Source organism: Leucoraja erinacea, chromosome 34 (assembly GCF_028641065.1).
Source record: "Leucoraja erinacea ecotype New England chromosome 34, Leri_hhj_1, whole genome shotgun sequence".
Classification (NCBI taxonomy): Eukaryota; Metazoa; Chordata; class Chondrichthyes; order Rajiformes; family Rajidae; genus Leucoraja; species Leucoraja erinaceus.
Genome location: NC_073410.1, coordinates 14,437,792 through 14,509,370, shown reverse-complemented (window position 1 = coordinate 14,509,370; position 71,579 = coordinate 14,437,792). Strand labels below are relative to the sequence as shown.

Sequence of the window (71,579 nt, the reverse complement as noted above, 5' to 3'; positions counted from 1 at the left end):
TGTACAAAGATAAAGTAATTGACATAACAATTATACAATTTTCGTACAGCTTCAATTTTAACATTTTATAAACTGATAACTAAATTGGAAAAAAGGGAAAGAAAAAAGAAAAAATAATTTCGAAAAAGACACAAAAGAGAAAAAGGAAAAACCCCTGAACTAACGAAGAAGTGAAAGAAGTGGAGATATATCCCACTACCCTTCCCTACGTCCGCTCACCCGACCCTAGCGTCGGTTTTGAATTTGTGTTCCACCATTATGTTGTATAATGCAGATATTCTTGAGGTTTTGAGTATTTAATCAATAGATGGGCAGAGGAATCCATATCATAGTTGGGGCAACTCTTTGTGCTTGTTTTGGCCTGGCAGTAGCAGTCACTGAACGGTGATCAGTGGGAATCCTAGCGTTTGGAGTGTGGGAGGAATCGTTGGAATGTGGGGGAAAAACCGAAGATCTCGGAGAAAACACATGCAGGTCATGGGGGAGGACGTACAAACTCCGTACAGACATGCACCCATAGTCGGGATCGAACCCGGGTCCCTGGCGCTCTAAGGCAGTAGCTCTACCGTGCAGCCCAAGATGGTGCAGATGGTCAATTGTCATCCCAGCTGTGATTTACATGCGGGTGTAACTTGGTACCTTAGCTCAAATCTGGAATTAATTCTCTGGAAAATTAATATAATCTATGGCTGTAATATATTCTTAGAACGGGATAGATGGATGATAATAGTCTCCTCCAGTCCAGTTCATCACAATGAAACCAGTGTCAAAACTGGGTGATTTTAAAGAGCAATAGGACATTGCACCAAACCAGCGGGATGGTTTGCAGCAGCACATTGGTGCAGCTGGTAGAGCGGCTGCCTCACAGCTCAAAGTCCAGGTTCAGTCCTGATCTCCAGTGTTTACTCATTTTTTAAGAACTGGCATGGACGTGATGGACCAAATGGCTGTCTCTTGGAAAAAGCAGTGATATCTCTAATTAAAGTTGCACTTACTTTTTTGTGATTTATGAAAGACCATCTCTCAAAGGTATAAAAAAATCAACTCATTTCTCAGGGTCTCTGTGGGCTGAAAAGAGCTGAGCACTTGCCTTCAAGACAACAAACAGCTTTTCCCAGTCTTCCTATCTAAGCTATTGAATCTGGTATCGGGAAGGATGCAGGTTAATTATTCTGAGAACGTGCAGCCATAATCTTGCTCCAGTACCTGCAAAAACCAACTGGAACCATTTCGCTGCCACATAGGATCTTTCCCTCTGAGAAGCCTGTTGCACTGGATCAACATTGAGATATCAATGAGGCTGGTGAAACATGCAAACACAAAGTGCTGGAGTAACTCAGCGAGTCAGGCAGCATCCAGAGATGCTTTCTGACCCGCTGAGTTACTCCAGCATTTGTCCTTTGTATTTGTTGCAAACCAGCATCTGCAGTTCCTCGTTTCTACTGGTGAAAACAAATTTTGCATTGAAAATCAAGGCTGGTTTAAAGGCTACTAACCCTGTTAATCTGTCCTGCAGCATCTGGCCACAGTACGTAAAGGAGAGGATTCACGCCACATACATGTACTTTTCAGGAAGTGTGGGGCTAACTGCACTCTCGGCCCTAGCGATCAGCAGGTCACCAGCAATCATGAATCTGATGACGAGAAGTTCATTTCTGGTAAGTTGCCGAGAATAATCCTTGGCTTCTATTTGCTTATAATAAAGCCTCCATTTTGTTGTGCTGAGGTTTGTTATGCAGAGCCCTTTGTTACCCTGAGAATTATTTTAAATCCTCAAGGGATTGTCATATTCTACTTTTTTCAACATTTTAACTTTGTTAATTCACCACCAACGTAAGTTAGTTTAAGGATGACTTCATGTCAGTTTTGGCCACTGACAACTCGCAAGTTGAAATTGTGTAATAGCAAGTAAGGCTTCTTGCCGATTTAAGATGTAACAATGTTTGAATATTTAAGGCTGTGGTTGATAAATTGCTGTTGAACAAGTAAGTGAAAGGTTACTGGGGTAAACAAGAATGGAGAATTCAGTTGCAGTCAGATATTCCATGATATTAAATGACATAGCAGGCTTCAGGGGTCAAGTAGTCTACTCCCACACGAGGTGCTGTAGCCTCCCACCAAACTTTGTCACTTCTGCTTTAAATTCTTTGGGGGGGAAAAAAAATCTAACCTGTAGTTGTAAGTAGTTCTGAGAGATTCGTACTGACCATAGGGCGGCATAGCGGTAGAGTTGCTGCTTTGCAGTGTTAGAGACCCGGGTTTGATCATTACTATGGGTGGGAGATTGCAACCTTCACGTGGACCACCCTGTTTCGATGATGCAATCAACCTGCCGTGCACAAACAGAAGATCAAACAGAACAAGTTGTTACGACTTTAGGCTGTGCACACCATACTCAAGAAGAAGAAGATCATTACTATGGGGGCGACAGGTGTCGCAATGGGCTAAGTGTTCGGCTGGAGACCAGAAGGTAGCCGGTTCGAATCCCGCCTGGAGTGCATACTGTCGTTGTGTCCTTGGGCAAGACACTTCACCCACCTTTGCCTGTGTGTGAGTGACTGGTGGTGGTCGGAGGGGCCGTAGGCGCAGATTAACAGCCACGCTTCCGTCAGTCTGCCCCAGGGCAGCTGTGGCTACAGAAGTAGCTCACCACCACCGAGTGTGACTGAGGAGTGAATGAAAAATGCGATGTAAAGCGCCTTGAGTATCTAGAAAGGCACTATATAAATCCCATCCATTATTATTATTATTACTATGGGTGCTGTCGGTACGGAGTTTGCACATTCTCCGCATGGGTTTTCACCGGGTGTTCCGGTTCCTCCCACAATCCAAACACGTACAGGTTTGTAGGTTAATTGTTGTCTGTAAATTGTCCCTAGTGTGTAGGATAGAGCTAGTCTATGGCTGATCGCTGGTCGGCATGGACCCGTTGGGCCGAAGGGTCCCGACACAAAAAGTCACCTATTCCTTTTCTCCAGGGATGCCATCTGACTGGCTGAGTTACTCCAGTCTTTTGTGCCTATCTTTGAGCCAAAGGCCTGTTTCCATTCTGCATCTCTAAATAAAACTATTATAACTAACAGAAAATCTTTAAGAACTACACACGGTGAGAAACAGTTAATTTCCGGTTGAGGATATTTTGGTGTTAAAGACCTGTCTCCTTGGTTAATATGCTCCCTGATCATATCAAACTCCCTGATACCCATGTCCTTTGTCTCATTGTTAACAGGCCATAGGAGCAACTTTTGCAGTAATGATCGGAGCGGGTATGCTGGTGAGATCTCTCCCGTATGAGAAAGGACTGAATGCTAAGCACTTTGCCTGGATGTTACATGCAGGTGAGTAATGTCTTGATTTATTTTTAAGTTAAATAACAAATGGCATTAATTTTGGTCAGATTAAATTCATAAAACAAAATACTCGTGATACCCTGCCTACCAACCGAAGTGTTCACTTCCTCCACCACTGGTGCACGATAGCTAAAGTACCAACTATAAAATGCACTGCAGTTATTTACCTATGCTACACTGACACCTCTACAAACTCTGCAAGCTCTACTACAAATAAGAGTAGCAGGCACATTGAAGTACCACCACTTGCAGATCTCCCAAGTCAAACTCGACCTGATTATTGAAAATCAAAACTGCCAACGTGGGAAATCTAAAATGAAAACAGAAAATGCTGGAAATTCTCAGCAGGACAGGCCACATCTGTGGGAAGAGACATCATCAATGTTTATGGTTGAAGATACTTTCAACAGAACTGGGAAGGAGACAAAAGTGCAGGTACCTAGTTTCCTTAAAAATGGCATCACAGGTAGATAAGGTAGTCAAGAAGGCTTTCAGTATATTGGTCTTCAGTAAAGGGATTGAATATAGCAGACAGGCACAACATGCTGGAGTAACTCAGTGGGACAGGCAGCATCTCTGGATGGAAGGATAGGGTGACGTTCCGGGCTGAGATCCTTCTTCAGACTGAAGGAGGGTCTCGATCCGAAATATCACTCTGTTTGAAGAAGGGTCTCTACCTGAAACGTCACCCTCTCCTTCTCTCCAGAGATGCAGCTTATCCTGTGGAGTTACTCCAGCATTTTGTGTCTTATCTTCAGTTTCAACCAGCATTTGCAGTTCCTTCCTACACATATTGAAAATAGAAGTTTGAATGTGTAGAAAAGAACTGCAGATGCCAGTTTAAATCGAAGGTAGACACAAAATGTTGGAGTTGGGATGGGATGTGATGTTACAGCTGTACAAGAAGTTGACGAGGTTATATTTGGAGTACTGAGTTCAGTTTTGATCACTCTGTTACAGGAAGAATGGTGTTATGCCAGAAAGAATGCAGAGATGATTTATGAGGATGTGCCAGACTGAGCTCTAAGGAAATATTCAGCAGGCTAGGACTTTGTTCTTTGGAGCACATGAGAATGTGGGCTCTTAGAGGTGTACATACGATCATGAGAAGAATAGATGGGATAAATGCACAGCCTTTTACTCGGAGCAGGGGAATCAAGAACAAAGGGACCGAGGTTTGTGAGAGGGGAAAGATTTGATAGGAACCTGAGGGGCAACTTTTTCACACAGTGTATGGAAAATGCTGCCAGAGGTGGGAATTGAGGTAGGTACCATAACAGCATTTAAAAGACATTTGGACAGATGCATGGATAGCACAGGTTTTATTGGGATATGGGCTAAACGCATGCAGGTGGGACTAGTGTAGATGGGCATCTTGGTCGGCATGTGCATGTTGGGCCAAAGGGCCTGTTTCTGTGCTGTGTAACTCAATGATAAGCTTGGCAAGCTGTAGAGGTGTGGGCAGTGGAGAATGTCTCGGAGCAAAACAAGGATGTCTGGTCAATGAGAGCAGATGGTGAGTGAGAATGTAGACGTTGCAAAATGCAGAGCAGAAAGACATACATGGCAGGTCACACTAAGCATGTCCTTAATTTCAGAGAGGGTTGAACAAATGAGCTGAACCAGCTTCAAAGATAAACCACTAATACAGACAGAGATCAAATTAGCTGAAGTTGTAGAATTCAATTTTAAGTTCAATTATGTAACTTCAGTTAACTTAATATGTGTCTGTATCAGTGACTGTATGAGACACAGAGAGTGGGAGACAATCGTAAGCTCCTTGAGTCGAGACATGGGGAGTTTGGCAGTATACCTACGACAGTGGCATCTAAAGCTGAGTGAAGGTAAACCAGTGTCAACAGCATTCCATCTAAACAAGCTAAGCAAGAGCTAGCTGTCTTCGTTAATAATAGGCACTTGGATTTCCACCAAACACCCACTTACCTCGGCTGGACGGGTCGCTTACATTTCGTCAACACCTGGCTGTTCTCCGCAACAAGGTCATGGCACGTAGCGGCCTCATCCGACGCCTGGCAGGAACAAGTTGGGGAGCCAGTCTATCAACTCTTCGTGCCTCTGCCTTAGCTCTTGTGTATGCCACAGCGCACCCGTATGGAGTAGAGTAGACATACTAGCCTGGTAGAAACGAGCCTGAACAGCACCTTGCGAACCTTCACTGGGTGCCTTCAACCTACTCCAGTCGAGCAGCTCCCTATACTTGCATTCCGCCTGCAGGGATCCGAAGGCAAGCAGTAACTCGGGCACTATCTCGTCGTGCCATGGACCCAGATCACCTCCTCCATCAGGCTATCAGCAGAGAACAGAGGCCATCCCGACTGAAGCCCCGTCACCCCTTTGCTCCACATGGAAAACAACTAGCATCCATCCAGCCAACTGAGACAAAAGCACACTGGATAGCCACCAACTGGTCACAGGAGTGGAAGGCAACCTCATCTCCATTACACAGCTACATCTCTTTACCAGCTGTCCAGGGTCTGACCTCCCCAGAGCATGGGTGAAGCTCAACAAACTCCATACTGGAGTTGGGCGTTTCAATGCCAGCATGTGGAGATGGGGGCTCCGCCAGAGCCCAGCCTGTGAATGCGGAGCAGAACACCATGTCATCTCTGGGTGCCCACTTTACCACCCACCAAATGGAGCTCAGGCAGACATTGACGCAGAGACAACAACCTGGCTGCTCAACATCTGGCTTGAGGTCTAACTATTCCTTGGATTTATTTATTTCATTCGCAAGAAGAAGTGACTGTATCTGATACTGGCTCAGTTTGTGCTTTTTTTAATCTCATGGAGTTGAGGGCATGCCCTGTCTGATACGCTGGGCGTGTCTTTGTGCTCTACATTTAGCAGCTTACATCCCTGTGTTTGCCTGCTCTCTAGCTGCTCCCGTTTATTCATTGCCCTTGTGAACAGCCCCATGGTCATCCTAGATTTGCCCTTTCAGGCACCCGCACCGTCCCTGCAAGTTACAAACTTTTGTCTCCTTCCCATTTCTGACAAAGGGGCGTTGACTGTTTCTCTTCCCACACGTGCAGCCTCACAACCTCCAATGTGTCCAAATCCTGGAACACTCTACCCAATAGCGCTGTAAGAGCTGACACTGTCACTAGTCAAGAAGAGGCCTTATCCTCACCTTCATGAGGATGGATAGAGATGAGCAATAAGTGCTGTCCTTGAGCAACACCCAATACCATAAAACAAGTTCCTACACTTCCCTTTCCCCTGACTCTCAGTTTGAATGTTGTGCAGCCCACATTTTAAAGGAATTCTGCAAATGTTCTTTGGGACTTATGGTTGTTTTTATCTTGTGTTTTTGTTCAGGTGTGATGGGAGCTGTGGTTGCTCCAGTAACTCTTCTTGGTGGGCCTCTACTGCTCAGAGCAGTCTGGTACACGGCAGGTATCGTGGGAGGCCTCTCCACCGTCGCCATGTGTGCCCCGAGTGAAAAGTTCCTCAACATGGGTGGGCCGTTGGCAGTTGGGCTGGGACTGGTCTTTGCTTCATCCATAGGTAAGTCATGGCTGTGATGTGCTGCAACTCTTACTAAGATTCTAACCCATCTATGGCTCAACACTCATCCGTAACTTCTTGCTCTCTCAGGCTCGATGTTCCTGCCACCCACATCCGTATTGGGTGCTGGTATGTACTCGGTGGCCATCTATGGAGGTCTAGTGCTCTTCGGCATGTTCCTGCTGTATGATACCCAGAAGGTGATAAAGCGGGCTGAGAGCTACCCAGTTTATGGCGTCCAGAGATTTGATCCTATCAATGCGTAAGTATGAAGCTCCTTTACTGATTTACCATCAGCACCAGACTGATTCCTGGGATGTCAGGACTGTCTTATGAAGAAAGACTGGATAGACTTGGTTTATACTCTCTAGAATTTAGGAGATTGAGAGGGGACCTTATAGAAACTTACAAAATTCTTAAGGGGTTGGACAGGTTAGATGCAGGAAGATTGCTCCCGATGTTGGGGAAGTCCAGGACAAGGGGTCACAGCTTAAGGATAAGGGGGAAATCCTTTAAAACCGAGATGAGAATAACTTTTTTCACACAGAGAGTGGTGAATCTCTGGAACTCTCTGCCACAGAGGGTAGTCGAGGCCGGTTCATCGGCTGTATTTAAGAGGGAGTTAGATGTGGCCCTTGTGGCTAAGGGGATCAGGAGGTATGGAGAGAAGGCAGGTACGGGATACTGAGTTGGATGATCAGCCATGATCATATTGAATGGCGGTGCAGGCTCGAAGGGCCGAATGGCCTACTCCTGCACCTAATTTCTATGTTTTTATGTTTACATTCAAGGATTCCAATAACCTGTAGTTCATATCTTCACTCTAGAGTTTCATAGCTCGTGAAATAGCTGTGAGACTGCCTTTTTGAATATGTGTAGGAAGGAACTGCAGATGCTGATTTAGGCGGAAATTGGACACAAAATGCTGGAGCAACTCGGCAGGTCAGACAGCATCTCTGGAGAAAAGGAATAGGTGATGTTTTGGGTCGGAACCCTTCCTCAGACCTTTTACAATAGTCGTTGTTTGATAACCTCCAATTCCCATGTCCATAAACCTGGGATTGTCCATAACTACATCCTAATTAGCATCCCTTCCCACTCCTGTGTTTACTTGCCTTCAGTGAACCTTGAACCGTTGAAAGATACGGCATGGAAACAAGCCCATCAGCCCACCGACCGGGTCCATGCCAACCATCGATCACCCATTCGCACTAGTTCTATGGTATCCCTCTTTCTCATCCACTCCCACACTAGGGGCAATTAAGAGGCCAGTTAACACACAAACCCAATCAATCAGGCAAGAAGGCAGTAACGTCTCAGACTTGATTTATCTCCAAGTGTGTCTTATTATCATATGCACTGAAACAGGACAATGGAACTCTAACTTGCAGCAGCACAACAGAGTTACAGTTCTGATACTTCTCTACCTTCTTCCTGATGGCAGGAGTAAAATGAGAGCATGGCCAGGTGGTGTGGGTCCTTGATGCTGAGGCAGAGTTTCCTATGGACCGCTTTGATGATAGGGGAGAGTCAGTACTTGTGATGGACCAGGCAGTATCCATCTCTTTTTGTAATTTTCATTCTTGGGCATTTGAGTTGTTGAATCCGGCCATGATGCAACCAGTCAATATGATCTCTACCGTACACTTATGTTCAAGAGTATTCATCGATTAGCAAAACTCCATAATCTTCTGAGGAAGTAGAGGCGTTGATGGGCTGTCTTTATGATTGCATCATTGTGCTGGGACCAGGACAGATCTACAGAGAGATACACTCCTGTCTCCACGGATCCATGTGCTTATCTGTTTTGTAATCAAACCATGACAAAGCATTAGGTGGACCACAAAGCATTTATTAAAACCCATGCAGAGAGAACAATACGTACTGTGAACCTCTGCCTAACTTGAAAGGACTATCTGGGTCCCTGGAAAGAGTCAAGGGAGATGCTATAGGGACAGGTGTTGCATCTTCTGTGGTCTGGTCTGTTGCCGTTAACATTTATTCCTCGTTGCAGATGTATGGGGATTTACATGGATACATTGAACATCTTCATTCGAGTCGCAACGATACTGTCAAATAGTGGTGGTGGCAGAAAGAAGTGATGGGGGAAGACTGCAACTGGATGGCGTGATGTGAAATGTATTGGTTGTGTGATCATCACTGGACTTCACTAATCAGACTTCTGCTGAGACAGCTAATGCCTGTGCAACATTAGATTGACTTTGAACAGCTTTGCACCTCTGTGTCCGCAGCAAATAAAATTGAAGCCAAAAAGGGAATATATTGTCTGTGTATAAAATAAAATTACCTTTCGTGCTGTAGTACTCTTTAATATTTGTATTTTGCTGCCATTTGAAAATGTTCAAAGAATCAAAGATGTATTTGTTGTATCTCACCAACTTGAGCAGAGAGTTTGATTTATGAATGTAATATCCTGAAGTTGAATATGCTGCTGGTTTGGCCATTCCACCTTTGGGCATGTGTTTGGTTCCAAGTTTCTATTTGATCCTTTGCACCAGCATGGTGTGGGTTCTAAGTAAGGTCCTTTGACTTCTGAGAAATATTATTATTCCAGTTTTAAATAATTTGCATGTATAAATTGTGACATGACACCTGAATAATTTTGATTACTGTGATTTGCATATTAATGCTATTTATTAATTCTTGGGTTCCATTTAGACAATAAATGTCAGCTTTTGGAAATATTCAGAAATGGGGTAGTGTTCTATCCGAATCACTTGATTCACTCCATAATAAAAGCTATTATCATTTTTAGCAGTAATGGCCCTTGGATTAATGGCTCAGGTAGACACAGAGGACCAAGTTTTGGTTTGCAGGTCTTGTGTGCAAGTGTGAAGATTGCCCATTCTGTCTGTATCAATGCCCTTTTATTATGAGTACAGGTAATTCAGCCATAAGGCAGTAGTTGTGTTCCTAAGAAACCTAGTGTTATAGAAAATTAAGTTACAAGGACAATTGAGTCATTGGAGGGTGGAGGGGGTTGGGGGCCATAGATTCTCAGACTTGCAATAAGGTTATTTTACATGGAGGATTTTCAAAAATAAAAGTTTTTAAGAACAATAAGTTTTTAACGTCAAGAGAGTTTATTGTAATATGTCCCAGACAGGACAATGAAATTCTTGCTTTGCATCAGCACAACGGAATAAAGTAGGCACGGATACAGAACATATGATATCAGCGAGTCCATTATATAAATATATACACACATCAATAAATAAGCAGATCATGCAAATAAACAGATAATGGTCTATTAGTAATCAGAGATTTGTTTCAGTTGAGTTTAATAGCCTGACGGCTGTGGGGAAGCAGCTATTTCTGAACCTGGACGTTGCAGTCTTCAAGCTCCTGTACCTTCTACCTGAAGGTAGCGGGGAGATAAGTGTGTGGCCAGGATGGTGTGGGTCCTTGATGATGCTGGCAGCCTTTTTGAGGCAGCAACTGCGATAGATCCCCTCGTTGGTAGGGAGGTCGGAGGCAGTTACTGCAAATCAAAAATCTACATGTTACATTAATGATCACCACAGGAGGCAATCAACATTGAAAATGCAATCTATTAGCTTTAAGGGGAAGAGGGGGATTGTTTAAAGGAGATGCTGAGGCAACTTTTTTACACTGCCTTGAGTACGTTGCATGGATGGCGGTGGAGGCCAATATGACTAGCTTTCAAGAAGCTTTCAGAGAGGAGCAGGGAATGGAGAGATATTAATCATGTGCTGACAGAGGAGATTAACGTGGCATCATGTTTGGTGCAGACATTGTGAGCTCAAGGGCCTGGTCCAAGTCTGCTTTATGTTTCAGACCAAGTGCTGGCATCTCTTGCATGTAGTTGCACATCATTGGCTGAAGATGGTGCTGTGTGACCATGGATGGTAACTTTCAGGAGGGAGCATTCATGTTTTCAGTAGAACCTGTACCCGTTTGGCCGATATTTTCACGTTAAGACATCAAACATGCTCAAGGATGCTCGTCGTTCTTTTGAGGAGTTACAACCCATCACATATTGGTGGCATGTGATGCAGCTGGAACAGCTACAGAGCAAATTAGACAATAGGTGCAGGAGTAGGCCATTCGGCCCTTCGAGCCAGCACTGCCATTCACTGTGGTCATGGCTGATCATCCACATTCAGTACCTTGTTCCTGCCTTCTCCCCATATCCCCTTGCTAGAGGAACTCAGTAAGTCAGGCAGCATTTGTGGTTATGTAAAAGACTAGAGGCCATAGCTCTAAAGTGAGGAAAAAAGTTTAATAGAGGTGCGCTTGGAATTTTTTTTTAACAGGGTGGCAGTTGCTAGAATATGCTGCCTGGGTTGGTGGTGAAAAAAGATACAATAGTGACATTTAAGTCTTTTTTAAATAGGGCAGCACAATGGTAGAGTTGCTGCCTTACAGCGCCAGAGACCCACATTCGATCCTGATCACGGGTGCTGTCTGGATGGAATTTGTACATTCTCCCTGTGGCCACGGAGGTTTTCGCCGGATGCTCTGGTTTCCTCCCGCACTCGAGAGATGTGCAGGTTTGTAGGTTAATTGGCTTCTGTAAATTGTCCCTAGTGTGTTGGATGGTGCTTGTGTGTGGGGTGATTGCTGGTTGGCAAGGACTCTGAGCTGAAGGGCCTGTTTCCACGCTGTATCCCTAAAATCTAAAGCTAGGCATAAGGATATGCAGACAATGGAGGAATATGGACCACGTGCAGGTACAAGGGATTAGTTTGACTTGGATTCATGTTCAGCATGGACATTGTGGACCAATGGGCCTGTACTGTCTTGTTCTGCGACTAATAACAATTTTCCCTGTGACGGTTACCAAAGACCCTCTGGGGTGAATGCAATGGGATTTGTTTATCTGTTGAAGACAGTCACAGTTATAGAATTTACTAATTCCCTGGCAACTGTTCTTCCCAGAGATGGGGAATGAAGTGCGAAACTTGTGACTCAAGTTCCTCTCTCTTCTTCTTTTGTGTGGCGTGCACAGCCTAAAGTTGTTGGACAACTTGTTCTATTTGATCTTCCGTTTGTGCACGTCGAGTTGATTGCATTAGTCGAAACAGGGTGGACCACGTGAAGGTTGTAATCTTCCACCCCAAGTTCCTCTCTCCATTGGTTGAAACCTTCCACAGAAAATAGGTGCAGGAGGAGGCCATTCGGCCCTTCGAGCCAGCACCGCCATTCAATGATCATGGCTGATCGTCCCCAGTCAATAATCCGTGCCTGCCTTCTCCCCACATCCCTTGATTCCACCAGCCCTTAGAGCTCTAACTCTCTCTTAAATCCATCCAATGATTTGGCCTCCGCTGCCCTCTGTGGCAGGGAATTCCACAAATTCACAACTCTCTGGGTGAAAACGTTTTTTTTCTCACCTCAGTCATAAATGGCCTCCCCTTTATTCTAAGACTGTGGCCTCTGGTTCTGGACTCGCCCAGCAGACATGACATCTGCTGTTAAAGCCGTGGCCTTCTTCAGTTATCCTATTCCTTTTGCAGTTGGTCTTTCAAACAGAGATGACACTGATCTAGGTAGCTTGCTATGAGGATGTTCAGCTGAGAAAACCTCTGTCATTTGTTGTAAGGTAGCAACTCTACTGGTTTGCCACCGTGCCATCTTTGCGACTCTTCTGCTACTGCAGCTTGAGTGCCAGGTCAACAAAGGTGCAGAGCAGATTATGCAGCAGTCAGTTTTGCAGCTATGCCCATTGGAAGATGGTGGAAACAGGCCCTTCGGCCCAAACTGCCCACTCCGCCAAAATGACCCAGCTGCACCAGTCCCACCTGCCCGCATTTAGCTCATATCCCTCCAAACCTGACCTGTCTTATCCATGTATCGTATCTACAGATGAAGGCTAGAACTGGGACCAGTTCCAGAACCAGAGGCAGTATCCAGAGGCAGTATAGACCAGTATTATTAGTATGATGGTCATAGAACGATGCAGCAGGGAAACAGGTGGCCTGCGGTTGATGAGATTACCGAGTGTTACTGGACAAATGTCTTTTAAAAGTCATATTTGTATCCACATAAATGAGGCACCGCTGAGATTCGAACTCAGGATCTCCTGTTTACTAGACAGGCGCTTTAACCAACTAAGCCACGGCACCTGCTTACAACCATCTTGCTGGGAGAACAGGCTGTTATGATAAGACTATCTCCAAGCATTTTGTCAGCTGGAATACACTGATGCATTAGCTTTCCTGATACGATACGATAGAACTTTATTTACCCCAGGAGGGAAATTGACCTGCCAATAATCACAGTCTACCCCACGACAGAAGGGGGAGAAGTTGTACAGTTTGATAGCCACAGGGAAGAAGGATCTACTGTGGCGTTCTGTGCTGCATCTTGGTGGAACCGGTCTGTTGCTGAAGGTGCTCCTTAGGTTGACCAGTGTGTCACGGAGGGGGTGAGCTGTATTGTCCAGGATGCTCCGCAGTTTGAGGAGCATCCTCCCCTCCCTCGCCCCTCCTCGCTGACCACTCCAGAAGATCGCCCTCTCCCAGCAATGAAGTTGCTCCTGAGGATCTGTCTATCTCTCTGTGTGGGGGGGGGGGGGGGGGGGGGGGGGGGGGGGGGGGATTTCTAAAGAGAGTTTTTATGATGTTTTATCAAGATAAGAAACAGTCGGAAGGAGGAAAGGTCAGATTTCGAAGGAAAGTCAGAGCAACAGTGCAGATACAAGATGAAATGAAAACAAGAGAGCTTTAAAAAAAAATTGTAATAGAAAATAGGTGCAGGAGGCCATTCAGCCCTTCGATCCAGCACCGCCATTCAATATGATCATGGCTGATCATCTCAAATCCGTACCCTGTTCCTGATTTTTCCCCATATCCCTTGATTCCTTTAACAGAGCTAAATCCAGTTCTCTCTTGAAAACATCCAGTGAATTGGCCTCCACTGTCTTCTGTGGCAGAAAATCCCACAGATGCACAACTCTCTGGGTGAAAAAAAAATCTTCATCTAATTCCTAAATGGCCTACCCCTTATTCTTAAACTGTGACCCCTGGTTCTGGACTCCCTCAACATCGGGAACATTTTTCCTGCATCTAGCCTGTCCAATCCCTTAAGAATTGTACATGTTTCTATAAGATACCCTCTCATCCTTCTAAATTCCAGTGAATACAAGCCCAGTCAACCCATTCTTTCATCATATGTCAGTCACGTCATCCCGGGAATTAACCTGGTAAACCTACGCTGCACTCCCTCAATTGCAGTAATGTCCTTCCTCAAGTTAGGAGACCAGAATTGCACACAGTACTCCAGGTGCGGTCTCACCAGGGCCCTGTACAACTGCAGTAGGACTTCCTTGCTTCTAAACTCAAATCCTCTCGCAATGAAGGTAACATGCCATTAGCTCTCTTCACTGCCTGCTGTACCTGGATGCTTACTTTCAGTGACTGATGTACAAGCACACCCAGGTCTCGTTGCACCTCCCCTTTTCCTAATCTGACACAATTCAAATAACAATCTATCTTCCTGTTCTTGCCACCAAAGTGGATAACCTCACATCCATCCACATTATACTGCATCTGCCATGAATCTGCCCACTCACCCAACCTATCCAAGTCACCCTGCAGCCTCACAGCATCCCCCTCGCAGCTCACACTGCCACCCAGCTTTGTGTCATCTGTAACCTTGGAGATGTCACATTTAATTCCCTCGTCTAAATCATTAATATATATAGTAAATAACTGGGGTCCCAGCACCGAGCCTTGTGGCACCCCACTGGTCACTGCCTGCCATTCTGAAAAGGACCCGTTAATTCCTACTCTTTGCTTCCTGTCTGGCAACCAGTTCTCTATCCATGTCAATACCCTACCCCCAATACCATGTACTCTAATTTTGCACACTAATCTCTTGCGTTGGACCTTGTCAAAGGCTTTTTGAAAGTCCAGATACACCACATCCACTGGTTCTAGCTTATCCATTCTACTTGTTACATCCTCAAAAAGTTCCAGATGATTAGTCAAGCATGATTTCCCCCTTCTTAAATCTATGCTGACTTTGACCGATCCTGTCACTGCTTTCCAAATGCACTGCTATAACATCTTTAACAATCGATGTAAGGCTAGCTGGTCTATAATTCCCCGTTTTCTCTCTCCCTCCATTCTTAAAAAGTGGAGTTACATTGGCTACCCTCCAGTCCACAGGAACTGATCCAGAGAGAACATTGGAAAATGATCACCAATGCAGCCATGATTTCTAGGGTCACCTCCTTGAGTACTCTGGAGGGTAGCCCTGCAGACCATCAGGCCCTGGGGATTTATCTGCCTTCAGTCCCTACAGTTTACCTAACACCATTTCTTGACTAATGTGGATTCCCTTCAGTTCCTCCCTCCCACTAGATCCTCGGTCCCCTAATATTTCTGGGAGATTGTTAGTGTCTTCCTTAGTGAAGATGGAATCAAAGTACTCGTTTAACTGTTCTTCCATTTCCTTGTTTCCCATTATAAATTCACCTGTCTCTGATTGTAAGGGACCTACATTTGTCTTCCAACTCTCTCTTGACAACATGAAAACACTCCTGAAAAAATGGAGTAGGTTATTGCTGAGTTCATGTATCCGGCTATGTTAAAGTACAATGTTTAATGGATCATGCGATGGTGGATGGGATTCGCTTAATTGTGCATCGTGATCGACATTGACATCAAACATAAGGCATAAGAGAAGAATTAGGCCATTCGGCCAATCGAGTCTACTCTACCATTCTTTCATGGCTGATCTACCTTCCCATCTCAATCCCATTCTCCTGCCTTCTCGTGATCTTTGATGCCCTTCCTGATCCAGAACCTATCAATTTCCAATTTTAAAATACTCACTGACTTGGCCTCCACAGCCATCTGTGGCAATGAATTCCACAGTTTCACCACATTCTGGCGAAAGAAATTCCTCCTCATCTCCATTCCAAAGGTACATAATTTTATTTCGAGGCTGTGCCCTCTGGCCCTAGACTCTCCACATCCACCCTATCCAGGCCTTTCATTATCACTGTGCCATTCAACCTGTTCCTGTGCTGTACTGTGCTATGTTCCACATAACGACCACAGTTCTGGTGAAGGTTATTAGCCCTCTGTTGAGATTTATTGATCTTGATGTTTTGTGGCACGCTGAAGACCATCAAGACTATATAATACATTGGGCACCTTTGTCAACAGTGATGTTGAGGAAACAATTACAGTTGTGTTGTAAAATGTTCCAAGGAAGTTCACAACTGTTTTACCAGGCCATTCGGCCCCTAATGTTCATTCCACCTTGAAAACGCATCACATCAACATAAATACATCAAATCACACCATGAGCTGCAAGAAAACTCCATCCACTCATGCTCACAGACTTTTTCAACGAGAAACTGCTATCTCCGACTATGGGACACACCACCGGATGCACAAGATCTGGTAGGTCACAGCATGTGAAGGGAAGCCACCAAGCCAGCCCTTGCTCATCGCCCAAAGTTCTTCTGAGTTCTTGGTTTCTTGGTCCTCCAAAATACTCCACATGGAATTTAAACTGGAGGTGGTGGAGGGAGGACTTACGCCAGAAAGGGTTATTGGGAAGAAAGGGCTACTTTAAAGTTAGTTGCATCTGGTTGGGTAACTATAGTAAGGTGGAGATTATTCCATGCTTTAATTGTGCGGGGGAAGACCAGAGACCAGAGTGGATGGAGCCAGCAATGATAGGCGCGAGCGAGGACGTGAGGAGCAAGTCGGTGGACTTGCAGGCGCGTGTACTGGCGTCCGCCCTAGGTCGGCGGAGGGAGGTACCCCCCCCCCCCCCCCCCCCCGGCACAAGGTGGACAGGCGAGGAGAGGGTCAGCAGTTTGCTGGTCCATCTGCAAAACCAAGGAAGGTGACGGATGGAGGTCTCGCAATAGCCCGGGGCTCACCTAGATCGGGCAACGCTCATAAGACCTAGAGCGTGGACTGGTCACTGAAAATGGCATCAAAACACGGTGCCTCTTGCATGCGGGCTCAGTGGACTACTTAGTTATGGCAATACTCTACTGAGTGTATGTAAGAAAATCATTTCACTGTGCATTTGCACTTGTGGCAACAAAGCACCATTGAACCATTGAACCTTTGTAGCGTTCTGAAAATTATTTGACCATCAGATGCAGGATTCCCCTTGGACCAGTCTCTGTGGCTGAAACTCGAAGCTCTCCAATTTCATCAGGGTTTAACTGAAGTGAGTTGACATGGTATAGCACCACTATAGCTCTAGAGGATGGCAGATGTGTTACTCAAATTACCGAGCAGACCAACAAGAATGTTAACAAATAAGTCACTGAGCAGCTGGAAGAAACAGCAATCTGTTGCGAATTTAGTTCTCATCCTGGAGGGGAACTCTCTATTATCGGTGTCCGTGAATTCAGCTCTCAAATTCCCTCCGTAAATCCCTCCGCGTCTCCACCATTAACATTCCTGTTATCCTTTCAACCTAAAGAAGGCCAATTATATGTTTGAGTTTGAGTCTAGTTTATTGTACAAGCTACAATCAATAAACAATAGACAATAGACAATGGGTGCAGGAGTAGGCCATTCGGCCCTTCGAGCCAGCACCGCCATTCAATGTGATCATGGCTGATCATCCCCAATCAGTACCCCGTTTCTGCCTTCTCCCCATATCCCCTGACTCCACTATCTTTAAGAGCCCTATCTAGCTCTCACTTGAAAGTATCCAGAGAACCTGCCTCCGCCGCCCTCTGAGGCTGAGAATTCCACAGACTCACAACTCTCTGTGAGAAAAAGTGTTTCCTCGTCTCCGTTCTAAATGGCTTACTCCTTATTCTTAAACTGTGGCCCGAGCCATCCACAGTGAGCTGATACATTACGAAGGGAAGAACAATTGTCTGGTTTGCAGTCGGCTTGGATCTTCAGTTTCGTTTAGAGATACGGCGCGGAAACAGGCCCTTCGGCCCACCGTGTCCGCACCGACCAGCGATCCGTGCACCATCCTTAACACACACTGGGGACAATTTACATTTATACCTAGCCAATTAACCGACAAACCTGCACGTCTTTGGAGCGCGGGATGGACAGCGAAGATCTCGGAGAAAACCGACGCAGTCACGGGGAGAACTCTGGTCTCTGGCGCTGTAAGGCAGCAACTCTACCGCTCCACACCACCATCCTCACTACCCCTTACACCTGGTAGCTCTGTTAAAGGCCTCCCTTAGTGAATAATCTCAGTCCATGTACACTGTCATCATCCAACATGCGATCTAATAGCTGCAACTTATTGATTTCAGACTGCATATAATCTGAGGTGGCATGGAGATGCATTGCACACAGCGATACAGTCCCAACCAAACACTGCACTGCGTATTTTCAATTTGCCTCAAAGCCTGCTGCATGAAATTGCCATTGAAGGGACTGAGCTTTGAACTGGGCACAGTGGAAGGAACAGCCAAAGTGTTGAAGGAAACTAGTGGCTCACACAGTATCAGTTGAGGGAAGTGGACAGATAACTTTTGGGTCAACACCCTTCATCTGTTGAACTTTTTAGCCTTTACTTTCGACACCGAGGCCTCACCGACCAGCGATCACTCACGTACACCGGCACTACACATTACAATTCATGAGGAGGGGTTTTTTTTTTGGCCAACGGGTGGCGAATCTGTGGAACTTGCTGCCTCAGACGGCTGGCTGTGTTTAGTTTAGTTTGACATATAGTTTGTCTTGTTAATAAATGGTGAGTGTGACAAAAAACTTTCAAGTCTAATGACTCTGGCCAGATTTAATCTACTTCCCAATTTGCCCAAGAGATAGGCAAACAAATTGCAGTTGTGAGGCAGCTGCTCTCCCACCGACACCCAATGTGCCTGCATTGGTAACTTGCATCCAAACATTCACCTGCACCAATGTTATCTACACATGAAGATTGACACTAAATGCTGGAGTAACTCAGCGGGACAGAGGCAGCATCTCTGGATAGAAGGAATGGGTGACGTTTAGGGTCGAGACCCTTCTTCAGACTGAGCACTAAACCAGCATCTGCAGTTCCATCCAATACTAAACCAGCATCAGCAGTTCCTTCCTCCACATTATCTTTTTTTTTTTTTTTTGTTTATTTTATTAGAAATTAATACAGCACAAAACAGTACAGTGGAACCTAATTTTAGGTGCCAACTATGTAATACCGTAATCCATTCTATGTACAACCTCTAGTTTTATGTTATAAGAAGGAAGTAAGCAGGACAAGAAAAAGAAAACAATAGAAAGAGGAAAAAATGGAAAAATAGATGGTAGAGAGTAGAAAAACGTGAAGTGTGTATATAAAAAATAAAAAAAGGAAGAGAGAAAGTGGAAAGAAGCGATAGAAGAGAAGGCTCCTTAAAAGAGAATTTTTCAAATCTGTATTCGGAGATGTAGATCTATCCGCGTCATGAACTGAAATCAGCAATCTTTACGGTACCGCTGCATCACATGATTCCAAAAAGTCGATGAAAGGAGAACAACTCCTTAAGAATTGGTCATATTTATCTATTAGTCGGAGTCTCGTTTCTTCAAGGCGTGCTATGTCCATCATATTCCTAATCCACATTTTAACAGTTGGTATGGTTGTATTTTTCCAAAATTTAAGTATCAATTTCTTTCCAATTATTAACCCATAATTAAAAAAAACATTTTGATCTTTATTTAAATTGGTATCTTCTCCTATTATTCCAAATATAATCCATTCCGTTCTGGGTTCTATTCTTGACTTGAAAAGCTTTGTAAATATATCAAATATATCACTCCAAAATTTATTCAACTTTGTACATCCTACAAATGAATGTGTTATATTAGCGTTTTGAAACAAACATTTATCGCATCTGGGAGAGACGTTTGGATAAAATTTATTCAACCTCGTTTTTGAATAATATAGTCTATGTAATAATTTGAATTGAATTAAATTATGTCTTGCATTAATAGAACAGTTATGTGTATTCATCAAATACTTTTCCCATCTATCCTTCGAGATCTTTATCATTAGCTCATGTTCCCAGTCTTCCCTTAATGCTTCTGTTGAGGGTGATTCTCTATTTAATATATTATTATAAAAGTATGATATTAATTTTTGTGAATCAGCCTTAATATTCATTGCTTCTTCTAAAGGATCTAAAAATATAGTTTGAAATCTATGTGTATATTTCTTCATAAAGTCACATACCTGTATATATTTAAAATATTGATTATCCTTCAATTTAAATTTTAAATCCTCCACATTATCTACTCGTGCCCTGGACCTGCTCCAGAATCGGCAACGCTGATGCAGTTTCTCATCAGGATGACCCAAGGCCACGATGATCGCCCTGGCAACGCAGCGCTATTTTATTTGATCATCTGTTAAATCAAACAGTGAGGACAAATGTTTTCGGTCGGCACGGGCAGGTCAACGTGTTGAGGGGGAGGGCTGGGGGTCGGTTCAACGAACTGGAGGCAGGGAGGTTGTGACTGAGCCCAGCACACAGTGCCTGCCAGCAACCCCAAGCCAGGGGCTGCGCTGTCACTTTAAGAGCTGGAAGGAACTGTGAGTGCGCAGTGCAGACTCTGCCTGGACAGTGGGTGACATGAGATGTCAGTGAACACATATACTCAGTATCTACAGTCACGGGCTTTCCAGGAACTGCTGATGAAGAACTCATCTGGCAGCTGGTTGTTTGTGTAGGAAAGAACTGCAGAAGATGGTTAAAATCGAAGGTAGACACAAAATGCTGGAGTAACTCAGCGGGACAGGCAGCATCTCTGGAGGGAAGGAATGGGTGATGTTTCGGGGCGAGACCCTTCTTCAAACAGGGTCTGGAAAAGGGTCTCGATGCGAAACGTCACTGCAGCATTTTGTGTCTACCAGCAGGTTGTTTGTGCCTCTCTGTTGGACTCAGTAAACTTCACGTCACGGGAGCAGAATTAGGCCATTCGGTCCATTGAGTCTACTACGCCATTCGATCATGGCTGACCTATCTCTCTCTCTCTCAACCACATTCTCCTGCCTTCTCCTCACACCCTTTGACGCCTTTAACTAATCAAGAAATCTATCAATCTCCGCCTTAAACATACCCAATGACGGCCTCTGACGGCGGTAGAGTTGCTGCCTCCCAGCGCCAGAGACACGTGTTCATCCTGACCTTGGGCGCTGTGTGTATGGCGTTTGTACGCTCTCCCTGTGACCGTGTGGGTTTTCCCCGGGTGCTCAGGTTTCTTCCCACACTCCAAAGATGTTTGCAGATTAATTGTGTAGGATAGGACTAGTGTACAGGGATCGTTGGTCAGCGCGGACTCGGTGAGCTGATGGTCCGCACAGTATCTCTAAACTAAACTAAACTAAACAGTCGACTGTTGTAATGAATTCCACAGATTCACCACCCTCCGACTGAAGAAATTCCTCCGCATCTCCATTCTAAAAGTATGTCCTTTTATGCTGAGGCTGCGCCCTCTGGTCCTAGACTCTCCCATTTGTGGAAACATCCTCTCCACATCCACTCTATCCAGGCCTTTCAGTACTCGGTAATTTTCAATGAGATCCTCATGGTCCTCCTAAACTCCGTCGGTACGGGCCAGTGCCGTCAAACGCTCATCATACCTTAACATGATCGTAACCGGGATCATTCTCGTAAACCTCCTCAGGACCCTCTCCAACCCTACAATACTCAATATTCCTCCATCAACAACCTACGCTAGGTTGTAGCCAGGCTCAATCCTGTCCAGTGCCCCATCAGGCTTCAGGGGAACACTCTGACTGGTAGAAGATGCTTTAGTTTAGTTTATTGTCACGTGTACCGAGGTACGTAAAAAGCTTTTTGTTGCGTGCTATCCAGTCAGCGGAAAGACTATACAGGATTACAATCGAGCCGTCCACAGTGTACAGATACTGGATAAAGGGAATAATGTTTAGTGCAAGATCAAGTCCAGTAAAGTCAGATTAAAGATAGTCTCCAATGAGATAGATGATAGCTCAGGACCCCTCTCTAGTTGTTGATAGGATGGTTCAGTTGCCTAATAACAGCTGGGAAGAAACTGGTCCTGAATCTGGAGGTGTGTAGTCTCTGACTTCTGTGCCTCTTGCCTGATGGGAGAGGGGAGAAGAGGGAGTGACTGGTCCTTGATTATGACAGGCGGAGGACGATGGCTGACCTTAGTGGAGCTAACGTCACAACGGCTGGGAAGGCGGATGAAGGCTGCAGCAGAAAAGGGTCTCCGGTCGTCTTGGACTCCACTGGATCCTGACCCAGATCTGTCAAGGACCGTGTGGTGGCTGTCTGTGCACCAGTCTCCCCACGTTAAACAAAGTCACGCACAGGCGTCCTCCATATAGGGAATAGCACCCTGGAGACACCCATCGTCAGCTACGACTGAAGAAGGCCTAAGAAGAAGAAGATCAGATGAGAAAACAAATGCATTTTCCTTACATCCAACCTAGATTGGTTACAATACGGACTTCAGGCATTATTCTGATGCTGCACTATATATATTTTTCAAATTTTAACATGTTCATAAGTAATAGGAGCAGAATTAGGCCATTCGGCCCATCAAGTCTATGCCGCCATTCAATCACGGCTGATCTATCTCTCCATCCTAACCCCATTCTCCTGCCTTCTCCCCATAACCTCTGACACCCGCACTAATCAAGAATCTACAGTATCAATCTCTGCCTTAAAAATACCCACTGACTTGGCCTCCACAGCCGTCTGTAGCAATGAATTCCACAGATTCACCGCCCTTTGGCTGGTTATGATATTATCACGAGAATACTGTGTTGTTGCACGACCCGCTGAGTTACTCCAGCACTTTATGCCTTTTTTTTAATAAACCAAAAATCAAAACCAAAAACTGCATCTACAGTTTCTTGGATCTTTGTCTTGGTCTCCTTGTTCGATACATCAGTTGATTACAAATAGGTCAACAAGGTGTTAATTACATGAGCAATTAACCTACCATCCCACACAGTTTTGTAAAGTGGGAGCACCTAGAGAAACGCACGTGGTCACTGGTAGAACGTGCAAACTCCTCAAAGACAGGACCCAGGTTGGCTTTGAAGCAGAGCGGCATGGTGGTGCAGCGATAGAGTTTCTGCCCTACAGCGCCAGAGACCCGGGTTCAAACTGTATGGTTTTTGTACCTTCTCCCCGCGACCTGCGTGGGTTTTCTCCGGGTGCTCCGGTTTTCTCCCACACTCCAAAGACGTGCGGGTTTGTGGGTTAATTGACTTGGTAAAATGTGTAAATTGCCCCTTGTGTGTGTAGGATGTTACTAGTGTGCGGGGATCTCTGGTCAGCATGGACCTGGTGGGCCGAAGGGCCTGTTTCCGTGCTGTACCTGCAAACTAAACTAAACTAAACTTGGAGTGTCAAGCAGCAGCACTACCTGCTGCGCTGCGTAGTACCCCCCCCCCCCCCCCCCCCCCCCCCCCCCCCCCCCCCCCCCCCCCCCCCCAGCCCGTTGGGATTGTTGTGTGAACTGTAGGCCATGAGGTTTATGCTTGTTCCATTCCAAGCTAAATAAAAACTAAACAAATAGTAAATGCGTTATTGCTTGACATCTTTAAATAGACCTTGGAGTTTGTGCCAATGTTCTGTTGTGCAAAGTTCAGCCACAAGTAAATTTGACGTATATTGTGTGCTTTCCTCGAAAAATAAAGCACTTCATGGGCAAGTTGGGAACAACAATTCCTGCTTGTGAAGTTTCGTGGTTACACTGGGTTATAAGTAGACCTTAATGAGTCAGAATTCGGTCTGTCCAGGGAATAGCTAGAGTGTTTCATATCTGTGTTGCACTCACTACATACAGAAGGCACAATCCTGATTACTGGTGCATCATCTCAAGGTGTCTTCCCACTTGCGGAGAGGTCAGCTTACTTGGTGTCTAACAGCAAAGGAAAGGACAAAAGTTAGGCAAAGATGCTGTTTCTAGTTTATTTATCTATGAATATTGATTTCTCTAACTTCAAGTAACCCCTGCATTCCCTCTCTCTCCATCACTCCCCCACCCAAGCCACACCAGCTTCTCGTTCTCACCTAGCAAACAGCCAATAATGTCCTGTTTCGTTTATCATTGGGTTTTTTTGCATACCTTTCATTCATTTTTTCTACATCTCTCTACATCACTCTTTATATATCTCTCGTCTGAAGAAGGGTCCTGACCCGGAACGTCACCCATTCCTTCTCTCCAGAGATGCTGCCTGTTACTCCAGCATTTTGTGACTATGCAGTTTAGTTTAGAGATACAGCATTGAAACAGGCCCTTTGGCCCACCGAGTCCGTTCCGACCGGCGATCCCCGCACACTATCACTATCCTACACACGCTAGGACGAATTTTACATTCACAACAAGCCAATTAACCTACAAACCAGTACGTCTTTGGAGTGTGGGAGAAAGCCCATATGGTTTTCCACGGGGAGAACGTACAAACTCCGTACAGACAGCACCCGTAGTCAGGATCGAACCCGGGTCTCTGGTGCTGTGAGGCAGCAACTCAACCGTTGCGCCACCGTGCCGCCTGTGTCCAGAAAAAAAGCTACACGATACTAATGTCTGAAGAAGGGTTTCCAGCCCGAAACGTCACCTATTTCCTTCGCTCCATAGATGCTGCTGCACCCGCTGAGTTTCTCCAGCATTTTTGTGTACACTATACTAATGTCTGCCTTTAAAGCATCAGTGAGATGAATGTGTGCGGCCTTTTTCTGAAGTATAAATTGAATGCTGAGTTTGGTTTGAAGGGTCGAGATTGAAGAGTGTTTAATCACCGTATGTACCGACAACGGAACAATGAAATTCTTACTTGCAGCAGCAAACAGCACACCGATCACTCCCTCTTCTCCCCACTCCCATCAGGCAAGAGGTACAGAACTGTGAAAACACACACATCCAGATTCAGGGACAGTTGGAAGGAGGCCATTCAGCCCCTCAGGTCCAGACTAGCTCACTGTGGAGAAATCCCATTCCCACTCCTCATTATTCCCCAACTTCCCTACAATATATTCTCTCCCTCATGTGAGCACCAACTCCTTTCTTTCTTGATTTCATAATTTCATAATTCTTGAGCGTAATAAAAAGTGTTAGAGGGATACAATGGGTCAGGCAGCATCTGTATAGGAAGTGCATAGTCAACGTTTCAGGTCAGGACCTGATGAAAATGGATCCCGTCTGAACCGAAACATCACCTGTCCATTCCCTCCCTGGCCTGCTGAGTTCTTCCAGTTAAAACTTTTTGCCTTTAAGCTATGTACATGAAGAGTTATTGTCAAGCTGGGAAGGGCGCAGAGAAGATTTACCAGGATGTTACCAGGACTCCTACTGAGCTATAGGGAGAGGTTGAGCAGGCTGTTGCCTGGAGAGCAGGAGGATGAAGGGTGATCTTATAGAAGTGTACAAAATCGTGATGGGAATTGATCAGATAAACGCACAGTCTCTTGCCCAGAGTAGGGCATTCAAGAACCAGAGGACATACAATATGTTTAAAGTGAGGTGGGAACCTTAAGGTAACTATTTTGCACAAAGGGTGGTGGGTTTCTGGAACGAGCTGCCGGAGGAAGTGGTTGAGGCAGGTACTATCGCAATGTTTAAGCAACGATTAGACAGGTACATGGATAGGACAGGTTTAGAGGGATAAGGGCCAAATGCAGGCGTGGGATTTGTGTACTGTAGGTGGGCCACTGGGCCTGTTTCTCCACTGTATCACTCTATGACCCTATGACTCTAAGACTAGGGCTAATTCGGTACGCCTTTAGGATGCGTGAGGAAACTGGAGCACCCGAAGGAAACCCACGCAGTCACAGGGGAAACGTGCAAACTCCACTCAGAGAGCACCGGAGGGCAGGATCAAACCCAGATTGAAACATATAAAATTGTTAAGGACTTGGACACACTAGAGGCAGGAAACATGTTCCCGATGTTGCTGGAGTCCAGAACCTGGGGCCACACAGTTTAAAAATAAGGAGTAAGCCATTTAGAACGGAGACGAGGAAACACTTTTTCTCACAGAGAGTGGTGAGTCTGTGGAATTCTCTGCCTCAGAAGGCGGTGGAGGCAGTTTCTCTGGATGCTTTCCAGAGAGAGCTGGATAGGGCTCTTAAAAATAGCGGAGTCAGAGGATATGGGGAGAAGGCAGGAACGGGGTACTGACTGGGGATGATCAGCCATGATCACATTGAATGGCAGTGCTGGCCCGAAAGGCCGAATGGCCTGCACCTATTATCTATTGTCTATTGGAGCTGCTCCACCCATTTTCTGTTCCACCCTGCTGCCCTCTGAGATCAAAAACTGTGGTTCAAAAGCCCATCTGGAAACTGGTGCCGAACTTCAACAGGGAGTGCCGCTTGGGGGAGTTGCCATCAGTTGAGTAAAACATCAAGCAAAGACCTGGCAGGTATTTCAGTAAGGGTGGCACGGTGGTGCAGCGGTAGAGCAACAGCCCTACAGCACCAGAGGCCCGGGTTCAATCCTGACTACAGGCGCTGTCTGTACGGAGTTTGTACGTTCTACCCGTGGGCCCCCCAGAGCCAATAAAATCATGGGAGACCCCTTCCACCCATGCAACGGACTGTTCCAGCTGCTACGGTCAGGCAAACGCCTCCGTTGCCATGCTGTGAGAACGGAGAGGTTGAGAAGGAGTTTCTTCCCAGAGGCCATTCGGACTGTAAACTCCCATCTCACCAGGGACTAACTTTACTGAACGTTTTTCCTTCCAATATTTAATATGTAAAAGAATATGTGTGTGTTTATGATTGTGTTTATAGTTTGTTTGGTTGTTTGTTTGTTTGTCTTTTTGCACAAAGTCCGCGAGCATTGCCACTTTTCATTACACTGCACATCTCGTATGTGTATGTGACAAATAAACTTGACTTGACTTGACTTGGGTTACATCCGAGATCTTCAATTTCCAGCCACACTCCAAAGACGCGCAGGTTTGTAGGTTAATTACCTTGGTAAATTGTCCCTAGTGTGTGTAGGGTAGTATTAATGTGCGGGGGTCGCTGGTTGGTGCGGACTTGATGGGCCGAAGGGCCTGTTTCTACCCTTTCTGTATCTCTAAACAAAACTAAACTAAACTAAAGTACCTCCTGTCACGGTAAACAGGTGCATGGACAAATATTTTCTCTGATAAAACATTCTGTGGACCTTGTTTCTCCTGCGTTAGTAGAGTCGGTGCAAACATCGACATGGAACTTTGTGTGATGGTGATTGTTTACAGGGCTGGGATCACGAGGACAAAGTCTCAGCTGAAATATTCTGCAGCCGCTGTTCCTAATCACTGTTTTCCCATGAGGTTCTTGCTCTCCGAGCCAAAATCAACGCCACCCCTGCTTTCCCCAAGATACTCGGGGACTGGAGAGTTGAGCTGGAGACTCCAGAAACTGAACATTGACTTTTCCAATTTCAGGTAGTCCTAAAAACTAAAATCGGTGTAAGAAGGAACAGCAGATGCTGGTTTACAACGAAGATAGACACAAAATGCTGGAGTAACTCCACGAGAGAAGGAGTGGGTGACGTTCGAACCCAGGACTCTGGCGCTGTGAGGCATCAGCTCAACCTGCTGCACCATCCTGCCGCCCCAGGCTCAAGGTTCACAAACAATCCAAGGAACAGGGAACCTATCGCTGTAGATCAGGCCCTCAAGTCCTGGCAACATCCACTTAACTGAGTAATTGGCCTGTCCAAGTGAGGCAATTTTTCAGGTGACTGCTGGAGACTGTCAAGTTGCCGCCAGTTGCCTGAAAAACTGGCAACTGGAACGGTGACTGTCTAAGTGGAACACACACACTTCGCTTCCTTCACCAGCCCGTTATGCAGGCGGGGGACAGGGCAAGCGGGGGAGCGCTGGCTGAGTGAAATTCACACGGTGCAAAGCCGTGTGTATTTTCAGATCCACTCCTTCAGGCCCACTCAGGATCCTCCACATCTCCATGTCCTTTATCCCCCGTGTAAAGTAATGGGTTGGGTATGGGTTAGTAAAAAATAAATAGTGGTCGGCACGGTGCCACAGCGGTAGAGTTGCTGCTTCACAGCGCCAGAGACTCGGGTTCGACCCTGACTACGAGTGCTGCCTGTACCAAGTTTGTACCTTCTCCCCGTGACATGCGCAGGTTTTTTCCGAGATCTTCGGTCTCCTCCCACACTCCAAAGACGTGCAGGTTTGCCAGTCAATTGGTGTAAATGCAAATCATACCTTGCGTGTGTTGGAAGGTGTAAAGGACCTGTCCCATTTGGGCGACATTTACACGCGTGTGGTGCGCGGAGACGTAGGCAGTGACGCGCAGTCGCGCACGGAGACGTAGGCAGTGACGCGCAGTCGCGCACGGCACCCCAGGATTTTGGCATTTACAAAATCTTTGCGCGCCATCTGCACGATGCACAAATGACGTCCAAGTGGGACAGGCCCTTAAGTGTGTGGGGATCGCTGGTCGGTGCAAACTCGGTGGGCTAGAGGGCCTGTTCTCTTTCTGTATCTCTAAACTAAACTAATCTATGCAATGGATGCACTGACTTCAACATTTGCAATGTTTAAGAATCAACGACACAGGTACACGGATTGATGAGGTTTAGAAGGATGTGGGCCAAACGCAGGCAGGTGGGACGAGTGTAAATGGGATATGTTGGTCAGTGCGGGCAAGTTGGGCCGAAGGGCCTGTTTCTGTGCTGTGTCTCTGAACTAAACTAAACTGAAACTAATCTGGATTGTGTGAGACTGCAGCACTGCCGTGGAACAGCTCTAAATACTGAACGCAGAGCTTTCTGAGTTGAAAATGGAACTAAACAACAGGAAATTGGAACATTAGTAAATCATTACCAACATATTGTGACACAGAACGGGGACCATTCAGCCATGTGCTCCCAACGGTGTTGTGAATGTGTGGAATTCTCTGCCACAGACGGCAGTGGAGGCCAATTCACTGGATGTATTCAAGAGAGAGTCAGATATATCTCTTAGGGCTTACGGAATCAAGGGATATGGGGAGAAAGCAGGAACGGGGTACTGATTCTGGATGATCGTCCATGATCATTGAATGGCGATGCTGGCTCGAAGGGCCGAATGGCCTACTCCTTCACCTATTTTCTATGTTTCCTGTGTTTCTAACAGTACAATTCCATTAGAATCACTCCGCTTCATACCATGGGCTCTGCAATAAATCTGTTCTCACATATCCATCAACTTGGCCACACGGTGGTGCAGCGGTAGATTTGCTGCCTTGCAGCGCCAGAGACCCGGGTCCAATCCTAATTACGGGTGTTGTCTAGAGGGAGTTTGTATGTTCTCCTCGTGACCACGTGGGTTCTCTCTGGGCGCCCGGGTTTCCTCCCAATACTCCAAAGACATACAAGTCTGTAGGTTAATTGGCTTTGGCAAAAATTGTGCATAGGATAGTGTGTATATTCATGCTAGTGTACGGGGATCGTTGCTCGGCACGGACTTGGTGGGACGAAGGGCCTGTTTCCGTGCTGTATTTCTCTAAACTTTAAACTGCAAACTCCACTTTGACAACCACTTACGCATGCGAAAGGAAAATGTTTAGTTCAAAAAATGCAGCAGGGAAACAGGCCATTCGGCCCACCGAGTCCACGCTGACCATCGATCATCCGTTCACGCTAGTTCTATGTTATCCCACTTTCACACCCACTCCCTACACAATGTGGGCAATTTACAGAGGGCCAATTAGCCAACAAACCCGCACGTCTTTGGGATGTAGGAGGAAACCGGAGCACCCGGAGGAAACCCACGCTGTCACAGGGAGAAGGTGCAAACTGACGCACAGGCAGCACCCGAGGTCAGGATCGAACCCTGGTCCCTGGTGCCGTGAGGCAGCAGCACTACCCGCTGCGCATCTGTGCCGTGCAGTATGTCGGCGAATTGTAGAACTTGTAGAATTGTTGATAAGAATGTGGAAAGAATTTAAGTATTGTGTGCAGTTCTGGAGAGGTTGAGTAAGCTGGGACTCTATTCCATGGAGCATAGGAGGATGAGGGGAGATCTTATATAGTGGTATACAAAATTATGAGAGGAATAGATTGGGTAGATGCACAGTTTTCTACCCAGAGTAGGGGAATCGTGGACCAGAGGACATAGGTTCAAGGTGAAAGGGGGAAAGACGTAATAGGATGGTGAGTGTATGGAACAAGCTGCCTGAGGAGGTCGTTTTTTTTTGTTTTTTTTTTATTTTATTTTTATTAGCAGTACAGTAAATCACATTAATACATCACATATATCTTATTATATTATGTTGTACCACTGCATTTTTTGAGCTTTAAAAAAGATAGAAATAAAAGAAGTAAGGAAAGTAAGCAAGAATCGTGAAGGTGCAGGAAAGTGTTGGGAGAAGAGAACCCCTTAGGGAAGGAATTAGAGAAGGAAGTAAAGAAAAGAAATAAGACCCTAGAAAGAAAAGAAAAAAAAGAAGAAAGGAAAATCAATCGCTCTATTGTAACACAAAACTCCGCAAAAAAGGATATACCAACCGTGTTTTTATTAAAAAATTATTTTATACCCCCCATTACCAGGTCCTGGTAGCCTTTATGTTGAGGCCGGGACTATCCCATTGTTTAAGCAACAGTTGGACAGTTACATGGATAGGACAGGTTTGGAGGGATATGGACCATGCGCAGGCAGGTGGGACTAGTGTAGCTGGGACATTGTTGGCCGGTACAGGCAGGTGGGACTATTGTAGCTGAGACATTCAAGAGTATCAAGAGTATCAAGAGTATATTTAATTGTCATTTGGACCCCTGGAGGTCCAAATGAAATGCTTTTCTGGAGCCAGGGTGCACAAGGATTTACCACAACATAATTACATTTTACATAAACATCCATCAGAAGGTGTGAGGAAGGGTATGTTAGCTTTATTGCAAAAGGCACTTTGAGTATAGTCAGAGCAAAGTCAAAGTTCTACTGCAGATGGCGAGGGTCTTGCGGCCATTAAACCACACCTGGGTGGTGCGATTGCGTACACCGGGTTTGATGTCTCCCCCCAACTGCGGAAGCAACCCGCATTGCCAAGCCGCGGGGGCAGTGGTGCTAAGCCCCGCTCCCAGAGCTCTGATTCCCCCGCAACTCGGGATGTCAGAACTGTCTTGCATGAAGAAAAGACTGGATCCCTCTTGGTTTATACTCTCTAGAATTTAGAAGATTGAGAGCAGATCTTATAGCAGCACTTACAAAAGCTTAAGCGGCAGCGGCAACGCTCCTCCACCGCTCCACCCGCTCCGGTCCCGCATGCGAAGGGAGGTGAGTCCAGGCACCTGAGTCCCCGGCTTCTTCCTGATTGGAGGGCTCCTCGTTGCGGCCCCAACGACAGCTTTAGACCCGACGAGAAAAGTTTTTCCAGTGCAGGGAGAGAGTGGTCCCATCCCACCCCCTCCCCCACAGAGGGTAGTTGAGGCCACATAATTGGCACAGACAAAAAATAATAAAAACGCGGACAGGCTGCAGAGGCCGCTGCTGACCAGAGTCGCGCCGCCTAAGGGGATCAGGGGGTATGGTGTGGAGAGTTGGGCAAGGGGCCGGGGGCCCGGGGGCCCGATCCACACTGTATGATCATATGACTGGCGGTGCCCCATTACTCGAAGAATATGAATGGCTATGGAGAGGGTCCTGCACCTATTTACCGAAATATGCCTGGATTAGAAGTATTAACTCTGAGGAGAGGTTGGATAGACTTGGATTGTTTTCTTTGGAACATCAGAGGCTAAATGGAGACCTGATAGAAGTTTACAAAATTATGAGAGGCACAGATAGGGATAGAAGGTCAGATCATTTATTTCCAGGGTGGAAATATCAAAAACGAGCTTCAAGGTGAATGGGTGAAAGTTTAAAGGAGATGTGAGATTTGTGGGTGCCTGGAACACACTGCTTGGGATGTTGGTAGAGGCAGATACAACAGTGGCATTGAAGAGGTTTTCAGATAGGCGCATGGATATTGGGAGATATGGATCCAATGCATGTGAAGGAGATTAATTTAATTTGGTGTGATGTTCTGCATGGCTATTGTGGGCCGAGGGCCCTGTTCCTGTGCTGTAATGTTCTGTATTCTATGTTCCATGGTAATGCAATGGGCTTGGATAGAACTTTGTTTGGGAAGGATTAGTTTAGTATAGTTTATTGTCACATGCACAGAGGTACAGTGTTAAGCTTTTGTTGCATGCTATCCAGTCAGCAGAAAGACAGTATATGATTACAATCAACCCATTCACAGTGTGTACAGATACATGAGAATGGAATAAGGTTTAGTGCAAGGTGAACCCAGCAAAGTCCGATCAAGGATAGTTATCGAGATGGGCCAGATGCAGGCAAGGCAATTAGCTCAGTTCGGCAATTCAGTTGGCATGGATAAGGTGACTCCGTGACTGGTGTAAACGGGTGTTTGATGTTCGACATAGCTTCAATGGGCCGACCGGCCTGTTTCCATGCTGTGGCTCTCTCCGCTTGACTCTGTATGCCCCTGAAAGGAAATCACATGAGCCATAGAATCATATACTCATACAGCATGGAAACAGGCCCTTCGGCCCAACTTGTCCATGTTGCCCAAAACGCCCCATCTATGCGAGTCCCACCTGCCTGCATTTGGCCCATATCTCTCTCAACCTTTCCTTTCCATGTACCTGCCATCTGGGAAGACAAGCACATTAACATCAATGCGTAACAAGAAGCAAACATTGACTCCATCATCAAATACCAGCTCTGATGGACTGGCCATGTTGTCAGGATAGCCAACATCATTCACCTAGAATGAGCCCTCCACCACACCATACAATGGACAGGGCAGCAAGCTGCCTTGGTTAGATGAGGTGCTACAGGGATAACATTACGATCAAAAAGTACTCACATCTCCCCACGTTAGCACAGGCCAGAGCCACATCACTATTCACAAAGGAGCCACATATACTATGAAGAACATACATCATGGTGGCGCAGCAGCAGAGTTACTGCCTTACAGCCATCCTTGTACCTGTCCAAGTGTCTATTAGTGTAGGAAGGAACTGCACATGGTGGTTTAAATCAAAGATAGACACAAAATGCCGGAGTAACTCAGCGGGGCAGGCAGCATCCCTGGATAGAAAGAATGGGTGACGTTTCAGGTCAAGACCCTTCTTTGCTGTTACGTTCTGCTTTGCTGTTACCTTCTCCTATCTAACAATCATCTATTCTACAGTTTCATTGATATCCACCCCCTTTGTTCCATTTTCACACCTTACACATCCTTATCTCTGTAACTCCCTCTCCCTTGACTCACTAGACCCGAAACGTCACCCATTCCTTCTATCCAGAGATGCTGCCTGTCCCACTGAGTTACTCCAGCATTTTGTGTCTATCAAGGATCTATTAAATATTATTATAATATCTGCCTCAACTACCTCCTCCAGCAGCTCGTTCCATACACCCACCACCCTCTGAGTGAAAAAGTTGCCGCTCAGGAACCTAATTTTCCCTTCTTACCTTAAACCAAACACACATGGAGTAACATGCTCAAGAATACATAGTTGACAAAGTGACCTGAAATAGTGATTATGATATTCCACTGCGGGAAGGATCAGATTCTGTTTAGAACGGAGACGAGGAAACACTTTTTCTCACAGAGAGTTGTGAATCTGTGGAATTCTCTGCCAGAGGGCGGTGGAGGCAGGTTCTCTGGATGCTTTCAAGAGAGAGCTAGATAGAGCTCTTCAACATAGCGGAGTCAGGGGATATGGGAAGAAGGCAGGAACAGGGTACTGATAGGGGACGATCAGCCATGATCACATTGAATGGCGGTGCTGGCTCGAAGGGCCAAATGGCCTATTCCTGCACCCATTGTCTATTGTCTATTGTCTATTGTAATTGAGTCATAGAGTTATATTGTGTGGAAACAGGCCCTTCGGCCCAGCTTTCCCATGGTGACCAATATGCCCCATCTACACTAGTCGCACCTGCCTGCGTTTGACCCATTTCTAAACCTGTCCTATCCATGTACCTGTCCAAATGTATTTTAAGCGTTGTGATAGTCCCGGCCTCAACTACCTCCTCTGGCAGCTCGTTCCATACACCCACCACCCTTTGTGTAAAAAAGTTTGCCTTCAGGTTCCTATTTAATCCTCCCCCCTCACCTTAAAATCTGGGTCTTGATTGCCCTACTGTGGGTATAAGACTCTGTGCATTCACCCTATCTATTCCCCTCACGATCTTGTACACCTCTATAAGATCGCCCCTCATCCTCCTGCGCTCCCAAGAATAAAATCCTAGGCTGCCCAACCTCTCCCTCCGGCTCAGGAACCTTGAGTCCTGGCAACATCCTCGTAAAGCATTTATTCACGCTATTCCTGAAACAAAACGGTGTTTTGCAATTGTATTTCTGAGCACAATCATTCAACTTTGCTTGCTCTTTTTGTAAACATAACCTCTATCGTTTCTTTTGCAATGATCATTGAGAAATAGTCCCTCTGGCAATCCACCTGCTTCGACTTTGAAGAGTTACTCTTTAAACGTTGCCGCAACTTTTGGCATTAACGTTTGACATGTAAACCTCGTTTTAACCGATCTCAAGCCGGATTTGCCGGGTATAAATTTCGCACCGATTTTCCCGTGAAGTTTAATCCTAAATATAAAGGCCAAACGAAATCACCCCACACCACCAAAGCCACACAACTCGCAGAATATCAGAGCAGTCCGGAATACTCGTGAGGAAATTTGCTGAAAGTCTAATGGGACTTCCACCAAATTCACACGCTGGCTTTCTCAAGAAGAGGAACGGAAGAATGGTGTGCGTGTGTGCGTGTGTGTGAGTGTATGTCTGTGTGAGTGTGTGTCTGTATATGTGTGTGTGTTGTGTGAGTGTATGTCTGTATGACTGTGTGAGTGTGTGTGTATATTTGTGTGCGTGTATGTGTGTGGCTGTGTGTGTGTGTGTGTGTGTGTGTGTGTGTGTGTATGTGTGTGTATGTGTGTGTCTCTGTGTGTGTGTGTGTATGTCTGTGTGAGTGTGTGTGTATTTGTGTGTGTGTATGTGTGTGTCTGTGTGTGTGTGTGAGTGTGTGTGTGTGTGTGTGTGTGTGTGTGTGTGTGTGTGTGTGTGTGTGTGTGTGTGTGTGTGTCTGTGTGTGTGTGTGTGTGTGTGTGTGTGTGTGTGTGTGTGTGTGTGTGTGTGTATGTGTGTGTGTGTGTGTGTGTGTGTGTGTGTGTGTGTGTGTGTCTGTGTGTGTGTGTGTGTGTGTGTGTGTCTATGTGTGTGTGAGAGTGTGTGTGTGTCAGTGTGTGTGTGTGTGTGTGTATGTGTGTGTCTGTGCGTGTGTGTGTGTGTGTGTGTGTCAGTGTGTGTATGTGTGTGTGTGTGTGTGTGTGTGTGTGTTTGTATGTCAGGGAAATAATGCAACGTGTGGTGTTTTTTTGAAGGGTTTACTAGTTTATGAAGTTTATAAACCTCTGTCCAGATGTCACATCAAACTTTCTAAACTTTCCCCGGCACTCTCTTTCCTCCACGTGTAATGACAGGTGTTTTCAAGATCTTAGGGCAAACGGATTAAAGGGATATGGGAGGCAGCAGGATTTTGGATAATCAGCCATGATCACGTTGAATGGCGGTCCTGGCTCGATGGGCCCAATGGCCTACTCCTGAGCCTATTTTCTATGCTTCGGTTTCTACAAAAGGCTTCTGATCGGGCTCCCATGTGGAAAGGTGCGGGCTCAGACCCAGCGCATCTCATGTGGTCACGACATATGCGTACATTGCATCATCTGGCCAAGCCTGCACCCACCCCTCGGGTCCATCAATCACAAACCTGCTCTCAAACTGGACTTTCCAAAAGCACATGCGGAGGGGTGGTGGGGATCAGGCTGATATAGCACGAATAATTAGCAAAGATCAAGAGGCGTGTGGAACCGATTAGGGGTCGCAGGGGTCGCGGCTGAGCGATGTGTGAGTCTCCAGTAAGTTGCAGTCATTGATTGTCCTGGGGTGAAACTCACACTTCCCCAGTTGTCCCCTCGGCCGCTGGTCACGGTGTGGGTCACGTTCGCTCTGCCTTATATAGCGGGGGCAGAGGTCCATCCTCTGGATCTAGGGGGCTATCCTCTCGCCACTGGAGGCGAGCGCACCAAGGCAACAACCTGTGAAACTGGAACATCGCCCTGTACTCTCCAGCCGAGAGGATGACTTGCCCAGTGAACGGCGTTCGCAGTCACCTGCTCCACGAGGAAGAGAGTTTCATGTTCACCTCGGAGTCAGTTGGCGAGGGCCACCCCGGTGAGTTGTTACACCTGTCGGAGGTTGCACGCCTTCAACAGACTGCAGGCATTAACACGGGAATCCGGAGAACCCACTCACACTGCAGAGGGGAGACAAGGCTTGGATGTAGCCGTGACTCCGGGGCAGAACTTGTCGAGGAAGGAACTGCAGATGCTGGTTTACACCGAAGATAGACGCCAAAAAAAAAAATGTTGGAGTAACTCAGCGGGACAGGCAGCATCTCTGGAGAGAAGGAATGGGTGATGTTTCGTTTCGGGTCGACACTCCTTCTTCAGAGTTACCTCTCTTGAGTTACTCCAGCATTTTGTGTCTATCTGAGGAAGAGCTTGTTGCATTCCCACACGCGAGCCGTGTCGAGAAAATGATGTGTGCGTTCAGACGTAGTTGTCCTGAAACTCTAATCGCACTGCCTCCTCCTCTACACGAACCATTCGCAGTCCCCCCGCAGTCTTCCCGTTAAAGAATCTACCATTCAAACCCTCTCGTTGTCAGCCCAGCGATTTTCCCCATTTCAATTGAGAGCGCTGGGTGCAAGGACCATAGAAGTGGAGGCAGACATGATCTGTCTGAAGAAGGGTCTCGACTCGAACCGCCACCCATTCCTTCTCTCCACAGATGCTGCCTGTCCCGCTGAGTTACTCCAGCTTTTTGTTTCTATCTTCTATTGTCCCATCCTCGACTGACTCGGGCAATGAAGGAATAAAATGGTCAGTGTTCACTCATCACACACCGCCAACAACACGACTGAGCAAATGCATGCAGGCATTAAACCAGCATCTGCAGTTCCATCCTGCACGGATATAATAGTGGCGTTTAAGAGGTTTTTGGAAAGGCACAAGGGAATGGATGGATGTGGATTATGGTCAGGCAGATAGGAGTTGGTTTTGGCATCAAGTTCGGCACAGACACTATGATGCCAATGAACTAAATCTGTGCTGTGCTATGCGAGGAAGGCACTGCAGATGCTGGTTTACACCGAAGATAGACCCAAAACGCTGGGGTAACTCAACGGGACGGGCAGCATCTCTGGAGAGAAGGGTGATGATTCGGGTCGAGGTCCTTCTTCAGACAGAGAGTCAGGGGAAAGGGGAACAAGAGATAGAGATGGTGCATAGGCCAACTGAATGAAAAAAAAATGCAAAATGCAACGATGATCAGGGAAAGATGGAGCCCACAATGGTTCATTGTTGGCTGTGGGGTGGGTGATAACGAGTTGTACAGACAGTGAAGATAGCTATATTTGGTTGCAAGAATTCAATGGTTTGGTTCAGTTTAGTTTATTGTCATGTGTATCAAGGTACAGTGAAAAACTTTTTGTTTCCTGCTATCCAGTCAGCGGAAAGAGTGTACATGATCACAATACAGCGTTGCAGTGTTTTATACTCTTTCAATTGTTCATCATTTTTATTTGTTTTCATAGTTTTTGAATGTTTTTGAAAGTAAGAAACGTTGGGTTTCTCCCCAATCCACCTCCAAAACACAGTGTAGAAACAAGGAACTGCAGACGCCAGTTTGCACAAAAGGACACAAAGTGCTGGAGGAACTCAGCGGGTCAAGCAGCATCTCTGGAGAACATGGAGAGGTGACGTTTTGGATCGGGACCCTAGAGAACCAGCAAACCCCACACAGCCAGACGTTTCAAACCTTCTGAAGAAGGGTCCCGACCCGAAACCTCACCTGTCCATGTTCTCCAGGGATGCTGCCTGACCCGCTGAGTTACTCCAGCACATGTGTCACTGAGAATTCAAGTGTCCATTTGTATTGCAAGCAGTAGGCCGGTCACAATGTGGCACATCTGTGCTAGATAACCAGTAGAGAAAGGTCTTGAGTTTCTTCGAGAGACTTGTAGCTGCAGCACACATTGAGATACCTTCAATTACATGGGATGTTGCGATTGCCACAGCTTGCACACGATGTGGCCAAATAGAGAACCTTTCCTTTCAGGAGACCGACCAATTCAAACCCAATACTTGTGTTTATTGGCCTTCATTTCTCCCGCCCCCATGTTGCATCCTGCATTCAATCAACAAAGGCATAAAGTGCCAGAGTAATTCAGCGGATCAGGAGAACTTGGATAGGCAACGTTTCAGGTCGAGACCCTTTCTTCAGACTGATTGTAGTAGTGGGGAGAAAGGTGGAAGAGAGGTTGTTGCGGGACAAAGCCAGGCAAGTGATCAGTTTGTTAGCCCTCGCCTCTCTTCCAGCTTTCTCCCCCCCCGTCCCCCTCACAGTCGGTCTGAAGGAGGGTCCTGACCCAAGATGTCATCTCTCCATGTTCTTCAGAGATGCTGCTTCACCCACTGTGTCACTTCAGCACTCTGTGTCTGTTCATGTCCATAAAAGTGATAGAAGCAGAATTAGGCCATTCGGCCCATCAAGTCTACTCCACCATTCAATCATGGCTGATCTATCTCTCCCCCCTAACCCCAGTCTCCTGCCTTCTCCCCATAACCCCTGACACCCGTACTAATCAAAAATTTATCTCTGCCTTAAGAATATCCATGGACTTGGCCTCCACGGCCTGCTGTGGCAATGAAATCCACAGATTCACCACTCTCTGGCTAAAGAAATTCCTCCACATCTCCTTCCTAAAGGAACGTCTTTTAATTCTGAGGCGACGGCCTCTGGTCCTAGACTCTCCCACTAGTGGAAACATCCTCTCCACATTCACACTATCCATTCATAAGGGAGTTAGATTGACCTCTAATGACAACGAGAGTGTTGAAATCCCTTTAACAAGTTTGGGATAAGATGGCATTCATAAAATAATTCAAAGGTAATTATAATACCAGGAGTAAAAGTTTTTGAGAATGCAGTTAGGTGGGTAGATAAAGGGAAGTTGGCGGATGTGATTTAAGTAGTTTTGCTAAGGTTCTGCGATAAAAGGTGAATGCATAAACATGAGCAATAGTAGGAGCAACAAACAGCACATGCTTGTACTGCACGAGACCTCCTGAGACAGTATTGTGATTTTAGCTTTTCACAACTTATATTAGGAACGAATGAGAAGACAAAGGACATTATGTCAAAGTTTGGTGTAGTTTAGCGATACAGCATGGAAACAGGCCATTTGGCCCACCGAGTCCGTGCCGACTAACGATCACCCGTACACTAGTTCTAGTGTCTTCCCCTTCATCAAAAAACCCCTCGCAGTAAAGCACAACTTATTGTCCGTCATCCCAATGGCTTGCTAATTCCTAACACCTGCAGTGTTAACCTTGTACCTATGGTACATGTTTAGCTTAGTTTACTTTAGAAATACAGCATGGAATATAGGCCCTTCGGCCCAACGAGTACACGCCAACCACTTCATAGCAAAAGGATTTGAGTATAGGAGCAGGGAGGTTCTACTGCAGTTGTACAGGGTCTTGGTGAGACCACACCTGGAGTATTGCGTACAGTTTTGGTCTCCAAATCTGAGGAAGGACATTTGCCATAGAGGGAGTGCAGAGAAGGTTCACCAGACTGATTCCTGGGATGTTAGGACTGTCATATGAAGAAAGACTGGATAGACTTGGTTTATACTCTCTAGAATTTAGGAGATTGAGAGGGGATCTTATAGAAACTTAAAAAATTCTTAAGGGGTTGGACAGGCCAGATGCAGGAAGATTGCTCCCGATGTTGGGGAAGTCCAGGACAAGAGGTCACAGCTTAAGGATAAGGGGGAAATCCTTTAAAACCGAGATGTGAAGAACTTTTTTCACACAGAGAGTGGTGAATCTCTGGAACTCTCTGCCACAGAGGGTAGTCGAGGCCAGTTCATTGGCTATATTTAAGAGGGAGTTAGATGTGGCCTTTTTGGCTAAGGGGATCAGAGGGTATGGAGAGAAGGCAGGTACGGGATACTGAGTTGGATGATCAGCCATGATCATATTGAATAGCGGTGCAGGCTCGAAGGGCCGAATGGCCTACTCCTGCACCTAATTTCTATGTTTCTATGTTTGTCCCACTTTGGCCTTTCCCACTTTGCGATTTTTTTTTTCGTCGACTGCCGGCGTCATTGAGTGACGTGCCAGCTCATCGAAAAACCGTCAAGATGGGCGACAAGCTGCGACAAGTTACGCCATCTCGCGTCACCATTTTTTGGGACCTGGGACGACGACGACATACGACACCATACGACAACATGCGACCGCACAGACATCAAACGACGACAACCGAGGTCAACATGCGTCCACCCGCGGCACGATACAGCAAGATACGACACTGTCTGCGACTTCTGAAGACAAGTAGCGTCGTTTTGATCTGTATCTTGAGGCAGGCGCTGTCGCCGGTTGACGTATGATGATGCAGGTTGTCGCAAAGGGAATTCGTCGATGTCATGGCCTTGCGACATCGTACGTCACCTGGCCTCATCCGGGCAACAACTATGACGGCACCTACGACAGGAGACGACAGGCAATGTCATAGAAACATAGAAACATAGAAATTAGGTGCAGGAGTAGGCCATTCGGCCCTTCGAGCCTGCACCGCCATTCAATATAATCATGGCTGATCATCCAACTCAGTATCCTGTACCTGCCTTCACTCCATACCCCCTGATCCCTTTAGCCACAAGGGCCACATCTAACTCCCTCTTAAATATAGCCAATGAACTGGCCTCAACTACCCTCTGTGGCAGAGAGTTCCAGAGATTCACCACTCTCTGTGTGAAAAAAGTTCTTCTCATCTCGGTTTTAAAGGATTTCCCCCTTATCCTTAAGCTGCGACCCCTTGTCCTGGACTTCCCTAACATCGGGAACAATCTTCCTGCATCTAGCCTGTCCAACCCCTTAAGAATTTTGTAAGTGTCTATAAGATCCCCTCTCAATCTCTCTGTCAAGCCACAGAAGACTGTAAAGGCCAATTCAATGGATATTTTGAACGCAGAGATAGATAGATAGATTCTTAATTAGTACGGGTGTCAGGGATAATGGGGAATTGGCAGAAAAATGGGGTTAGGAGGGAAAGATAGATCAGCCATAATTGAATGGCAGAGACTGGATGGGCCGAATGGCTTAATTCTGCTCCTTTCTAAGGAGCTGATCGTGGACTTTAGGAGGGCACAACATCCGAGGACATACACACCACTGAAGATAAATGGGGATACTGCGGATAGGGTGAGCTGCTTTAAATATCTGGGAGTCCACATCTCAGAGGATCTGACATAGACATTACACGCTGCCGCATTGGTGAGTAAGGCAAGGCAGCGCCTTTACCACCTCAGGCAATTGAGGAAATTCAGAGTGTCTCTGAGGATCCTCCAGTGCTTCTACTCAGCGGCTGTGGAAAGCATCTTGTCCGGAAACATCACAATTTGGTTTGGGAATTGCTCTGCCAAGGACAATAAGGCTCTGCAGAGAGTAGTCTGTTCGGCCGAACGCACTATGGGAACTACACTCGCCCCCCTGCAGGAACTATACATCAGGAGGTGAAACTCCAGAGCCAACAAGATCATGGGGGACCCCTTCCACCCCAGCAACGGGCTGTTCCAGCTGCTATGGTCGGGCAAACGCCTCCGTTGCCATGCTGTGAAAACGGAGAGGATGAGAAGGAGTTTCTTCCCAGAGGCCATTAGGACCGTAAACTCCTATCTCTCCAGGGACTAACTTTACTGAACCAATTTACTGTTGTGTTGTGCCTTTTTAAAATTGTTGTTTTTGTCTTTTTTTTCCCTCCCACAGATATGTAATATGTGAAAATGTGATTCTGTTCCATTCTGTTTGTAGTTTTCTTGCACCATCCGCGAGCATCGCCACTTTTCATTTCACTGCACATCTCGTATGTGTATGTGATGAATAAACTTGACTTGACTTTCACCTTTGACCTTATAACCTTATGACCTTAGAACCTTGACCTTGTGACTTGATGCCAATGTTCTCTCCTCCTCTCCTTCAGATAAAATCTGTGACCAGATCAGCGATGCGGTGCTGGATGCCCACCTGCAACAAGACCCTGATGCCAAGGTGGCATGTGGTGAGTTCCATAGAGCTCCTCTTCATGGATGTAGCTCCATGAAGTCCTGAGATATCTGAGAGACGTTCATAAGTTGATGGAGCAGTATTGGGGCCATTCATCAAGTCTACTCCACCATTCAATCACGGCTGCTCTATCTTTCCCCCTCAACCCCATTCTCCTGCCTTCGCCCATAACCCCTGACACCCGTGCTAATCAAAGATCAGAGCTTTGTGATATGGATTTGACATGGATGTGGGTTGATGGAGATTCTTGAGAATCCCTGAAATGCCTTTTAAATGTTATTTATAGTCCCTGCCTCAACAACCTGCTCTGGCAGCTCATTCCCTCACCCACCACCCTTTGTGTGCAAACAGTTGCCCCTCTGGAAGGTGGCACAGTGGCGCAGCAGTACAGCTGCTCCCTTGCAGCGCCAAAGACCCAGGTTCGATCCTGACCACGGCTGCTGTCTGTACGGAGTTTGTACGTTCTCCCTGTGACCTTGTGGGTTTTCCCCAGGTGCTCCGGTTTCCTCCCACACTCCAAAGTCGTACAGGTTTGTAGGTCAATTGGCTTTGGGGAAACACTGTAAATTGTCCCTAGTATGTGTGTCGGATAGTGCTAGTGCACGGGCTGTTTGCTGGTCACCGCAGACTCGGTGGACCTGTTCCCACGCTGTATCTCTAAAGTCTAAAAAAAAATCTAAATCTATAGCAAACATATCCTGCGAAACCTTCGTCAATGACTTCCCTTACAATCTCTTCCTGGTGATGACAAGTTTCTTGTTCAGAAAGATTTCTACTCCCTGGGCAACTTTGTCACCTTCCGTGATTTGAACAATCCCCACTGTTTTCTAGCAGATGGGACCAGTCCATTTGGAGCAGTGAGCACTAACAGTGTTGGCTGGGGCGAGATGTTTGCTCCCCCCGTTCTAGAATTACGCACCCTACCAAAAGCCTCACTGTTTCATGAATTTTTCGTTGGCTATTTCATTCCAGCCATGATCACAATGAATGGCGGTGCTGGCTCGAAGGGCCGAATGCCCTCCTCCTGCACCTATTTTCTATGTTTCTATGAAGGACTGGATGAATTTCAGTGTGTAGAATCCAGGAACTGCAGATGCTGGTTTATCAAGGAAAAGACACAAAATGCTGGAGTAACTCATCGGGTCAGGCAGAATTTGCTGAAGAACATGGGCTTGTCGGGCAGAAGGGTCCCGGCACAATGCATCACCCATCCATGTTCTCCAGACACGTTGCCTGACCCGCTGAGTTACTCCAGCATTTTGTGTCCTTATTTAGTTTTTAGAGATACAGTGCATAAATAAGCTCCTTGTCTCAGCGAGTCCACACACTAACACTATCACATAGAAACATAGACATAGAAATTAGGTGCAGGAGTAGGCCATTCGGCCCTTCGAGCCTGCACTGCCATTCAATATGATCATGGCTGATCATCCAACTCAGTATCCCATACCTGGGACAATTTACAATTTACAGAAGCCAATTGGCCTACAAACCTGCACGCCTTTGGAGTGTGGGAGGAAACCGGAGCACCCGGAGAAAACCCACGCAGGTCACGGGGAGAATGTACAGACTCTGTACAGACAGCACCCGTAGTCAGGATCGAACCCGGGTCTCTGGCGCTGTAAAGCAGTAACTCTACCACTGTGCTGCCCCTGATGCTGACTGACCCGTTGCGTCCCTGCCTCTACCCTCGCCCCATGTTGTCCACTGAGCTCGGTACCGACTCTGGACACTCACAATGGGTGAGTGTTCCTATCCCGGGAGTTTGCTCTCTGTTTCACAAGGAGCACAAGGCACAATGTCACCAAATCACCCTCCAAACTCGATGGTATTCGTGTCGAAACTAACTGCAGATGCTGGTTTAAATCGAAGATAGACACAAAATGCTGGAGTAACTCGTGGAGACAGGCAGCAACTCTGGAATGGGTGAAATTTTTAAGTCTGAAGAAAGGTCTCTGGAGAAGGGGAATGTGATGTTTCGGGTCGAGACCCTTCTTCGGACTGAGGGTCTGTCTGAAGAAGGGTCTCGACCCGATCCCAACTTCTTAACTCAATACCGTCCAGCGTAACGGGCCTGTCAACGCAATAACACATAGTAATCTCAACTACAATGAATTAATAACCATAAACGTCACCATTCCTTCTCTCCATGGATTACTCCAGCATTTTGTGTCTATCTTCGATTGTATTTGTGTCCTGTTTCTCCACCCCCCCCTCCAGAGACTGTGTGCAAGACGGGAATGGTGCTGTTGTGCGGTGAGATCACGTCGCGCGCTGTTGTTGATTACCAGCGAGTGGTGAGGGACGCGATCCAATTAATCGGCTACGACAACTCATCCAAAGGTGAGTGTACACTCGTCCTGCCGTGTCTGAACATGACGGATGAACCATTCAGGTCTTCTGCCGCCTCCGTGCTTTATTATGAAGTATGTTCATAAGTGATAGGAGGGGAATTAAACCATTCGGCCCATCAAGTCTACTCCACCATTCAATCATGTCTGATCTATCTCTCCCTCCTAACCCCATAACCCCTGACACTCGTACTAATCAAGAATCGATCTATCTCTGCCTTAAAAATGTCCACTGACTTGGCCTCCACAGCCGTCTGTGGCAATGAATTCCACAGATTCACCACCCTCTGACTGAAGAAATTCCCCCTCATCTACTTCCCAAAGGAACGTCCTTTAATTCTGAGGCGATGGCCTCTGGTCCTAGACTCTCCCACTTGTAGAAACATCCCCTCCACGTCACAGGCTTTTCACTCTTCGGTAAGTTTCAATGAAGTCCCTCCTCATCCTTCTATACTCCAGCGAGTACAGGCCCAGTGCCGTCCAAACTGCCGTACCATCAAACTGTGGCTGACTCTCGTCAATTACTAAACCCCATGAGATCTTCCATGGGTCACTTTGGTTTCTCGATTCTCTCCAGATCACAGGGTTTTCAGTTGGGACCATTCCTCTGGACTGCTGGGCAATGTTAGGTATTTTCCCCGCAAAGACTACACTCCCTATTCCCACACAGATCTTTCTGTCCTGGGCCCCCTCCATTGCCAGAGTGAGGCCATACGCCAACTGGAGGACCAGCACCTCATATTCCACTTGGGTAGCTTAAACCCAACTATAAATATTGAATCCTCCCCTTTTAGATAACACCTCAACTCCTTCTTCGCCCCCCCCCCCCCCTTCTCTTTGCCTCACCTTAGTGCACACCTATTCCTCCCCTCCCATTTACATTCTCTCCTCTAGCTTCACAATTCGTAATTCTTCAATCCTTTTGACTTGCACATCCCACGCCCTCTCACCCCCAATGACCTCGCCACCCCCATCCTAAACACCTATTCCACCTACGTATTGGAAGGAACTGCAGGTGCTGGTTTAACACTGAAGATAGATACAACATGCAGGAACAACTCAGCGGGTCAGGCAGCATCCCTGGAGAAAAGGGAATCGGCGACATTTCGGGTCGAGACCCTTCTTCAAACTGAGAGTCAGGGGAGAGGGCAACTAGGGATACGAAAAGGTACAAAGAACAAATGAATGAAAGGAACGGAAAGAGCAAATCAAAGCCAGCCACGATGACCAAGGAAAGGTGGAGCCCACAATGGTTCATTGTTGGCTGTGGAGAAGGTGATAACGAGTGGATACAAATAGTGAAACTAAGCAGGACGACAGCAAAACTAGTAGGATGACTAGGGTGGGGGAGGGGATGCAAGACTTACTTGAAGTTATGAAGTGGATAAATGTGAGGTTATCCATTTTGGTGGCAAAAACGGGAAAGCAGACTATTATCTAAATGGTGGCCAATTGGGAAAGGGGGAGATGCAGCGAGACCTGGGTGTCATGGTACACCAGTCATTGAAGGTAGGCATGCAGGTGCAGCAGGCAGTAAAGAAAGCGAATGGTATGTTAGCTTTCATTGCAAAAGGATTTGAATATAGGAGCAGGGAGGTTCTACTGCAGTTGTACAGGGTCTTGGTGAGACCACACCTGGAGTATTGCGTACAGTTTTGGTCTCCAAATCTGAGGAAGGACATTATTGCCATAGAGGGAGTGCAGAGAAGGTTCACCAGACTGATTCCTGGGATGTCAGGGCTGTCTTATGAAGAAAGACTGGATAGACTTGGTTTATACTCTCTAGAATTTAGGAGATTGAGAGGGGATCTTATAGAAACTTACAAAATTCTTAAGGGGTTGGACAGGCTAGATGCAGGAAGATTGCTCCCGATGTTGGGGAAGTCCAGGACAAGGGGTCACAGCTTAAGGATAAGGGGGAAATCCTTTGAAACCGAGATGAGAAGAACTTTTTTCACACAGAGAGTGGTGAATCTCTGGAACTCTCTGCCACAGAGGGTAGTTGAGGCCAGTTCATTGGCTATATTTAAGAGGGAGTTAGATGTGGCCCTTGTGGCTAAGGGGATCAGGGGGTATGGAGAGAAGGCAGGTACGGGATACTGAGTTGGATGATCAGCCATGATCATATTGAATGGCGGTGCAGGCTCGAAGGGCCGAATGGCCTACTCCTGCACCTAATTTCTATGTTTCTATGTTTCTATGTTGCTAAGTTAGAGAAGTCAATGTTCATACCGTTGGGTTGTAAGCTGCCCAGGCGAAATATGAGGTGCCGTCCCTCCAATTAGCGCCTCCTCTTTAACGTTTATCCCTCTGGCTACATATTTCACTCCTCTTCTCTCTCAACCTTACACACTTCAATTTCCCTTTCATCTTTCACAGTTGTCCACCCATTTACTAATCAAACCCTCCCCTCACCTGTATCCACCTATCGCAGGTTTTTCCCACCCCTACCTCTCTTCCCGCTTCCCACCCCCACCGCTACAATCAGTCTGAAGAAGGGTCCAACCCCAAAAACATTCACCTACGTCCATTCCGCTGCCTGACCCGCTGAGTTCCTCCAACACAATTCACTTACTTACTTACTGTCTATTCAGCCCCCTGGCGTGTAGGGCAGCAAGGAAGGTCCTCTACTCCTGTCTTTTCTGGGCTAACATCTGGACACTACCCCAGGTCAGGTCATCTGTCGATAGCCCTGGAAGTCCATCACGCCCAGTAGCGTTGATTCCTTCAGTTGCTGTTTCCGTAACATATTTGTTTAATGAGACATGGTTGTTGGCCCTGTGCTCAACCCCCAACCTGGAGGACCAGTGGATCGCTCTTGGTCTCGCCTCTACCCTTCGACCTGTCCAGCATGGAAGACCCTAACAGGAGACGAATCTCCCGCTGGCGTAGATCTAGGGGTCACTGAGACACACAAGCTCCCAGACCACGACAAGGTTGCAATCCAACACGATTCCGTTTTTTTTAGCCTTATAGATACTTCATGGAAACGGGCAACTTTGGCCCACCGAGTCCATGCCGACAATCGCTCACCCATTCATGTTGATTCTGTGTGACCCCACGTTCTCACCCGTGGACGGAGTCTGCAGCGTATACGCCCCCAAAACCAAGCCGTGCAGATGCACAAAAGCTAAATACATTCAAGTTCCTCTCAGTGAGGGGAAGTATCAGTTAACACTCAATAGATTGAAGTTGGTAAGATACAAGTTGTATTTTGCATTTAGTTTAGTTTAGTGCAGGTTATTATTGTCACGTGTACAGGGGTCACAGTGAAAGGCTTTTGTGTGCTTGTCGTTCAGTCAAAGAGAAGACTATGTGGATGCAGTCATGTTGTCTGCCATTTTGTAAATGGTACAGGATAATTAATCCTCAAGTAGCAATTTTATTATTAATATTTGGAGAGGTTTAATAGAGGTTTAATGGTGCCTTAGGGCAGTGGTGGATGCCACTTGATACTGGATTGTACTTGATAGCAAAAAAAATAAATAAATAAATACTGGCTATGCTGAAAAAGGCACAGAGTGCTGGAGTAACTCAGCAGGTCAGGCAGCATCTCTGCAGAGCATGGACTGGTGACGTTTCAGGTCAGGACCTTTCTTCAGACTGAGGTGGGAGCTGAGGGAGAAAAGCTGGAAGAGAGATATGGTGCGGGCAGAGGATTTGAAAGTGTAGGAGCAGGGAGGTTTTACTGCAGTTGTACAGGGTCTTGGTGAGACCACACCTGGAGTATTGCGTACAGTTTTGGTCTCCAAATCTGAGGAAGGACATTATTGCCATAGAGATGAGTGCAGAGAGCAGGTTCAACAGTCCAGACAGGATGGGATTCTGGGATGTTTGCAGGACTGTCTTATGAAGAAAGACCTGGATAGACTTGGTTTATACTCTCTAGAATTTAGGAGATTGAGAGGGGAAGGTCTTAGGGGTAGAAAGGTTGTGCTTACAAAAGTTCTGCTGAGGGATGACAGGTGTTGCTAGGAGATGTCAGGAAGATATGGACGCCTAGATGTTGGGGAACCGTGCAGGCAGGACAAGGTTCACAGCTTAAGGAGGAAGGGTGATAAGGGGGGGGGGGGGGGGGGGGGGGGGGGGGGGGGGGGGGGGGGGGGGGAAATCCTTTAGAACCGAGATGAGGAGAACTTTTTTCACACAGAGAGTGGTGAATCTCTGGAACTCTCTGCCACAGAGGGTAGTTGTGGCCAGTTCATTGGCTATATTTAAGAGGGAGTTAGATGTGGCCCTTGTGGCTAAGGGGATCAGGGGGTATGAAGAGAAGGCAGGTACGGGATACTGAGTTTCTGATCAGCCATATATCTTTTGATGGCGGTTAGGCTAATTAAGAACCTATCAATCTCTACTTTAAAAATACCCAATATCTTGGCCTCCACAGCCGTCTGGCAATGAATTCCACAGATTTCTATGTTTCTATGTAGGACAAGTTTTGGCAAGTGAAAGGTGGAACAGGTGAGGGTGGGGGGGGGGGGAGCAAAGGCCAGAGAGGAAGTGGCAAAAAGAGTGGGATGAGGAGAGAAGAGGTGAAAATTGTGAAGCCAGAGGAAGGAATGTTGGGGGAAGGGGACAAGAGGAGGGGGATGTGGACAAATAGGTGTGGCACAGGGAAGAAGGGCCGGAAGAACAAAAAGGGGGCGTTACTAGTAAATTAGTCACCTGAAATTGGAGAGTTGGACAATAAAACCATAAGACATTGAAGAGGAATTAGGCCATTCGGCCCATCAAGTCTATTCCGCCAGTTGATCTATTTTTTCCTCTCAACCCCAATCACTTGCCTTCTCCAGATAACTTTTGATGGCGTTACTAATTAAGAACCTATCAATCTCTACTTTAAAAATACCCAATATCTTGGCCGCCACAGCCGTCTGTGGCAATGAATTCCACAGATTCACCTCCCTCTGGCTAAAGAAATTCCTGCTCCTCTCCGTTTCCAAAAATAGGTCCTTTTATTCTGAGGCTGTTCCCTCTGGTCCTCGATTCCCCTACTAGTGGAAACATCCTCTCTACATCCACTCTATCCAGGCTTTTCATTGTCCGGTAAGTTGCAATGAGACTGAGACCCCCCCCCCCCCCCCCCATTGCTAATGGTCTGGCGGGTGTATCACCGGTTGCAGGCTTTGACTACAAGACCTGCAACGTGTTGGTTGCATTGGAGCAGCAGTCGCCAGACATTGCACAGGGGGTGCATCTGGACCGGAACGAAGAGGACATTGGTGCCGGAGACCAGGTCAGTCAAGGGTCAAGCTGCCCAATGCTCAGCACTTGTCACAAGTGGACAACCCAAGGGCCCACATTGACCAACGTCATTGACACCATGGTCACTCTGTCATTCTACATTGGGCACTTCTCTGCCACCAGTCGGTGGACACCGGGCATTTCACTGCCCCATGGTCAGTCTGCACTGGGCGCTCCACTGCCCCAATCCAGAACTGAAGATGTCTTGGTTGGGTTGCTCCTGGGTCTGGCCAAGCTGGCCATCCGTGAGACACACAGCTCCAGGCGGAGGAGAGCTCTGCCCGAGCAAGCTGCCTGCCCCTTTTCCGGAAATGCGTCCGCTCCCGGGTGGCACTAGAGAGGGACTACACGCTGTCCGTGGACACACTGGGGGATTTCCGGGACCGCTGGGCAACGCAGGGGGTGGAACGCGTTCTTAATAAGGCACTATCGCCCAACTTGTCCATGCCAACTAAGATGCCCCACCTGCACTCGTCCCACCTGCCCACATTTGGCCCACATCTCTCTAAACCTATCCTATCCATGTACCTGTCCAAATGTTGTTATAGTCCCTGCCTCAACAGCTCGTTCCATAAACTCACCACCCTCTGTGTGGAAACAATTGCCCCTTAGGTTCATAGTAAATCTTTCCACTCTCACCTTAAGCCCAGGTCCTCTGCCTCTTGAATCCCCTCCTCAAAAAGACTCTGTGCATTTACCCTATCTATCTCCCCCCCCCCCCCCCCCCCCCCCCCCATCATGATATTATACACCTTTATAAGATTGGGCCTCATCCTCCTGCACTCCAAGTAATAAAGTCCGAGCTTGCTCAACTTCTCTTCATAACTTAGGCACTCAAGTCCTGACTTAAGTCCTGGCAACAATTTCATAAATCCTCTCTACACCCTTTCCAGTTTAACAATAACTTTGCTAGGCAAGGTGACCAAAACTGAACACAATGTTCTAAATGTGGCCTGATCAGGGTCAGCACGGTGGCGCAGCGGTAGAGTTGCTGCCTCACTGCGCTGGAGACCCGGATTCGATCCTGACCATGGGTGCTGTTTGTCTGGAGTTTCTACATTCTCCTTGCGTGGGTTTTCTCTGGGTGCCCCGGTTTCAACCCACTCTCCAAAGAAATGTATGCTTCTTCGGCAAAATTGTAAATTGTCCCTGGTGTGTTGGATAGTGTTCATGTACGGGGTGATCGCTGGTCGTTGCGGGCTCGGTGGGCGGAAGGGCCTGTTTCTGCGCTGTTATCTCTAAAGCAAAGTAAAAGTACCAATGTTTAGTACAACTGTAACATGACCTCCCAACTTCGATACTCACTACTCTCCCGATAGCTGAGGCCCTGTTTTGTTTGGTGACGGTGTCTTCCCCCTTTGCCAGGGCCTGATGTTTGGCTATGCCACAGATGAGACGGAGGAGTGCATGCCGCTGACCATCATGCTAGCCCACCAGCTCAACGCCCGCATGGCCGAGTTACGGCGAGACCACACACTGCCCTGGCTCAGACCTGACTCCAAGACCCAGGTACGTTGGACCCCGTGCTGGGTTGCTGAAGGACGTTGTGGGGAGGATTGGAGCGGTTATAATCTGCGCGGTTACGGTAGGACGTGGGCTGGTCGCGGGACTCAACGGTTTAATGCAGCCACACGTGAAATTCCTTTTGCATAAATTTCACACGTGGGCGCCGCCATTTTTGGCGCCATTATTCAGCGTCAAAAAGTCCGGTCGGCACGCGCACTGGATGCACTGGATCAGTTCCCGCCAACCGTCGTCCCTCTCCTCACGTCTGCGCTCACCTCCAGCTCCCGACCAAAGATTATAGAGCAGAGCAAGATTGACCACTCCTCCGAAATCCAATGGGCTGACGTGTAGTACGTAGCGGAACCTCACGGCCGCCATTTGTTTATGCCGAACGCGACATCTTTGGTCGCGGGGACGGACTCCACAGTTATACAATCTGCTCTTACATCAGGTCGCAGGGAAAAGCAAAGATACTAGAGGCTCCTCTAGTATCTTTGGGGGAAGAGGACATTTCCTCCACTCCTGAGTTGATCCAGGACTGATTCTCGGTCCCCCCGATATCAGACGACGGCGGCTGGCGGGAGAGCCTCAAGCGTCTGCCCGTGGTCGGAGCTCCCGAGGCAGCGGGCAATGCTCCTCTAGTATCTTTGGTGTAATCAGTGTTGCAGGGAACAGTGTTTTGTTGAGCATCGATCATTTCACATATTTAGTTCATATCATTGTAAATTGCAGCTCAATAAAATGGCGTCATGCCATACCCATGTCATACTACGCTTTTTTCGTAGAGTGTCGCATCTTGCTCTGCTCTATAATCTTTGCTCCCGACCAGTTTTGCCGTCCGACAAGTCTTTGTTCGACGTGACGAGCCTTCGGGTGGGTTTTCGACCGACAAGCGTTCGGTCGGGTCCCTCGGGAAGGCCAGGGACTGACTGAGCCATCAGCCCGTTCCCTCCGCAGGTGACGGTGCAGTACAACCAGGAGAACGGCATGGTTATCCCCGTGCGTGTGCACACCATCGTCATCTCGGTGCAGCACGACGAAGACATCAGCCTGGAGGAGATGCGCAATGCCCTGAAGGAGAAGATCATCGACGTAGTGGTGCCCAAGAAGTACCTGGACGACAACACCATCTACCACCTGCAGCCCAGCGGGAGGTTCGTCATCGGAGGTCCACAGGTCAGTGGCCAGGACCTTGACCCCCGGGCAGCAACTCTACCACCATGCCACCATTCAATAGACAATAGGTGCATGAGTAGACCACTCAGCCCTTCGAGCCAGCACCGCCATTCAATGTGATCACGACTGATCATCCCCAATCAGTACCCCACTCCTGCCTTCTCCCCATATCCCCTGACTCCGCTATTTTTAAGAGCCCTGTCTAGCTCTCCCTTGAAAGCATCCAGAGAACCTGCCTCCACCGTCCTCTGAGGCAGAGACTTCCACAGTCACGGCGGCACAGCGGTAGAGTTGCTGCCTTACTGCAAAATGCAGCACCAGAGACCCGGGTTCGATCCCGACCACGGGTGCTGTCTGTATGGAGTTTGTATGTTCTCCCCGTGATCTGTGTGGGTTTTCTCCGAGATCTTCGGTTTCCTCCCACACTCCAAAGACGTACTGGTTTGTAGGTTAATTGGCTTAATAAAAATGTCAAATTGTCCAAGTTGGGGATATGCAGAGTACTGCCCTGCCGACTACAAAATTCAGAAGGATTCCACAGAACCATCACCTTCTGACCAAAGAAACTCTCTCTCATCACGATTCTAACGGTGGCGCAGCGGTAAATGGTTCAATCCTGACTAAGGCTGCTTGCCTGTACGGAGTTTGTACGTTCTCCCCGTGAGTGTTCCCCGGGCGCTCCATTCCCCCCCCCCCCCCCCCCCCCCCGCAGGTATGCCTTCGATACAGATTGGAAATTGTCCTTGGCGTGTGGGATAGTTCTCAGTGTATGTGGTGATCGTTGGTCAGCATGGACTCGGTGGGCCGAAGGGCCTGTTTCCTCACTGTAGCTCTAAACTGAACTAGTGGAAACATCTCCACATCCACTCTCTCCGGACCTTTCGCTATTCCGTAAGTTTCATAGAGAGGCAATGAATTCCACAGATTCACCACCCTCTGGCTAAAGAAATTCCTCCTCATCTCCATTCTTAAGCTATGTTCTTTTATCCTAGTCATAGAGTGATACAGCAGGGAAACAGGCCCTTTGGCCAAACTTGCCCACACCAGCCAACATGTCCCAGCTACACTAGTCCCACTTGCCTGCGTTTGTCCCATGTTCCTCCAAACCTGTCCTATCCATGTACCTGTCTAACTGTTTCTTAAATGTTGGCCTCAACCACCTCCTCTGGCAGCTCGTTCCATACGCCCACGCGTGATAAAGTTACCCCTCATATTCCTATTAAATCTTCTCCCCTTCACCTTAAACCTCAGTCCTCTGGTCCTTGATTCCCCAACTCTGGGCAAGAGACTCTGTAAGTCTACCCGATCTATTCCTCTCGTGATTCTCTCATGATCCTGATTCTGGTTGATGTGTCATGTGCTTGGTTGGTTCAGGGCGATGCGGGGGTCACCGGCCGCAAGATCATCGTGGACACGTACGGTGGATGGGGAGCACATGGCGGAGGGGCCTTCTCGGGCAAGGACTGCACCAAGGTGGACCGGTCTGCCGCCTACGCCGCCCGCTGGGTAGCCAAGTCCCTGGTGAAAGCTGGTCTGTGCAAACGCGTCCTGGTGCAGGTGAGAATGGTGGCGTGGTGCGGTGACACGGCACAGTGACGTGGTGCGGTGACACGGCGCAGTGGTGAGGCACGGTGGCGTATTGACGGCACGGTGGCGTATTGACGGCACGGTGACACGGCATGGTGGTAGAGTTTCTGCCTTAAGGGACTGTCCCACTTTCACGACCTAATTCACGACCTCTGCCGAGTTTGCCCTTGACTCCTACTCGCAGCATGGTCGTCATGAGGTCGTAGGTAGGTCGTAGGTAGGCCGTGATGCTAGTCGTAGGTAGGCCGTGATGCTAGTCGTAGGTACTCGTGGCATCAAGTAGGTCGGGGCGTTTTTTCTAGCCTGATGAAAAATGTCCACGAGTAAAAAAGGTCGTGAATTAGCTCGTGAAAGTAGGACAGGCCCTTTACAAGGCCAGAGACCAGTCAGATCCTCGCCCTGTTCCCAACATAATAGACACACTCCAAGGACACAAGAACACAAGGAATGGAGGATACAAATTGCGCCTCTGTATTCTTGTGTCTGTGGAATGTGTTTGTTGTAGTCACATCAAGACCCAGGTTCGATCCTGACCACAGGTGCTGTCTGTATGGAGTTTGTACGTCCTCCCCGTGACATTTCTCTGAGATCTTCGGTATCCTCCCACACTCCAAAAACAAACAGCTTTGTAGGTTAACTGGCTTGGTGTAAATGTAAATTGTCCCTAGTGTGTGTAGGATAGTGTTAGTGTGCGGGGATCGCTGGTCGGCGCGGACTCAGTGAGCCAAAGGGCCTGTTTCCACGCTGTATCTCTAAACTAAACTTCATACCATCGAGGTCACACAGTGTAGACCGCCGGGTTCAATGCGGTTCTGCTCCGACTCTGCGTTTAACGGCAGAAATCCCTGGTTTTATCGAGACAAGAGCATAGCTTCAATTTCACCATTGCAGCCAGCATCGCCACTGTATTAGGCAGCCATGCGTTAACGTCAATACAGCCACTGCTGGGTGCTGCATTCTTTGGAAAGGAATTCAGGCTGGTTTGAATATGGAGATTGAAGTCTGCTGGTAGGCACAAAAATCTGGAGTAACTCAGCGGGACGGGCAGCATCTCTGGAGAGAAGGAATGGGTGACGTTTCGGGTCGAGGCCCTTCAGGGTTCCCGCTCAAGCAACCCCACCTGGCCCATGTTTGTGTTCCTTCATGTTCAGTTTAGTTTAGTTTATTGTCACGTGTACCGAGGTACAGTGAAAAGCATTTGTTGCATGCTAACCAGTCAGCGGAAAGACTATACATGATTACAATCAAGCCATCCACAGTTTACAGATACATGATAACGGAATAACAGTGCAAGGATAGTCCGAGGTTCACCAATGAGGTAGATAGTAGTTCAGGGCTGCTCGCTAGTTGTGGTGGGATGATTCTGTTGCCAGATTTTGAATTGCCATCGGGTTTAATCCCAGTATTCTGTCCTGTGAGTGAATATTGTGAGCAATGCGTCTCCGTCAATGATAAACCTGCATGACTGAGCACGAACACACCTCCGAGGGGTCATAAGGTCATAAATGATAGGAGCACAATTAGGCCATTCGGCCCATCAAGACTACTCCGCAAGTCTTCGGTCTAAACTAGTACCTGCAGTTCCTTCCTACACCGTGAGTGAGTGAGTGAGTGATTGTGGGCAGTGGTGATTTCAGGAGTGACCGTGATGTGAGTGAGCGAGTGAGTGAGTGAGGTCGTGATTTTGGAAGTGAGTGACTGAGAGTGATGGTGGTCGGCAGTGATTAAGAAGGAACTGCAGATGCTGGAAAATCGAAGGTAGACAGAAATGCTGGAGACACTCAGCGGGTGCAGCAGCATCAGAGTCTGAAGAAGAGTTTCGGCCCGAAACATTGCCTATTTCCTTCGCTCGATAGATGCTGCTGCACCCGCTGAGTTTCTCCAGCATTTTTGTGTATCTGTGGTCGGCAGTGATGTTGGGACTCTGTGCTCGACCCTCCTATACACAAGACACGCCTCCTGCCGCTGTAGAACGGGCCACACCATGGCACGCTGACCACGCACGACCCCTGACCACGCTCTCCCCGCTCTGATCTCCAGGTTGCCTACGCCATTGGAGTTGCCGAGCCCCTCTCCATCTCCATCTTTTCCTACGGAACGTCCCAGATGGGTGACCGGGCCCTGATGGAGATTGTGAGGAAGAACTTTGACCTTCGACCCGGAGTGATTGTCAGGTAAAGTGAACTCGTTTCGGCCCGAAAGGTCGCCTACTCTTCTCCTCCAGAGATGCTGCCTGACCTGCTGGGTATTCTTTACTTTAGACTTTAGAGATACAGTGCGGCAACAAGCCCTTGGGGCCCACCGAGGCCACAGCGACCAGTGATCACAATAACACCATCCTACACACACACAAGGGACCAACCCGCACGTCTTTGGAATGTGGGTGGTAACTGGAGCACCCGGAGAAAACCCACGAGGTCCCAGGGAGAACGTGCAAACACTGTACAGACAGCACCCGTAGTCGGGATCGAACTCTGGCCTCTGGCGGGTTCTTTTGTTTCATTTGGGTTGGTTGTGGTTGGCACAGGTTCCCCTGAGCCATGCTTGGGATGAACATTGCCATCATTTGATGGTCCACTGGGTAGTGTATGCAAGCCGGCACATTCACTGCCAGGGCAACTCATGGCCGTGCAAAGCCAGCCAGAAAGGAAAAGGTTCCCTCCCGGTTTAATGCAGGGACCATGTTAGAGTACAGTCGCCTCCAACAACGAGCAAACCTGGAGACCACACCTCCAAGGAAAGGACACAGAGTGCCGGAGTAACTTTGTCAGAGGGTGGTCAACCTGTGTGATTCTTTGCCACAGAAAGAGGTGGAGGCCAAGTCAGTGGATATTTTTAAGGCAGAGATAGATAGACTCTTGATTAGTACGGGCGTCAGGGGTTGTGGGGAGAAGGCAGGAGAATGGGGTTAGGAGGGAGAGATAGATGAGACATGATTGAATGGCGGAGTTGACGATGGGCCGAATGGCCTAATACTACTCTTATCACTTATGACATAACTCAGCGGATCAGCGGATGGGGTAATTTTAAAGCAGGGATTGACAGACACCTAATTGGTCAGGGTAGTCGAGGGTTATCGGGATGAAGCAGGAAAATGGGGTTGAGAGGGAAAGATCGATCAGCCATGAATGATGGATCAGCCATGTGACAAGTTACAGTGACATTTTTTTGTTTTGCATGCCCAAGGTATGCAAATAGTGGCCACATGAAGGGCACCGAGAAAGTTACAAGTATCCCAATTTTTGAACAAACCATTTTTAACACATCTCACTTTGGCCCCCCCTCGATCTCGGTGGTCCCCCCCCATGCTGGGTCCTCCTCTCTTCTCCCTCACGAATAGTGGAGTAGACTTGATGGGCTCACGGGATTCCATCGAACAAGTGTGAATGGGTGATCGTCGGTCGGCATGGACTTGGTGGGCCGAAGGGCCTGTTTCCACGGTGTATCTATGAACTAAACCTACGTACTTCTGTTTCTATGACTTATGAGCGTGATCAGGCTGCTTCCCTGGAGAACGTGGATGGGTGGAGTTTTGGGTCGGGACCCTTCAGACTTCTTTGGAATGGAATACATGTGTCATGTGTATACCTTTGTGTCCCCCCCCTGGCAGTCCCCCCCACACTGGGTTGTTCATTGTTCTTCCATCACTCTCACGGTGGTTTGGGAGGTTTAAAGCAGTGGGGGGGAGTGGGGGGGGGGGGGGGTAAACATGAATCCCCCCCACCCCTTAGACAGCCTCACCCAGTCCAGAAGCAATCATTCCCATTACTCCTATCTAAAAAAAATGGATGCCGGGGGTTATGGGGAGAAAGCAGGGAATGGGGTTAGGAGGGAGAGATAGATCAGCCATGATTAAAATGGCGGAGTAGACTTGATGGGCCGAATGGCCCAATTCTACCCCTATCACTCATGAACATTTCTACAGTAGTCAAAAAAGGACAAAGCTCTTAGTTCTTTCACTGGCCCAGTAACCTTTCCTTCATATTCCATCGGTGGAGTAGCCTTTGTACAGACATTACACATGACTGAACAAAAGGCACTCCCTCTCTGTTATTTATCTCTCTTTGTTGTTTTTTCCCTATTATTCGCCAGGACTCTGTCCTGAAACATCGGTCAATTGCTGCAGGCAGTTCTGGAGAGTTTTCAACCCCGTGAATAAACAGAAAGTGTCTGGAGTGGGAAGACCCTTTCATTCCTTGCCCACAGTATTTTCAAGTAGCAATCCCTGTACAAACTCTTGATTGTTTCTCTGTAGTGCCCCGGAGATTAGAATCCAGCGTGTTACGTCACACCATGCTCCCAGCCAGAGCCTTATAGACCTGCTTTTACACGAATACTGACTGTACGGCACGGTGTCGCAGCGGTAGAGTTGCTGCCTTACAGCGCCAAAGACCCGGGTTCGTGTGTGTGTGTGTGGGTGGTATAATGTTAGTGTGCGGGGATCACTGGTTGGCGCGGACTCGGTCGGACAAGGGCCTGTTTCCACGCTGTATCTCTAAACTAAACTAAAATCAACACGGTGTCAAAGTTATGAGCAGTTTAGTTTGGAGATACAACATTCAAACAGGATGCAGCATTACAAACATGCACCAAGTCCTTGCCGACCAACAATCACCCATTCACCAATCACCTGTCCTTTTTCCCCATTGATGCTGCCTGTCCCGCTGAGTTACTCCAGCATTTTTGTCTACCCATTCACGCTATTTCTATTCACACTCGCAACAAGGGCAGTCCCCCTAGTCCTCACCTTTCAACCCACCAGCCGTCACATACAAAAGGTAATCCTCCGTCAGTTTCGCCACCTCCAATGTGACCCCACCACTCGCCACATCTTCCCATCTCCCCCCATATCTGCCTTCCGCAAAGACCGCTCCCTCCATAACTCCCTTGTCAATTCTTCCCTTCCCTCTCATACCACCCCCTCCCCGGGCACTTTCCCTTGCAACCGCAAGAGATGCAACACTTGTCCCTTTACCTCCCCCCTCGACTCCGTTCAAGGACCCAAGCAGTCGTTCCAGGTGCGACAGAGGTTTACCTGCATCTCCTCCAACCTCATCTATTGCTTCCGCTGCTCTAGATGTCAGCAGATCTATATCGGTGAGACCAAGCGGAGGTTGGGCGATCGTTTCGCCGAACACCTCCGCTCGGTCCACAATAACCAAGCTGACCTCCCGGTGGCTCAGCACTTCAACTCCCCCTCCCACTCCGTATCCGACCTCTCTGTCCTGGGTCTCCTCCATGGCCACAGCGAGCAGCACCGGAAATTGGAGGAACAGCACCTCATATTCCGTTTGGGGAGTCTGCATCCCGGGGGCATGAACATCGAATTCTCCCAATTTTGTTAGTCCTTGCTGTCTCCTCCCCTTCCTCATCCCCCAGCCTTCGGGCTCCTCCTCCTTTTTCCTTTCTTGTCCCCACCCCCGATCAGTCTGAAGAAGGGTTTCGGCCCGAAACGTTGCCTATTTCCTTCGCTCCATAGATGCTGCTGCACCCGGTGAGTTTCTCCAGCTTTTTTGTGTACACACTATTTCTATGTTGTCCCAATTGAATATGCTACACACTAGGGGAAAAATTGTCAGAAGTCAATTAACCTGCTAAACCCGTGCATCTTTGGAATGTGGGAGGAAACCAGAGCACCCGGAGGAAACCCACGCGATCTCAGGGAGAACGTACAAACTCTGAACTGAGGACCCATAGGCAGTGGAGAAATAGGTCCTTCAGCTCACCGAGTCCGCATCAACCATCAATTACCCCGTACATTAGTACAAATACACATTAGGGACAATCTACAATATTTTTTAACTGAAGCCAATTAACCTATAAACCTGCACATCTTCAGCATGTTGGAAGAAACCGGAGCACTCAGAGAAAACCCACACGGTCACGTGGAGTTTGTGCAGACGGCGCCCGTAGTCAGGATCGAACCCGGATCTCTGCCGCTGTAAGGCAGCAGCTCTATCGCTGTGCCAGCCTAAAGTAGAGTAGAGCCGAGCACAGAGAGGACAAAGGAGTCAGGAAGAAGTCACAACTCAAAAACTATCAAACTGGGTTCAAGGTCTGTGGTCAAGTTTAACAGGTCACAAGGTCATGATGCCAAAAAAAAAACCGCAGGCAGAGAAATCAAAGTCTGGATCAGAAGGTCAAAACCCCACAAGAAGAGGTAAATGGTGTACAAGACTCAGAAAGAGCAAATGCCAGACAGCAAAGACAAGAACAAATATCAGAGCTTAAATAGGGAGCATAAATATGGCTTTATTGTAATCATGTATTGCCTTTCCGCTGACTGGTTAGCACGCAACAAAATCTATTCACTGTACACGTGACAAACTCAACTAAAACTGCATTAGGAAAGTAGCAAAGGCATGGGCCAAATGAGCTGAACACAAACATAGAACATGGAACCTAGTACAGTCCACACAAGAACAGGCCCTTCGGCCCACAATGTCCATGCCGAACATGATGCCAAGACCATCTCACATCTACCTGCACATAATCCACATCCCTCCATGTGTCCACGTGCCGATACAAAAGCCTCTAAATGCCACTATAGTTTCAGCTTCAACCACCCACCCTTGCAGTGTGTTCCAGGCACTCACCACTCTGTGTAAAAAAAGGTTACCCCGCACATCACCTTTTGCCCCCTCTCACCTTAAAGCTACACCCTCTGGTGTTTGGAATTAGAGTTGCTTGCGCCAACAAAGTTAGAACTGACATCAGGAAACTCCATGATCACAATTATTTACAGCTAGGAATGGGTTTGCAAGCAGAGAACCAGATGGGAAACCTTAAGCCCTCATTGGTGGAGGATTAAGATAGTTTGGTTACTTGTCCTCACTTCAGCCTCTCTGTCTCTCTCTGTCTATTTCCCTCTCCCTCTTTCCTCTCTTCTTCTCCTTCCCCTTCCCCCTCCCTCCCACCTCCCCTCCTCGTCCCCACCTCTTTCTCTCTCTTCCCCCTCTCTCTCTCTTTCTCTCTTTCTCTCGTCTTCTTTCTCTCTCCCCCCTCTCTCCCCCTCTTTCTCTCCCCTTCTCTCCCCCCTCTCTCTCTCCCCTTCTCTCCCCTTCTCTCCCCTTCTCTCCCCTTCTCTCCCCTTCTCTCCCCTTCTCTCCCCTTCTCTCCCCCTTCTCTCTCCCCCTTCTCTCCCCTTCTCTCCCCTTCTCTCCCCTTCTCTCCCCTTCTCTCCCCTCCACTGTACAACTGAGCCACGCTGTTGCAGTGAAACATGTTTCCTCTTGCAGGGACCTGAACCTGAAGAAGGCAATGTACCAAAAGACTGCCTGCTACGGCCACTTTGGCAGGAGCGAGTTCCCGTGGGAGGTGACCAAGAAGCTGAGCTTCTAACCGCACCAAGCCCGGTTCCCGACCTGCTGCAATTCGCACCGATGAACTCACTAAAGGCCTCCTGCTCGGAATTCCATTTCAAATTGTCTGCTCGCGGTAGCTACTCGAGCTAGGCCCAGATCCTCGGCTCCAGATTTGACCAACCACATCCGCACGTTACCAGAGTGAGAAGTGTTTAACCATCTCAACATTGACCTGTCAGTGAGGAGCTGTATCTCCTTCCCTGGGGACTTCCATTCTGATGCCCAACACTTGATTTACATCTTGGCAATGGAGCGTAAATACTTTTCATTTAAAGGAATTACAAACTTCTAATTGTTGTGGAGGTGATCGTCAGATGAATCCTATGATCCACTTGGTATTTTCACAAACCCCCTTTCCCTCCTAAGTCACAAAGACCACAGCAAAATGGGTCACAAACGTACAAAATATAGGGCTTTGATACATCTTGTACATCAGCTGAGGCACTGATGTGAAGGAGTAGTTCAACCAATATATCAAGGTTCATGTTGTGAGATTGAGCATTGTAATCCCTTTTATCTTTTGTTTCCCTTATCCCAAACCAGTCTGAAGAAGGGTCTTGACCCAAAATGTCACCCATCCCTTCTCTCCAGAGATGCTGCCTGTCCCACTGAGTTAATAACCATATAACCATATAACAATTACAGCACGGAAACAGGCCATCTCGGCCCTACAAGTCCGTGCCGAACAATTTTTTTTCCCCCTTAGTCCCACCTGCCTGCACTCGTACCATAACCCTCCATTCCCTTCTCATCCATATGCCTATCCAATTTATTTTTAAATGATACCAATGAACCTGCCTCCACCACTTCCACTGGAAGCTCATTCCACACCGCTACCACTCTCTGAGTAAAGAAGTTCCCCCTCATATTACCCCTAAACGTCTGTCCCTTAATTCTGAAGTCGTGTCCTCTTGTTTGAATCTTCCCTATTCTCAAAGGGAAAAGCTTGTCCACATCAACTCTGTCTATCCCTCTCATCATTTTAAAGACCTCTATCAAGTCCCCCCTCAACCTTCTGCGCTCCAGAGAATAAAGACCTAACTTATTCAACCTATCTCTGTAACTTAGTTGTTGAAACCCAGGCAACATTCTAGTAAATCTCCTCTGTACTCTCTCTATTTTGTTGACATCCTTCCTATAATTGGGCGACCAAATTTGTACACCATACTCCAGATTTGGTCTCACCAATGCCTTGTACAATTTTAACATTACATCCCAGCTTCTATACTCAATGCTCTGATTTATAAAGGCTAGCATACCAAAAGCTTTCTTTACCACCCTATCTATATGAGATTCCACCTTCAAGGAACTATGCACGGTTATACCCAGATCCCTCTGTTCAACTGTATTCTTCAATTCCCTACCATTTACCATGTACGTCCTATTTTGATTTGTCCTGCCAAGGTGTAGCACCTCACATTTATCAGCATTAAACTCCATCTGCCATCTTTCAGCCCATTTTTCAAAATGGCCTAAATCACTCTGTAGACTTTGGAAATCCTCTTCATTATCCACAACACCCCCTATCTTGGTATCATCTGCATACTTACTAATCCAATTTACCACACCTTCATCCAGACCTTGATGTACATGACAAACAACAAAGGACCCAACACAGATCCCTGAGGCACCCCACTAGTCACCTGCCTCCAACCCAATAAACAGCAATCCACCATCACCCTCTGGCTTCTCCCATTCAGCCACTGTTGAATCCATCTTGCTATTGCTGCATCTATACCCAACACATAAAGCTGGAGTTACTCCAGCTTTATGTGTCTATCTTTAGTTTTGAGAAACAGCACGGAAACAGTCCTTTCAACCCGCCGGGTCCGTCCCGACCAGCGATCCCCGCTCATTAATACTATCCTGCACCCGCTAGGGACAATATTTACATTTACCAAGCCAATTAACCTACAAACCTGTACGCCTTTGGAGTGTGGGAGGAAACTGAAGATCTTGGTGAAAATCCACGCAGGTCACGGGGAGAACGTACAAACTCCGTACAGACAGCACCCGTAGTCGGGATCGAACCCGGGTCTCCGTCGCTGCATTCGCTGTAAGGCAGCAACTCTACCGCTGGGCCACCATAATCAGCATCTGCAGTTCCTTTCCACATATTGAAATCCACATTGAAATCTAAGTCCAAGCGGTTCAAAGCTGTGGCTGCTTGTGTTATGCCCCAAAATTATAAAATCCAACCTAAAGCTTTGAAATCGGCAGCTCAAAATTCCCACACCTGCATTTCCTCACTTACAAAGAAATAGCACTATAATTGTTGGCCATTTCTCAGTGGCAGCCTCGTGAATTAGGTAATTGAATTGATTTGAATCGAATACTTTATAGTCACAGTGAAATTCTTTGCTTGCAATAAGTATGCAAATAGTGGCCCATAAAGGGCGCTTGCATAGTTACAAATTCCCTCCCCTCGCTCACGGTGCTCCCCCCCCCCCCCCCCCCCCCAGTGATATAGCACGCAGAACATAGAGCAGTACAGCACAGGAACAGGCCCTTCAGCCCACAATGCCTATGCCACACATGATACCAAGTTAAACTGATCTCATCTGCCTGCTCATGACCCAGCGATATGAATATTGACTTCTCTAACTCCAAGTAACCCTTGCATCCCCTCTCTCTCTCCGTCCCTCCCTCACCCTAGTCGTGGTACTAGTTTCACTGTCGTCCTGCTGAGTTTCACTGTTTATATCACTTGTTATCACCTTCTCCACAAGCAACAATGGATCATTGTGGGCTCCACCTTTCCTTGATCATCGTCGCTGGCTTTGATTTGTCCTTTTGCATACCTTTCATTCATTTTCCCTATGTACCTTCTCATATCTCTCGTTTCACTCTCCCCTGACTCTCAGTCTGAAGAAGGGTCCAGACCCAAAACGTCGCCTATTCCTTTTCTCCAGAGACCCGCTGAGTTATTCCAGCTTTTTGTTTCTATCATCCATATCCCTCTATTCCCTGCACTTCCACGGGCCTATCTAAAACCTCTTAAATGTCACGATCGTATCTGCCTCCACCATCTCCCCCGGCAACAAGCTCCAGGTCCTCACCACCACTCTGAGTAGCTCCACCTTCAAATCCCTCTGGTGACTTGATGATAAAATTGTCATTGTCACTGTGCAAAGGCCACAAGGCCTGAGGAGAGTGTTGGCCTGTTGTAGGTGCTGCCCTTCCAGTGCGATGGAGTCATAGAGTCTTACAGTGTGGAAACAGGCCCTTCAGCCCAACTTGCCCACACCAGCCAACATGTCCCATCTACGCTAGTCCCACCTGCCTTGTGTTTAGCCCACATCCCTCCAAACCTGTCCTGTCCTGTCCATGTACCTGTCAAACTGTTTCTTAAACATTGCAATAGTCCCTGCCTTAACTACCTCCTCCGGCATCTTGTCCCATACACCCACCACCCTTTATGCGAAAACATTACCCCTCAGGTTCCTATTAAATCTTTTCCCCTTCACCTTAAACCTATGTCCTCTGTTTCTTGATTCCCCTACGCAAGGCAAGAGACTCTGGGCGTCTACCCGATCTATTCCTCTCCCAATTTTGTACAAGATGTGGAACTAAAGTCTTGTTCACTCTCTCAAGTCAAATCCAATAATTCTGTGGTGCAGTGGTTGTTGGCCAGTATATATTGCTTGATCGCGATATGCAAATAGTTCACCTGATCCATTTACTGTGCACAAACTGTGGTATCAATGGTAACCACACCTCAAAAGTGTTTGTGCGGGAAGGAACTGCAGATGCTGGTTTAAACCGAAGATAGACACAGAATGCTGGAGTAACTCAGCGGGACAGACAGCATCTCTGGAGAAAAGACATAAGTGACATTTCGGGTTGAAGAAGTCTGAGGTTCTTCAGTCAGAAGAAGGGTCTCAGCTCAAAAGTATTTATTCGGCTAAACCACTTTGCAACCTAAGGATGTTACGGGTGCTATATTAATGCAGGCTCTTTCATCATGGACCTACCCAAAACAAAATTAAATCATTTCTATAATTCCCTAGACGGCCTGTCCCACTTGGCCATCATTTGCGCGCCATTTACACGACCTCCAAAAATGTGGTCGGCGCGTTGTGACTCACGGGTGGCGTGTGGGTAGCTCGGGACGGGCGTGGAGGAGTGTGAATTTGTGCGTGGTATCGCGCGGCGCTCCAGGATTTCGTGCGGCACAAAATCCTCGCTCGCCACCTGCGTGATGTATCGCGTACGCACGCTGACGTCCCGACGTCTCACGCGTATCGCGTGGTGAAACGCGGTTACGTCACCTTGCATAACCATTCGTCACCGCGCGCCGCAGGGTATTCTAATGACGTCACGCGCACCAGGCGGAATGATGACGCGTGATTTGCGTCGTAACGAGGCGCAAATGACAGCCTCGTCCAAGTGGGACAGGCCCTTAGGTAGACATTTTCCCTATAATTCCCTAATTCCTTTTGCTTTATTATCTTTCCTTGACATCCCTTTTCTTTGGTTAATATTAAGTTATATTCAGGCCATAACAAATCAATCTTACAGCAGCTTACAATGCCGTGATATGAAAATAGATTTGTCTAACTTCAAGCCGCATGCATCCCCTCAGCCAACTATGAACCATTCTACATTTCCTTATCACCATCCACTTTGATCAGTAATTTTCACACCTTACCCTTCTATAGCTCTAGTCTCCTTCTCCCCTGACTCTCAGTCTGAAGAAGGGTCTCGACCTGAAACGCCATTGGATCAACGTGGATGTGGTGACAACGTCCACAATATAAAGGCAGCGCCTGAACAGGGACTTGAACCCTGGACCCTCAGATTAAAAGTCTGATGCTCTACCGACTGAGCTATCCAGGCTCTGAGGTTTATCATTGCCACATGTGCCGAGTGAACAGCTGAACAGTCCATATCCAAACATCAGATATATCATACAATGGAGTCATACTCAAGTACATGATGATGATATTGCTACATGGACCCACTTGCTGGAGGTTGAGGGGGGACCTCATTGAAACTTACAGAATAATGCAAGGCATAGATAGAATGGATGTGGAAAGGATGTTTCCACTGGTGGGAGAGTCTAGGACCAGAGGTCGTAGCCTCAGAATTAAAGGGCGCTCTTGCAGAAAGGAAGTGAGGAGGAACTTCTTTAGAGGGGTTGTAAATCTGGAGAACTCATTGCCACAGAAGACTGTGAAGGCCAAGTTAGTGGATATTTTTAAGGCAGAGTTAGACAAAGTCTTGATTAGAACGGGTGTCAAGGGTTATGGGGAGAAGGCAGGAAAATGGGATTAGGAGGCAGCGATCAACTATCATTGAATGGTGGAGTAGACTCGATGGGCCGAATGGCCTAATTCTACTATAAGTTACAAACTTGTGAGCCTAGGTAGAGTGACATTCTTTTGTCTAGTTTTCGATGCACTCTCCCATCACACACGGCTTCCGTGATGTACTGGGTCTGAAGTAACATTACTGGATTACAACACTTACATCAAACTCCTCTTTTCACAGTTTACTTGAGATAATCATTGCCAGGTTTCACTAAAATAGCCAGTGCAAAAAGTGTGAGCAAACGCATTAAACAAGATAGCAGAATAAGTGAGCTTCACTCCTCGATACAGATAAATTGACAATAGGTGCACGAGTAGGCCATTCGGCCCTTCGAACCAGCACCGCCATTCAATGTGATCATGGCTGATCATCCCCAATCAGTACCCCTTTCCTGCCTTCCCATATCCCCTGAGTCCGCTATTTTTAAGAGCCCTTTCTAGCTCTCTCGTGAAAGCATCCAGAGAACCTGCCTCCACCGCCCTCTGAGGCAGAGAATTCCACACACTCACCACTCTCTGTGAGAAAAAGTGTTTCTTCGTCTCCGTTCTAAATGGCTTACTCCTTATACTTAAACTGTAGCCCCTGGTTCTGGACTCCCACAACATCGGGAACATGTTTCCTGCCTCTAGTGTGTCCAAGTCCTTAACAATCTTATATGTTTCAATGAGATTCCCTCTCATCCTTCTAAACTCTAGAGTGTACAAGCCCAGCTGCTCCATTCTCTCAGCATATGACAGTCCCGCCATCCCAGGAATTAACCTTGTAAACCTACGCTGCACTCCCTCAATAGCAAGAATGTCCTTCCGCAAATTAGGTGTCCTCCTAACTCCTGAAAGAAACAGTCCATTGTAGCTGGATGTCAATTTGGGATCAATGCACAAAGGTTTTTAAGGCAGAGGTTGATGGTTTCTTGATTAGTATGGGTGTCAGGGGTTATGGGGAGAAGGCAGGAGCATGGGGTTGAGAGGGAGAGATAGATCAGCCATGATGGAATGGTAGAGTAGACTAGATGGGCCAAATGGCCTAATTCTGCTCCTATCGCTCATGAACTTAATTTGAAAACAAGGTCACGTGAAAACAAGGCCAACAAATCGTATCTAAATGATACCAGGGATTTTGAGTTGAATGGCGATATCGTGGTAATTTGGAGGTAGATTGAGGTGCGGAGATTCAGTCTTCACCCTGCGATGTTCTGATGGACAATTCCATTTTGTGTTTCCCCTTCTGAGACTCAACGCCTGGAGAAGTCACCAAGGTGTACTTTGGCTCTGAAGGTCGGGTGGTAGCACAGGGCAGTGCCATAAAATGATCAGTGTCCAGGTCCACAAACGAGGCTCTGCAATGGTCCACAGTCTTTAGACCTTAGATAAAGCTTGGAAACAGGCCCTTCGGCCCATCGAGGGATCCACGCACACTAACACTATCCTACACACACTGGGGACAACTTACAATTTTAACTAAGCCGATTTACTTACAATCCTGTACGTCTTTGGAGTGTGGGAGGAAGCCAGAGCTCCCAGAGAAAACCCACGTGGTCACGGGGAGAACGTGCAAACTTCGTACAGACAGCACCGTAGCCAGGATCTCAGCAACTCTACCGTTGTGCCACCGTGCTACCCTCAGGATGGTCATGGGGTCATGACGCATGGAAAGAGGCCCTTTGGCCCTACTTGCCCATGTCAACAAAGATGCTCCATCTACAGGTTTCGCCCAAGGGACTGGTACCATCCTGCCTGCAGATGGAACCAGAGGCAATGGGGGAACCACATGGGTCATGGTCAGAGATAAGGGGAGGCAGCTTCAATAAATGAAGAACCTCTGTGCAAACTCTTGGGGTATCTGAATGGCCCAATGCCTATCAACGCTTCATCATTGTTCCCACATTTATCGCACAGATTTAAATTTCATAAGTTCATAAGCTAACGGAACAGAATTAGGCCATTCGGTCCATCAAGTCTACTCTGGCATTCAATCATGGCTAGATAGACACAAAATGCTGGAGTAACTCAGTGGGACCGGCAGCATCTCTGGAGGGAAGGCATGGGTGACGTTTCGGGTCGAGACCCTTCTTCAGATTGAGAGTCGTGGTAGAGGGAGATTAGAGATATAGAAGGGTAAGGTGTGAAAACGACAGATCAAAGCGGATGCTGATAAGGAAATATAGAATGTTTCATCGTTAGCTGAGGGGACAACGAGGCATACAATCAGTAATATTTAATGAGGAGGACAGTGGAATTAGTCAGAGAACTCGGACGGGGCAGGGTCGAAGACGGCTACAGTTACTTGAATTTAGAGAAATCAATAGTCATGCTACTGGGTTGTTGATAAATCATGGCTGATCTACCTTTCCCTCTGAAGTCCATTCTCCTGCCTCCCCTCACACAATGTAAACTGATCATCTTGGACCATCTCCAGAATAAGTGACTACTGTTTCACCGCAAAGAGTTAAAGGGTTCACCTCGACTTCTTGTACAACAGCACCATGTAGTGGCGTTTCCAGCTGAGCACTGCATCGTTCCTTTATAATAATGAAATCAGAAAGGCAACGGTGGCGCAGCGGTAGTTCCTGCCTCACGGCGCCAGAGACCCGGGTTCACTCACGACTACGGCCACTAACAGAACAGTTTGCACGTTCTCCCTGTGACCGCGAGGGTTTCCTCCGGCTGCTCCAGTTTCCTCCTACATCACTCAGACACGCTGGTTTGTACGTTAAATGGGTTCTGTAAATTGCCCCTAGTGTGTAGGGCAGTGTTGGTGTACGGGGTGATCGCTGGTCGGCTCAGCCTCGGTGGCCCATACTATAGGGCCTGTTTCTGCGCTGTACCAGGGTTCGATTCTGGCCACGGGTGCGTGTCTGTACGGAGTTTGTACGCTCTCCCCGTTACCTGCGTGCGTTTTCTCAGCGAATTTCGGTTTCCTCACACACTCCAAAGACGTACAGGTTTGTAGGTTAAATGGCTTGGTATAAATGTAAAACTTGTCTCCAGTGTGTGTGTGTTAATGTGCGGGGATTGCTAGTTGGTGCGGACTCGGTGGGCCGAAGGGCCTGTTTCCGCGCTGTATCGCAAAACTAACATCCACCGCCCTCTGTGTAAAAATGTCCCTCAGGTTTAAAATCATGCCCCTCACCAAGACTAAAACCAATATACTAGTTCCATCCTAGTTCCATCCTACTGGGGACAATTTAAAGAAGCCAATTAACATACAAACCTGTACGTCTTTGGAGTGTGGGAGAAGAAACAGGAGACCAACGCAGTCACAGGGAGAACGTGCAAACTCCGTACATACAGCACCATAGTGTCCGGCCCGGTAAAGCAGCTCCGTGCCACCGGAGGTCAGGATTGAACCGGGGTCACTGGCGTTGTGCTGCAGAGGCTCCATCAGCTGCACCACCCTAAAATGTTGCATTGCATTGGATGTGGTGACAACGTCCACAATATAAAGGCAGCGCCTGAACAGGGACTTGAACCCTGGACCCTCAGATTAAAAGTCTGATGCTCTACCGACTGAGCTATCCAGGCTCTGAGGTTTGGGTTTGGGTTTAGGTTTACTATTGTCACATGTACTGAGGTACAGTGAACAGCTGATCAGTACACATCAGATATACCATACATAAATACAATTGAGTCAAACTCAAGTACATGCTGATGATACTTTATTGTCACATGTGCCTGTGTATCTACGAGGTACAATGAAATTCTTTTGGATTCAATCCAGTAAAATCATACTACAGATAGGCACAATCGTAGATAAATACTAAAGTGCTTCACTGAGACACTACACAAAGAGTCGCCATGTTTCTGGCGCACACAAAGTTTCAAAGTTCTTAAGAGTGCAGCCTTAGCCTTGAAGGCCCGTTACCATGGCGACACCGATCCTCTCCTCTGTCTGCCGCCATCTTGAAATCGGCCCTTTGTTTCTTGGACTTCGGGGTCAAGCAGGAGACGAGCCGTGGATGACTCCGAATGGGTTGGTGATTCCGTGCCGGGCGAGCTAGGCCTGGTGTTGGGATGTGGCCGTGGCTCACCGGGACATTCAATAGGGAGAGCAAAGGCAAAGATGCAGAGTGCAGCATGTAGTTCTCAGCACTGTAGAGTATCAGTTCCTGAGACAAAGTCCAATGTCCACAATGGGGTAGAGGTGAATCGTACAGTACTCTAGCTTATGGAAGGACTGCTCAGAAGCCTGATAACCGAGGAGAAGCTGTTCCTGAATCTGGTGGTGTTCACTTTCAAAGCTTCTGTACCTTCTGCCCAACGGGAGCAGGCATTGTGGTTATCTTCGAGTTACTCCATGAAGGCGCTAGACATCGATGTGGAGTCCTGGGAGATCCTTGCAGCTGCCCGCACGAGGTGGAGAGGTATCCTGAACCAACATATCAAAACGGGGGAAGAGAAACTGTTGAACGCAGCGGTAGACAAGCGGGCGGCGCAGAAAGGAGCGCGGCGACTTCAACAAACCAGAGACCACACACACTCACAAATGTGACCTTTGCCACAGAGACTGTCACTCCTGCATTGGTCTCTTCAGCCACAAGCGATGCTGCCCCAGCCGAGGCTCGGAGCAAGCGGCCAACAACTAACGTGCATCACCCATGGTCAGTCATGACCGAGGGGGGCCTACCAACTCCAACATTTTGTATCTGTCTTCGAATGAAACCAGCATCTGCAGTTCCTTCCTGCATGCTCTGCCCAACAGAAGTTATAGGAAAGGCAAATAAAGTAAAAGACTGCTGTGGAGGCCATGTCATTGTGTATGTTTGAGGCAGAGATTAACAGATACTTGTTTGTACGGGTGTCATGGGTTATGGGGAGAAGGCATGAGAATGTTTGTGCTCATCTATCTTTTCCTCTCAACATTTTCCTGCCTTCCCCCCTTAGCCCCTGACACCCGTACTGATCAAGTATCTGTTAATCTCCGCCTTAACAATATCCATTGACTTGGCCTCCACAGCCGCCTGTGGTAATGAATTCCATAATAAATTAGAAAATATTTAATTAATCGTGTCAGCT

General features: G+C 47.4%; 2 protein-coding genes and 3 non-coding genes across 5 annotated transcripts in view; 2 read left to right on the top strand and 3 right to left on the bottom strand.

The window, feature by feature from the left end:
• The window catches only part of ghitm (growth hormone inducible transmembrane protein), a 19,568-nt gene extending 9,908 nt beyond the window's left edge, over positions 1-9,660 (top strand). Inside the window, exons 6-10 of the mRNA XM_055661911.1 lie at positions 1,517-1,658; positions 3,230-3,338; positions 6,690-6,878; positions 6,969-7,140; positions 8,893-9,660. Of these exons, the coding sequence (XP_055517886.1) occupies positions 1,517-1,658; positions 3,230-3,338; positions 6,690-6,878; positions 6,969-7,140; positions 8,893-8,980 (700 nt within the window). The 3' untranslated portion in view covers positions 8,981-9,660. The remainder of the gene's footprint in view (positions 1-1,516; positions 1,659-3,229; positions 3,339-6,689; positions 6,879-6,968; positions 7,141-8,892) is intronic.
• Positions 9,661-12,914: 3,254 nt separating this feature from the next.
• On the bottom strand, positions 12,915-12,988 carry trnat-agu (transfer RNA threonine (anticodon AGU)). The gene has a single exon. It is a non-coding gene; the product is annotated as a tRNA-Thr (tRNA).
• Positions 12,989-35,776: 22,788 nt separating this feature from the next.
• LOC129713046 (S-adenosylmethionine synthase-like) lies at positions 35,777-61,546 on the top strand. Its single transcript, XM_055661910.1, has 9 exons — positions 35,777-36,063; positions 41,944-42,021; positions 44,247-44,369; positions 49,501-49,613; positions 50,987-51,130; positions 52,085-52,303; positions 53,678-53,860; positions 55,931-56,064; positions 61,129-61,546. Exons 1-9 carry the CDS (start codon positions 35,970-35,972, stop codon positions 61,229-61,231), a joined length of 1,191 nt encoding a protein of 396 aa, XP_055517885.1. The 5' UTR covers positions 35,777-35,969; the 3' UTR covers positions 61,232-61,546.
• Positions 61,547-66,020: 4,474 nt separating this feature from the next.
• trnak-uuu (transfer RNA lysine (anticodon UUU)) lies at positions 66,021-66,093 on the bottom strand. Its single transcript has one exon. It is a non-coding gene; the product is annotated as a tRNA-Lys (tRNA).
• Positions 66,094-70,015: 3,922 nt separating this feature from the next.
• Positions 70,016-70,088, bottom strand: trnak-uuu (transfer RNA lysine (anticodon UUU)). Its single transcript has one exon. It is a non-coding gene; the product is annotated as a tRNA-Lys (tRNA).
• Positions 70,089-71,579: the final 1,491 nt, after the last annotated feature.

Bases quoted from the DNA above. Each gene is read 5' to 3' on its own strand.
- LOC129713046 (XM_055661910.1), top strand. From the start codon at position 35,970: ATGACTTGCCCAGTGAACGGCGTTCGCAGTCACCTGCTCCACGAGGAA. The intron at 42,022-44,246 runs GTGAGTTCCATA...CCCCCCCTCCAG, and splicing joins TGATGCCAAGGTGGCATGTG to AGACTGTGTGCAAGACGGGA. The intron at 44,370-49,500 runs GTGAGTGTACAC...CACCGGTTGCAG, and splicing joins CTACGACAACTCATCCAAAG to GCTTTGACTACAAGACCTGC.